The sequence below is a fragment of the Lampris incognitus genome, chromosome 7, assembly GCF_029633865.1.
Source record: "Lampris incognitus isolate fLamInc1 chromosome 7, fLamInc1.hap2, whole genome shotgun sequence".
NCBI classification, from domain to species: domain Eukaryota; kingdom Metazoa; phylum Chordata; class Actinopteri; order Lampriformes; family Lampridae; genus Lampris; species Lampris incognitus.
This window is the reverse complement of record NC_079217.1, coordinates 18989486-19061574: the sequence shown is the minus strand read 5'-3', so window position 1 is coordinate 19061574 and position 72089 is coordinate 18989486. Positions and strand designations below refer to the sequence as shown.

At 43.7% G+C, this 72089-nt stretch overlaps 3 protein-coding genes across 3 annotated transcripts; 1 reads left to right on the top strand and 2 right to left on the bottom strand.

The window, feature by feature from the left end:
• Positions 1 to 12109: 12109 nt before the first annotated feature.
• On the bottom strand, positions 12110 to 23970 carry zbtb44 (zinc finger and BTB domain containing 44). Its single transcript, XM_056283539.1, has 5 exons — positions 22888 to 23970; positions 22602 to 22686; positions 21993 to 22144; positions 17177 to 17477; positions 12110 to 15579 (listed from the first exon to the last, which is right to left on the bottom strand). Exons 1-5 carry the CDS (start codon positions 23954 to 23956, stop codon positions 15174 to 15176), a joined length of 2013 nt encoding a protein of 670 aa, XP_056139514.1. The 5' UTR covers positions 23957 to 23970; the 3' UTR covers positions 12110 to 15173.
• Positions 23971 to 30072: 6102 nt separating this feature from the next.
• On the bottom strand, positions 30073 to 43266 carry LOC130115417 (A disintegrin and metalloproteinase with thrombospondin motifs 8-like). Its single transcript, XM_056283063.1, is given in 10 exon segments — positions 30073 to 31584; positions 32454 to 32629; positions 32835 to 33007; positions 34063 to 34249; positions 35006 to 35298; positions 36428 to 36595; positions 36875 to 37007; positions 40154 to 40393; positions 42134 to 42498; positions 42501 to 43266. Coding segments are annotated over 10 exon segments (2847 nt in total). The 5' UTR covers positions 42868 to 43266; the 3' UTR covers positions 30073 to 30839.
• A 1308-nt stretch (positions 43267 to 44574) lies between these two features.
• LOC130115718 (A disintegrin and metalloproteinase with thrombospondin motifs 15-like) lies at positions 44575 to 56202 on the top strand. Its single transcript, XM_056283513.1, has 8 exons — positions 44575 to 45540; positions 48857 to 48989; positions 50599 to 50766; positions 52267 to 52550; positions 52794 to 52971; positions 53126 to 53301; positions 55003 to 55178; positions 55425 to 56202. The coding sequence occupies exons 1-8, from the start codon at positions 44575 to 44577 to the stop codon at positions 56200 to 56202; spliced, it is 2859 nt and encodes a 952-aa protein (XP_056139488.1).
• Positions 56203 to 72089: the final 15887 nt, after the last annotated feature.

Genomic DNA, 72089 nt, shown 5'->3' with positions numbered 1-72089 from the left:
TTGATTCAATTTCTGTCTAGAATCAGCTCCAACTCGACAGACGTCGTCCGTAGGGACAGTTAAACTCACTTTGCGCCATCACATTTGGACATTCATAGTTTCTACTGGATTCTTTATCTGCTGTGTAGATTTTTTACATTTTTTTCCCTGTTTGAATTGTCTTATGATGTGTATTGTGTTGTGTGTTATTTCTGTTTTGTTTCCCGTTTTGTGTACAACAGATCACCTTGTGTGGATAATCACATTCTATTCTATTCTATATAGTATAATAAGTTCACCATTCACAAGCTAGCGCAACCCACTCCCCCTATAAGGGAATTCATGCTAGCATATCATCCTGTTTAAAAATATTAAGACTAATGGGATGTTGCTTGGGTTCAGAGCATGTGGCTGTAAAAAATACTCTATAAATGTCAGGTCAGTTCTTTAATGTCCACCGAATAACAGGGATCCCACTGGTTTAAAAGGGCTTGCCTTTCATTAGAACAGCATAGAAGAGATGATTATGCTGCACATGGTTTGCAAGGCTTTCTTTGGTTCGGGTCAGTGGAAGTGCCTGATTCCAATTCAGCTGATTTCATGACTCTTGTATCGCTTGAATTGAAATTCTGTGGCCGTCATTTTTGAACTCTCGCATCAGCAGTCATTTCAGAACTGGCTATCCACATCCCACCTCATAAACCGATCTTCTATGTATTGAAAGAAACGTGCATGGAAATTACACTTCAAGATGGGTGTGTCCAGATGGTACAAATAAAATGTGTTCAGATCCACAGCCCCTGCCTATTCCAGTCTGGAGGCTATTTACAGTATAAACTGTGTAGCCGTGCCACAGACTTCATGTTGCTACTGAATTTTGAGGCACCATGCATGGATAATGTTTTATGAGTTTCAAAGCCAGGGGCTGCTTTAAAAAGGGATTACAGTTATATGTGAATTTGAGCTCTTTGTTATTCGTTGGTAGAAGTGCCAGGTTAATGCTCAAACAGGAAGAGGGAGAATCGGCCAGCCTGTTGGAGCTCATGCTTAACGAATAAGACAGAGTTTCTATTGATGTAGGCTCTGTCTTTATCTCTCCCTCTCCCTCTCTCTCTCTCTCTCTCTCTCTCTCTCTCTCTGCAACACACAAACACACAAAGTGCACAAAACACACGCACACACACACGTACACAAATCTACTCATCAGCTCTGAAAGAAACACCTGGAGAATCGCTTCACTCATATGAGGATGAAACTTGGAGAGCGCCGGATCAAATTTATGCAAATGAAAAACCATTCCAAAAGACTTCAACTTGGCAAAGCAGCCAAGCCGGTATACTGTGCATGGGGAGAGACGCTTCCAGGGGAATGCTACTGCCTTGACCGTGTGCAGGTTTCTAAACAATATCTGACAGGTAATGATGTCATGTTCTCAAGCCTGCCTCACTGCCAGTATGCAGCCGATCCAAGTTGCAGTGTTCTGGTGTTGATGCCTTTGAATGTGTGAACCAGTAAACTCGGAGCCTTAAAGGAATAAGCAGGCCACCAGACAATGAGCGTCTAAGCCAGGGAAATGGAGACCATATAAGGCTACAATCTGGAGGAATAGTCTCCAGAGAAACTCTGCCAATCTTACGGATGAGGCCCTTCGAAGAGGTTCAGTTCTTCTACAGCCACCACACACACACATACACACACACACACATACAAACATAGACAAACACACAAGCCTGTCACAGATGCACGCACATACAGTGCAAACATCCACATAAAGACAAACAAATACAAGTTTATCTACACGTTTGATTCCACTACTCAGAATGATAAAGGGTTTGTTTGATGACCTGGTTCAACCCACAAAGCAGCTTTTTACATCTGCCAAAATGAGCCAAACGCCTTCTCAGTAAATCTTCAAGGTTACATAAGTATCTCAGAGTGGTATTATCCTAACTCATAAACCATGTCACACACAACGACGACAAAGCAGAGCTGAGGAGAAAAAGTAAGCCTCAACAAAAACACATTTCCAGGAGGGCTGAACCTCAAAGGTACTTTAAGTATTGCCATTAGAGGATGACTGTGGTGCCACAATACATGACATTCACAATATGGAAGAACATCAAAATGCACATATGGGCAAGCAGCTGTTAAGAGATAAAGTAAGCAACACTGAAGTTCAAACTATTATCTGGAGCTAAAATTAAGTACCCTTTATTAATCCTCAGTTACTGCAAATTAACCCATCCTAGCTGTGATCTGTGTAGCTAGGAGCAGTGGGCTACCGCCTTCATGCTGCTCCCAGGACCAACTCCAGTTCTTTTCCCATTGCCTTGCTCAGGGGCACAGACAGGAGTACAAAACCCTAACATGCATGTTTCTTTTTGATGGTGGGGGAAACCGAAGCACCCGGAGGAAACCCACGCAGAGAACATGCAAACTCCACACAGAGGACGACCTGGGATGACCCCCAAGGTTGGCCAATCCCAGGGTTCGAACCCAGGACCTTCTTGCTGTGAGGTGACAGTGCTAACCACTGGGCCAGCGCGCCACCAATAACAGAGCCATAGATTGTATGCCACCATGCTTGTGAATGGCCAGCTCTGGCAAGTAAACGAACATGGCAAATTTTAATAGCCTTTTTCTCTCTCGCCATGATTGGGAAAAGAGTAGAGGGAAATGATGGTGACAGAAATGAGAGATGAATGAGACAAAAATCACTGAAAATTAGTTTGAGAATAAACGGTCCTATAGGGCTTGGTTATCGATAATAACTGGGCACTGTAATAAACATTAATTAATGCAATGGTAAATGGACTGCATTTATGTAGCACTTTTCTTGCTGCAACAGCCACTCAAAGTGCTTTACAATCAATGAATGCCTCACATTCACCTATGCGCACACACACTCATACACAAATGGCAGTGTCAGCCATGCAAGCTAAAAACCAGCTCATCGGGGGTGGTTTGCAAGGAGGAGCCAAAGATTGAACCGGCAACCCTCTAGTTACCAGACGACCTGCTCTACCTCTGAGCCACTGTCGCCCCTGTTGAGAGTGAAATGAAAGGGGAACAAATTAAACTTAAATGGAAAAGGATTGGATTTGTCCTCATTTTTGGGTTTTTGGAATTTAAAATTGGAATTAATAGGATATTGCTCCTTTGCTTGGATTTGTATTGCTGACTTCTAATCACCTGTTTCTTCCACTAAATCTCACCCTGCTCTCGCTCTCTCTCTCTCTCTCTCTCTCGCTCTCTCTCTGTCTTCATTCTCTGGGGACTTTTGCATGGCCAAGGCTGTAAAAATATAAACACTAGGGAGTTCTACTGGCAGGGTAAATACTCTCAATAACCTTTGCTGCAGTATAGACAACCACATACATCTCTTTTTGTTGGCATAGCCTCTTTTCATAGGCACAAACCCTAAAATAATGCAATGTTTGTTCAATGATTTGAAGATTTTAGGCTTGATGATGAGATTAACTGTCCATGTCTGTGTGCACCAGTGCAAAAGTTAGGCATGATGGCAAGCGGTGATGCACAAAAGGCACTTCTCACTTCTCCCTTTACTGGAACAGCAGTGTCCATCTCTGGATGAGTGTTCTCTGTTGGCACAGTGCTGACCATAATGAGAGATGCTGCTCCAAAATGCACACTCTTTTTAGTATGGAAACCACTAACACTGGAGGGAGGATCTGCAAGTGACCACTAACCGCCATAATTTCCCCCGCCTGCGGTCCAGCATCAGATCCTTACCGCACAGCAGTGTTTTCCAAACAGTGGTTTTTATAGGTACCGGTTGCAGCCACTTAGCAAACTGTCCGCAACATAGGGCCAAAGAAGTTCACTCCTATGGGCTCCCTGGTGTAGCTTAGTACATAGTAACCTCACATGTTGCATAAAGCTAGCTATACTGAAACCACAAGATTCAAGATCCCTTATTGTTAGGTGTCATTATACAAGTACAAGAGAGTAAAATTCTTGTGCTTCGGCTTCTCAACACTGCAGCAACAACAGCAAATAAAATAACAACGAAGCAAAAGCAGTAATAATAAATAGTGTGCGGTGTATGTAAGGTGCGTTGTGTGTAGACCCTGCCTTAATAAATGTGCATATGTGTGTTGTTTGCATATTTGTGTGTTTGTGTATGCCAAGCTACATCTGTGTGTGTGTGTGTGTGTGTGTGTGCGTGCGTGTGTGCGTGCGTGCGTGTGTGTGTGTGTGTGTTTAAACTGATGATCTGCTGGGGCAACCCCTAACGGGAGCAGCAATAGCAAACAAGTGTTACGATTATAAATTGCACAAAGCTAATTCTTATTACCATTACCAAAATAAGACAAGTAGGATTAACTGTTCATAAACTCCAATGGATTCATTCACAGGTTGATTTAATTACACAAGCAGTTAGAGGCTGGTGCTGTGGTTACAAAACAAAAATGTGTTTTCAGGCCTCTGAATATATATGCGGGTGCGCTTAACTGCAATATTGTTAATATGAATCACAGCCGATGTGATTCATATTCAGAACCGCTTGGTGCACTTGCCATTTGATCGAAAGGCAGCTGACTGTGAACTGGCCCACTCTTTGATTGGCCCTCCAATAAGGCGATATGATCCGTACAGTTTTCACTTCTACACGCATGCCGCTTGTGTACCCTGGACAATGGAAATACCCAAACTTTGTTGGTTATTTGCACAAGAAACCCACAGAACAGTCCTCATTTTGTTTTACTTCCTTGTTTTTCCTCATTGTATAGAAAGTCCCGTGTGTATTCAGTGGAATTTACAATGGAATGAGGGCTGGACTTCTGTCTGGCTACGTTAAGGCTTTTTCCAATAACGAAAAGGAGGGAGCAAATTAATTCTGAGCTGTAGTGGAAAGAATCAAACCACAAATGAAGTTCTGAGAGGCCCCTTATAAATGAATGGAAACAGACGTACTGTAGGTGGAAGTATCCACTTGTTATTCTTCCTCTGCGTGTGTATTTGATAGAGTATGCCAAACAGGTGAGGAGACCCTAGGCGTGTTTTCTAAACGAAGAGAAACTGACAATTTCAATGTTTTTCAGACGGCTCTCGCCGGTGCCCCCATTTCCCGGAAAATATTGGAACAAATATGGCTTCAATTTTGGCATAATTGAGAAAGGTCAGCACTCCAGCAAATAGTACGACCGAGGCCCGTGGTCAGTTTTTAAAATGCAGATATAGGAATGTCTGATTATAATCTTGTCTAGTCTATTATCTAAAGTCTGTGTCTAATTCCTATGGATCCAAAAGTTTTAATGAATCTGGCGCGGATATGATTTGTGGAATATTCCATTGCCTCTGCATTGATTGGGAATGTATGACATCTGTATTAGTCATACTCGGCGTTTTATTTTTCCTGGCAGCAGAACTCACCGTAGAATTATCACACTCTTCACAAACTGCTGTCTCCGGTTGGTCTAAAATCTCCCTCTGGCCATGCATGTCCAACAGATAAGCCCAAAATGTAAACAACTCATAAATGCAACGGCAAACACATTCTTGGCTCTGCAGTAAAAATTTACAAGGAACAAAGTGACAGCCCAGTGTTATGCAACTATGCTTTAATGGGGGTGAGCTGGTTTGGCGGAGGGGCTTAATTAAAACGTTTCGTCACTCTCTTGGTAGTTCGCGCTCCTCTGTATTTCTGCATCTATGCATTGGCCTTCTACCATGGAGGATTATTTCTACTTTGCGAGAAAAAACTTTTGTAATATTATTGAATAAACTCCAGCAATAATGGACACGACAGACGATGCTCGGGCTAATGCAGGGTTATGGACTCGTAATCAAGTCGAGATCCATACTAGTTGGTAAATCCTCAAAATTTACCTAACTCAACCTTGAGCAAATGGCATCATTTCTGAAAAATCCAGGGCCTTGGCTGGTGGAATCACTTTTCTCTGATTGTATCAACAAAATTCTGGCTCTGCATGCTAAAATAGATCAACTCCAGCTTACATCCACAAGTATCCACCATGGCCTCTTCACCAAAGGTTTTAGCTAATATAAAATGAATGCTTTACCAAAAGCATGGCATCTTAGCAATGCTAGTTCAACTGAATAGCCTTCTTAAAAGGCTTTTGTGGGATAAATGCACTGGAAAGGACCATTGTTTTTTCGACCATGGGGTCAGGACTGCAGGCTATTGTTAAAAGTACGGTTTAGATCACATCTAGACATCCGCTTAACTCTAGCTCTCCTCCAACTCCAACATAATCTAAACATCCATCCATTAGCCGAACCGCTTATCCTGCTCTCAGGGTCATGGGGATGCTGGAACCTATCCCAGCAGTCATTGGGCGGCAGGTGGGGAGACACCCTGGACAGGCCACCACACAGGGCCGGCACACACACACACACACACACACACACACACACACACACACACACACACACACACACACACACACACACACACACACACACACACACACTCTACCTAGGGGCAATTTAATATGGCCGATTCACCTGACCTACATGTCTTTGGACTGTGGGAGACCGGAGCACCCGGAGGAAACCCATGCAGACACAGAGGATGACCCGGGACAATCCCTCAAGGTTGGACTACCCCGGGGCTCAAACCTGGAACCTTCTTGCTGTGAGGTGACCACTCTAACCACTGCGCCACTGTGCCACCTAATCTAAACATAATGAGTAAAATTAAACACCAGGTAAATTCACTGTTGTCATCTGGTGAACACTGCCAGAGCATCTAGTCATTCACATCAAATTTTATACTTATTTGTTGTATTAACTTCTTATTGTCTACCCTGCTTTGTTTTGATGTTGTCTGACACAGTGCTGCTTCTTGTTGTTGTTTTTAACTGTGTTCTGTAAGGTGTCCTTGAGTGCTCTGAAAGGCGCCCACAAATAAAATGTATTATTATTATTATTATCAGGTGATTAGGATGAACAATGATTGATCTGCAGCTACATGCACCTCTGCTAAACAGCATCAACTCTCAATCTTCAACTGTTGTGTCTCCCAAGATGCTGTGGTCGTATTAGTCACTGGCTGTATCTGGGACACTTCTGCGCTTCGTTGACAGTTACTATGCTGTCAAGAAGTGGGTTGGCATTGCATGTTAATGAAGAAGTGAGAAGCATCTTTGGAAAATCTTTGGAAAGGAAAAGGCTGTAAAAGAGCCTAGAGTTTGGCATACATGTGTGTCTTCATTATACTTGCATGTGTTTCATTATATAGGACTTTTATTTCTGAGATGTTATGAATGTAGCCTTCATCTGAGGGTGAATATATAGCTTAAAAAACCCATCAGAAGTGGTGCAGTTGTAGCTCGATGCCAACATACATAAAGATATTCTTAAATACACCTTTCCTTTTCACTATGAGGTTCTTCTATTATTCAAACTGGACCGCAATCCACAAGTTCTTGTGAGCAAATTGAAGAATTTGTGCATATCTAGGTTGTGTGAGTCCTATTTTGTCTTGCAATGGCCTGGCAATGTGTCCAGGGTGTCTGTCTCTCTTGCCTTTCACCCAATGCATGCTGGGGCATATGCGTCGGCCCACAGCAACCGTGAGCTGGATTATGCAGGTATCCACAATGAACGAATAAAATAAATCAATCACATTTGTTCACTGACTGTTTTATGTCAGTGCTATGACTAATGTTATTTGTATTTCCCTGTATTATCTTCTGTTGAAGATGAACACTTTCAGCATACAGCAGTGAATGGTTTATCAATAGATTAGGGAAAAAACAAGCAAACCTATAAATCCTCTACTCCTCCAGACCCACAGTACAGCTGGGTTTCTCTTCTGTCCGTTAAATATATTCATTTGTTGTGCCACGATCAGACAGCTCGGACATCTGGCAGAATGACAACCAAGCAGTACTATGCATCCCACGGACCGGAGTCAGGTAACACCAATGCAAGATAATGTGCAAAACAACTGCTAGACCACGGGCGTAACAAGTCAGTGCCGGGCCCCAGTGCAAGATGGTCAAAGCGGGCCCCGGCCTGCCCATCACGGTTAGACGTAACATAGCATCATGTCAATAGTGAATAACAGAAGCGAAAGCGCGCAGCTTTAAAATTACCAGCAAAAGCCAAATGCACTGCACAGTTGACATCGAAATGAAGTGATTACTAGGCAAACAGACTGCCGTGATATAGAAGAGGAGTCATAATAGCAAGGCCAAGATAGTGATAGACCAGCCTACTTACCAAAATCTGATGTCAGAGCCCCATAACAGATGAAAACATAATCGGTGATGGCACATTGACATTATTTATCAGAGTCATAATCATGTTTATTGGCCATGTAGGTTTCACGGGTCACGGGTCACCCGTGGGTCGGGTCGGGAACCAATGGCTCGCGAGCATGTCCGGGTCATTGTAAAGGTGAAGAAATCAATTTTATCAGATAGCCAACTAGTTTATCCGCTTCAACCCTTGTAACGGCTGCGTGGACAGAGGAATTTGCATTTGTGGAGAGAGCAGGATCTGCGGTATGTCTAATATGCAATGATAAAATTGCATCGATGAAACGGTCAAATATAAAGCGGCACTTCGATACGCACCATGCTTCATTTGCATGGAAACCTCCAGCGGGGGACAGCAGGAAAAGGGCATGTGAGGAGCTACAGCGGAGAGTGCAGACGAGTCAGCAGCAACTACGTGTGTGGACCAAGCAAGGTGACGGGAATTCCGCTAGCTTTGCGGGGGCTTTGGCAATAGTAAGGAATGGAAAGTCATTCACAGATGGCGAGTATGCCAAAACATTCATGCTTGATGTGGCCAATGAACTGTTTAATGACTTCCCAAATAAAGACAAGATAATCAAACGAATAAAAGACATGCCCCTGTCAGCAAGAACTGTGCACGATCGTAGCATCATGATGGCAAATCAAGTCGAGGAAACACAAAGTAAGGACATAAACGCCGGGACATACTTTTCTCTCGCGTTAGATGAGTCAACAGACGTTAGCCATCTATCTCAGTGCAGTATCATTGCCAGGTATGCTGCAGGTGACACACTGCGTGAGGAAAGCTTGGCTGTTTTGCCAATGAAAGGGACAACAAGAGGAGAGGATTTATTCACGTCTTTCATGGAGTTTGCTAAAGAAAAAAAACTACCGATGGATAAACGTATTTCTGTCTGTACTGATGGTGCACCCTGTAAGTTGGGGAAGAACAAAGGATTTGTAGCGCTTCTCCGTGAACATGAAAAGAGAGCCATCCTAAGTTTTCATTGCATCCTGCACCAGGAGGCGCTTTGCGCTCAGACGTGTGGCCAGGAGCTTGGTGAGGTGATGTCGCTGGTCATTCGAGTGGTCAACTTTATTGCTGCCCGAGCTTTAAATGATCGCCAGTTTAAAGCTCTGTTAGAAGAAGTTGGGAATCATTATCCCGGTCTGCTTTTACACAGCAACGTGCGTTGGTTGTCAAGGGGGAAGGTGCTCAGCCGTTTTGCAGCTTGCCTGAGTGAAATCCGGACTTTTCTTGAAATGAAAGGCGTCAAGCATCCTGAGCTAGACAACACTGACTGGCTCCTGCAGTTTCACTATCTCGTGGACATAACTGGCCATCTGAACCAGCTCAATGTGAAAATGCAAGGTATTGGAAATACAATCTCATCCCTTCAACAAGCAGTGTTTGCATTTGAAAGCAAGCTGGAAGTCTTTCTCAGGGACATTGAAACAGGTCGTCTTCTGCACTTTGAAAGACTGCAACAATTTAGAGATGCATGCTTAGCAAGTGACTCCACTCAACATCTGGATCTCCAGCAGCTAGCTGGCTTTACGTCCAATCTCCTGCAGTCATTCAAAGCACGTTTGGAGAATTTCGTGCGCGCACTGGTCTTTTCAAGTTCATCGCTCATCCACATGAGTGTGCAGTGGACAAAATCGACCTGACATGCATCCCCGGGGTCTCTATCGGAGACTGAGCTGGAAGTTGCTGACCTGAAGGCATCAGACATGTGGATGAGTAAGTTCAAGTCACTTAATGGAGAGCTGGACAGTCTTGCGCGACAGCGAGCAGAGCTGGCGAGGGAACACAAGTGGACAGAAATGAAAAATCTTCAACCTGAAGACCAGCTGATTCTTAAAACTTGGAACGAGCTTCCTGTGACATACCACACAATGCAGCGTGTGAGTATTGCCGTATTGACCATGTTTGGCTCTACATATGCATGTGAGCAGTCATTCTCGCATATGAGGAACATTAAGACCAACCTACGCTCACGTTTAACTGATGGAAGCCTCAACGCCTGCATGAAGCTCAGCCTCACCACGTATGAACCAGACTACAAGGCCATCAGCAAAACCATGCAGCACCAGAAGTCGCATTAAAAGTAAGACATGTTTAATTTATTATACGTTAAAAATACTATATGGCTCTCAATGAAATATATTTAGAAATATTTGGCTTTTATGGCTCTCCCAGTCAAAAAGGTTCCTGACCCCTGGACTAGAGGCTCTGACCCTTTAGTCGAGCTGTTAGTGATGTCGCCTTGTGGTGCAGCACACCCCGTGGCGAATCCCGCACCGGGCGAGAAAATAGCTTGGTTACAGTGTTAAGCGTTCATTTGAATGACAGCCCGTGTGTAAATCCCCCAAGGCACGGCGAACACAAGTAGCTTTCTTGAACAGGTTTAATCTCGAAATCTCCATCAACACCGTGAAAACTGTATACATGAAACGATACAATTAGCACAATTAACACAAAATCAGACCGCACATAACGTGGGCTACACATAGCATACACAACGTACCTCGTTGGCTGCATGCCAGCATGAGGGAATTGTCCGTGAAACTTGCAATGATTGAACGAGAAAAGACCGCGGGCCACCCGCAAGTCCATGCATCATCCCGCTAGGAAGCAGGCGGAAGCGCGCGACCGGAAAAGAAGGCGAAAGCACGTCTCCCAAACAACGCGAGACCAGACCCAAAGGCACACATGGGAACAATCACAAACAAATCAAACCATGTGTCACCCAACAACCAACGAACAAACAACGTACAAACCAACCATGGAATCAACCATTAATATGAAATGTAAATAACTATATATAAACTGTATATCAACCAAGCATCAATGAAATGTATCAATGAACTGTATGCACCATTATGGCTACATTTACACCGTGGAAAGAAACTGATTTTATATCTGGTTGTTTTGGGGTACAGTGCTCTGTAGCGCCAACAAGAGGGGAGGAGTTGGAACAGGTTGTGACCAGGGTGTGATGGGTCTGCAGTATTGTTGCCTGCCTGCCTGTCTCCCGAGTCTGGAGGTGTTAAAGTCCTGAATGGAGGGCAGGTTGGCACTAGTGATTTTCTCTGAAGACTGAACTGTCCGTTGTAGTCTGTCCCCGTCCTGTTTGGCGGCCGAACCAAACCAGACAGTGATGGATGTGCAGAGGGCAGACTGGATTATTGCAGTGTAGAACTGAATCAGCAGTTCCTGAGGCAGGTTGAATTTCCTGAGCTGGCAGAGAAAGTACATCCTCTGCTGTGTGTCTGCTTCATGTCTGCGCATAGGCCTTAAAAACACAAAATACACGTGTGTATCTTGATTATTGGTCATTTAATTAATAATTAAACTGTACTTACATCGTAGGCAGTTTCCGGGCTTTTTGCCGTGTAGTCTCGGCACTTTGCCAGCTAGCCAACTCTTCTCTGTGGATTTTGCTACACAGTAGTACGTGTGTCTATATTTACACGTGTGCAAATTTTTTTAAGATTATTTTTTTGCCATTTTTCACCTCTGTTGGATAGCGACGGTAGAGAGAGACAGGAAAGGCAGGGGATGGCATGCAGCTAAGGGCCCGGAGCTGGATTCGAATCCAGGCTGCTGCGGTGGGGACTCAGCCTTATGTGGTAGACGCTCTACCGGGTGAGCCACCGGGGCACCCCCTCACATTGCACCTTTTTGAACATACCGTATACCGTAGACTCAGTGCTCGAGACCTTTGATATGATAGTGGCGAGATAAAGAGGGGTCGTGTGTGCGGGCCCTAAACTGTTACGGGCCCCAATGCAGCCGCAGTACCTGCTTATAAGGTAATGTCACCTCTGTGTTAGACCAATGTCATTTATGATGGCAGCAAAAGAAAACTTCTGGGACACCTTAATTAACTTAGTGTATTTTTTTTATTTACATTTTATATTTTTACAAAAACAACTCTTTTTTTATAATAATAACGGGACTAAGAAGTCAGACACTAGGCAAGATTCGGAACAACCATTTACTCTTTAGTACAGAGTGGCGATACAGTCTCAGTTTTTAACAGCCAACTGCAGAATTTGATCAAGTTAAAACACTCAACACTACAAATGCCTGTTTGCCATATACAATGTGCAGGTTGCATTACTATCTGGGATGTTTTGAACAATTTTTGAAACTACAGTTTAAATACAGTATCAGTAAGACACGAAATACAACATCTGTTTTAAAGCAGGTTGCAATCAAGTAACCTACAGTATAAAGAATATGCAATATAGTATATGTGTGTATGTGTGTATGTGTATATATATATATATATATATATATATATATATAATACACACACATTGCAGACAGTCACAAAGTGAAGACTACCAAGGCCCCCACAGTCCCAATCTAAGTTGTTCTATTCACATTGACCAAGAATATCTAAATATGGCATACCCATGAAACAGCAACCATATTACAAAAAAAATCACCAAAAAATATATATATGTAGATAAGAAGAGCTACTGTTTTGTTTTTTTTACTTTTTCCTACTTTGAAATAAATCATATGGACTGGAAAATGTATACAACATCAAGTATACATTGAAAAGGCATGTACTATAAGATGTAAAACATTGCACATAAAAAGAAGTGCATACGCAAAGGAGGGAAAAAATACATGCTGATCAACAGAAAAAGGACTTTTAATTCATATAAAAAGGCTTTAACAAATAAGGCTTTGACTTGACGTACTGTGACATGGCAGCCAAATGAAGACACCAAGCAGAACATGCTCTCCAATTCACAGAACTACATGAACATGCAACTTTTGAAATGAACAAAAACAGAATCGAATTGTATCAGTTGTTGGATATAGAAGCACTGTTCCTTAATTCACAGATCAAATTGGGTTCTTTCCTCTTTTCTTCAGCTTAAGTCATTTATGAATAAAAACAAAATTATACATTCTTTTTTTAATTCACTTTCCCAAAGACAAAATATCGAGTTAAAACATTTAATACCGGTCCATTTATTGCACACAATTGATTCACAAAAATATTTTGGGCACTTTTTTGTTTCAACAAACAGCAGCATTTCATTATAAAAAAGTTGTTTGAACACAGACACACAGTGAACATAACAGATGAAGAGCATACAACACACAAATGGAGAATAGAAAATGTTTTCTAAAGTTTTGACATTGTGCAACTTTAGTTAAATAGGTCCGTTTAATAAGGCTAGCCTCTTAAATGCACAACATCGTACAGTGTTTTAAGGGGCAAAAGAAGCACAAACCCCTTTGCTAAATAGCACGGACCACAAAGAATGATTATCTCTTTCTATTACTTTGTGCAATTGCTGATTGCCATGTCAACTCCCCTGTGAGTTAGAGGACATTTGGTCCACAAGAAAAAAAGAAGCTTGATTTGTACCCAGGTAGGAGGGTGAATGGCACAACTTTTGATAGTGACTGATAAGATGGCACAGGATGACATAAGCTCTCATTCAGAAAAAGGGTTTTTTTTTCCTCCTACAAATCAGGTATTGGGATACTGTAATGCTAATTCTTTTATCACAGCATTATTATATTTTTAATCTTAGAGATTACAATCATTTTCATCCCGTTTTTTTTTAAGGTCTTCGATCTTGCTGTGATGGTGATGTTTTTAGGGAGCACGACAAGGATGAAGATTTCATTGAACATAAAGTAATAAATATCAGTAGCATTCAGCTCATTAGCATGGGTATCATTATCCTCTCATAATACAGGATCGAGAACGCCCTAGTACACAGTAACAGAATTGGGTGCAGAATCATATTGACGCTGCTGTTAAAATAATATAAACCAATAATGAGTTCACCCACAGCATTTACATTAAGGCAAGTGCACACAAATGGGTACCTAGTTTCCTCATCTGCTTTGACATTATATTACCTAATACTTGTGATTTATATGCGATCAGACCCAATACACGGCAGTCACAAGTATCTGCAGTGATATTGGGTGTCTGACTTCCCCTACAGTACGCTTTTCGGTTCCATCTCGAATGTCTGACATTTTCTAATTCTAGAAAAAGACAGAAAACCCAGAACTCTGGTGGATAACACCCACTTTTAGGGCAATTAATGTTCGTCATCTAAACCCACAAGGTCATGTGAAGATACATATTTGAAAATATGATCTTTGACATATTTAAGTGAGGCAGCACTTTATGTGACAGCCAACCGATGTCCTATGATCCCTGCAGTGCAGCTCTTGGTAAACTTGGACCAAGCCAGCTCCGATCTGGCAAATAACATCTTTAACACACCTCTGCCTTTAGACAAATGGGTGTCACTTCACATGTAAAATGAAAGGTTGTTAATCAGAGGAAAAAAAAGTTGTTTCTCTAAATTCCTGAAGTTTACTTTTTGAGTTTTGCTTTTTAATTCAAAAGTTGTCATAGGCAACTCAAAAGAAATGTGAAGTAACTAGTCTTGATAAATCCAAAATGTATTGCGCAAATTTCAGGGAATACAATGTCATTGTAATTTCAAGTTTTGAAAACTTCAAATTTTTAAAAATGTATTGTGTTCCTATCAACAAAAAGAAATACACTTACACACAGCTAGCACATCACACTTCACAACACCCCACATACAAAGCATTCATATATTAAACTACAGTACAAGCTCTTGCAAAAAAGTAACACTGAAGTTAACTGTTTGCCTATAGCGATGGCACTGAAGGAATAACACAGTCTCTGTCCATACAAACTAGCATTATAACTATAAATGAAGCAAAGTGTCTTTCCTTTTTCCTCATGTTATCAACGCTTGATTTGTCGCTTTTGGCAAAGTCAAGACCTCTTCTTTCTCTTGATGAAAAGGGAAATCTCAGGCACTTTCCAAAAGTAGGGCAAGGCTTGGGACTTAAATAGAACAGACAGATTTCTAATTGGCTAAGAGATAAATTACTCTGGCTAGGACATAAAGGGGAAGTAGAAGACATCACTCTATGGTAATGGAAGCCAGTTCCTTGGTCTGGGCATTCTGCTGCTGCTGCTGCTCTTCTTCGGACACCTCCGCTGAACTGCCTCCTCTGCCATTGTCCATTTTAGTCTCCTCTGTCAAGGCTGCTGTCTCATTGGCATCCAATTTGAGGGAGATCTGGGGCTCTAGAGGGTCCAAGGGCTCAGGTAACAGGAAACCAGAGGAACTCTCACAATTCTGGGTTGAGGAGGAGACCTGGGAGATGACAGGTAATTGGACTGAAGAGGAGGAGGAGGCAGCGGTGGAGGTAGATGTGCTGTTGGGGTAGACTGGCTGGTGGGGGGGCTCCTCTAGCTCATATTGAACTCCCAGCGCCTCCTCCTCCTCCTGCACCTGGCTCAGGTAGTCGGGCACGAGGAAATCACTGGAAATAAGACACAGAAAGACAAGTGGAGGCAAGAAAACAAGTTAAAAATCATTCACTCAAACATAATTACCAAAAGCCTCTATCTATATAGCCAATAGTATGTCTGAACGATACTATACTGTCTACTTTTCACATTTTTGAAATTCTCTAAGACAAAGAATGGTACACAAAGGTTAGTCATATTATTAGAGCCTGAGTAACAGGCAGTGCATTCACCCCTGATTTAAACACTTAAGACCAGCTAAATGCATGATTTCCAGGGAGTCTATAAATGCTATACTGCAAATATTCTTGATTTAAAGAATTTGAGCAATACTTTCAAGATGGTTGATGGTCAAGACCATGTCTATTTTTCATACTTTGAATAAAGTTTACCTGACACTGTAAAACATGCATTTTTTTTAAACAGCAACTGTTTTATCAAGCCTGTAAAATCTTTTATATCATACAGACATAATTAAATTTCATGTGTGCAGCTTTCAGTATACACTAAAACAAAGATAGCAGAACATCCGAGGAGGGGGGAGTTAGTCTCTATCTCTGTAACTTTGTGTCTAATGACTATTGTAAAGTGGAGATAACAGTCCAGGATAAAAAGTGATGGGTATGTGTGATGAAGACTTCAGCTCAATCTGATAAACTGGTCTGGAAATCAGCGTTAAAAAATACATATCAGCTAACATATATTTTTACATGAAGTCTGAGGGTAGGAGTTAAGTGTTGGACTAAATTACCAGAATATTTTCCACACTGTTATGATCTCAGGCACTATAAAACTCTTGAGGAGTCAATGGGCCATTTGGGCCTGGCCAACCTGTGAGGGGCTTGAGTTGATTAAGAAGTGGAAAAGTCTGGGAAATGAAAGCATGCATCTACTTTATGAATAATTACAGTTCAGAGTTCTGACTTTCACTGGGATGAGGCGGTATTGTTGATAAAAAAGAAGAAAAAAAACCATAAAAAATAAATAAACACTCAGTAAGACATACATTTTAATCAGATAGGGAAAATAACTATATCACAATGATGACTGCTGTGATTTACTGTTACAGTATGAAACAGAATTTTACTTTTTTATTTTATTTTGTTTGTTCAATTTAAGGTGCAATTTTTCTCCTGTGACACCTTTTGTCTGTAATCTTGGGACTGCAAATTGGTTTGGCTAAGGTCTAAATTTAAGTAGATGCACTTAACAGCTGAGTATTACTGTTAGTAGCTTGCCAGCTTTGGGAAACTGGACTGAATTAATTTACTGCACTTGACAAACCACTTCATTCCTCAAACCTCACGGAATGTGTCCTTTACCAGGGGCCGAAACAGATTAGAAGTATTTTCCATCTCCTTTTACGATGGAGCTTAAACAACTCAAACCTGGATGAAACACTCCCCCAAATGCAGTCTATTATCTTAGGTGCACTTGAGTAGGGTATTCAAAGTAATAAGCAGTCATCTCAAAGGCAAACACTGCACAACCAAAGCCTTAAGTGGCGAATGATCAAATGCACCTCATATGAGGTTTAATTTGAGGGGGCATTTTCTAATCCGGGTTGTGATCTGAGTGAATGAGTGGGGTCAATGCCCTGGGACTCCTCACCTGCTCTGGAAGTAGTTTGCTAGTTCGGATGCCTCATGGTTCAGACTCCTCAGGTGTACAATTAAATTGCCAGAGTTGGTGAACATGGCGCCGCACGTTTTGCACTCGTAAATCCGCGGCTTGCGGATTATGTGTCGGGAGACCCTCATGTGGTGCTTATATTCACCGAAGGAAGTGAATGTGGCACTACAAATCTGGCACCGGAAACAGCGTTTACCTTCGTGCTTCAGCCGATGCATCTTTAGGGAGTAGGCCCGTGTAAACTTTTTCCCACAGCGGTCACACTGGAAAGGCTTAATGCCTGAGGGAGGCAGAGAGAACCCATGCTTAACTGATTTAAATATTGGCATCTCAAACATATATCTATTTCATGTTAGTATATGTGAGTCTGTCTGACTGCTGCCATGATATGTATGTTTTCCCCCAAAAATCTTGACTTTTCTGCAAATCCATGTTCCCTAGAATGCCGTGTCTCCCTGACATTACAGGCTCGATCATTCCATCCATCACAAAGCTATCAACAGGCTGTACAGTAGCCCAGTGTATTTGGAGGTTATGTAAATACATGCAGCGGTAAACTATTCTCTAGATAGTTATAGGCTAGGCTACAACTGTTGACATAGCAGATACGTGGGTTATGACTTCATCTCATCAGCTGCTGTGCAGCCTGCCTGTTTAATGATTCAAGTGGGTGTAATTAATAATGTCACTCTGTGAACCTATGACGCACATAAAACATTTGCAAACACAATGTCCAAAGACAGATGTGCTGGTATATGAAAGGGGAGAGCCAGCACGTTGCAGTTACTCCCTGATATAAAAATAACCCGGGACAAACTGTCCAAAAACCTCTTGCAAAAAGAGGCATGTCGTCACCTTCTTAAAATAATGGCCTAAGTCATATTTTCAAGTTTTTCAAAAAACAGAATAAACTGAAACAAATATATATTTCTTAATCATTTCACACAAAAAGGTTATGACAATATATGACTACTGACATACAATTAACGCTTTCTGTCAATTATGTAACATGAGAGGATTAGATTACTTAGGCCAATTTACAAACATGCCGCTGTGACTTCGGCAATTTTAAACCTGACTTAGGCCAACTTACTTCTGGAGTAAGTGACTTAGGCAAAACACTGCACTTCTTTTATTCCCACTACTGTGACAAACCATGGGAAAGGGTCAGCTACAAACAGTTTGAAACGCTAGCGAAGCACACAGAGACTCAGGAGACAGAGGACAGTTTGGCTGTGGGTGGCCCTTTAATTCAATAAAGCAAACTCGAAAGTTACAACTTAAATCACCCTTATCTTTTTGTCAACTGTCGCCACTTCCTGGACAAAATAGGAAATCTACTGATTGTGTTCACCAACAGCCATGTCGGAACATCACAACTGTTGTTACCTGGTGACAGTCAGTGGCATCTGAACTGGATACAAAAATAGCAGTTTGGCCATGGATGGCACTTTAATTCAATAAAGCAAACTCAAAAGTTACAACTTAAATCATTCTAAGCTAAATCAAACAAAATGGCAGGTAAATCAAATGCTGAGGATGCATGTGCCTCTCCTCACTTCTCCCTCCAGCTCTTCTTTGCTGGGTTTTTGTTGTAGCTAACCCATTTCCATTTAAAACAATTTCTCCCCTGAATCTTCATTCTCAGTCATCTTGATTGATGCCTAGTTATGTGGCAAATTGTCGAAGAAGTGATGACACTCGACTGGCATGACATGTTTCATGGACCGAAGGTCCTGGAACTTCCTCTCCGTGATTGGCAGAGCACGTGGAAACATTCTAATCCATGCCATCGGCTCATTTGGCACCTGTACCTTCTGTGGCAATGCTTCCCACACAGAGTTCTCCGAGAAGGATAGCTTGTAATGGACCTTGCCATCACTGCTAAACTGAAGAGCCCGCAAATCATGTACAGTCACATCCCCAGCTTTTTTTGCCTGGTCTTATGCTCAAGAAGTAAGAGCCATTCAACTTCAGGATTTCATCATGCTTGACCACCTTCACATGGTAGGGTGATGGTCTGATTCTTGCAGTCTGGAGTATGATCACGTAGTCTCTCAGGGTGATGATATCCGTAATCATTTTGCGTTCAATGGTACTATGCATGCTGTCACATTCCATTTGTGTGTGACCTGCAACAAGGTACTTCTGTGTTATTAGTACCCCATATTTCCTGGAAAACTCGGAAAATGCATTCGCCACATTTGCATTGTGATTCTGATAACCGCAACCATCACTCCACACTACCATCACCTTGATTTCTCGATGGTCTTTGATCACACCTTCAAAATGGCGATATTGAAGGTGTGCGAATACCTCACTACGGAGGTCGCCCTCTGTCTCGTCCCAAATAAAGCAGTACCCTTCCTTTGATTTCAAGTCGAAGAGGGTGACGTTATGGACCTGCAGTTTCGTTTTGTAATACAGGCAGTTGGCTTGGGTTTTTGGAAGCAGCAGCGCGGCTTGCAAGTTCATTGTCCAAACAGACTTCTCATTGTTTGTCATGGGATTTCTCTTGCCTCATTCTTCTTACTTGTTCACATGTGCATTCGGCCTTACTGATATTCCCATACTTGAATGAACGCAAACATCACACTGATCTTTTCGCGGAATGAATACGGAATACTTTCCTTCATGGAACAAACACATCTGTGAAATGTCGTATCCCAACAGCCCTCACTCCAGCAGTTGCAGCTGACTGTTGATATCCCTGATGTAGTTGAGAGACAGTTGTGCCTGGGTGAAGGAACTTCTTGTCTTTGTAGGTCACTGTGCTTCTGCAGCAGTGCGAATCAACAGTGGGCAGGTCCTTCAACCAGTCCTTAAGGAAATCCGTGATGTCGGTTTCCAGCTTTGCATGCTTGCCACTCTTAGGTCCAGATTTAGTTGGCGGCGCTGCCGCTTGTTGCTCATGGTCAATGGTGTCTTCATTCAGCCAGTGTGTAATGGTTCTTTCAGGGAGACCAAGTGTAGAGGAAAAAAGTACCTTGCACACTTTACAACTCGTTCCATCCTGAAGTTTCAGTTTGTAGGAAAATGATGAATTGCGCCTGGATCCCTCAGCAACTTTCTTTTGCTTTATGGCAACCTTTGCGACCAAAGTGGTGACGTATAACCGACGTTCTTCGCAGGTGTCCATTGACCAAACTTTCTGAAATATCCACTGCCTCTGCTCTTCTGTAACGGATTGGCAGTCTCGAGTTGTGGCTCGTTGACAGAACTTCGAATTGCAGGGAGGAGCCATAGCCTTCGCAGTTATTTCGTTGCCACCTTTGGCCTTGTATGGCATTCCTTTGAGACGTTTCTCCTTGGATCCATTTTGTCTCCATGTTTCTGGACTGAGGTGTTTATGTCGTTTCCTTTTGACCATATTGTTTTCATCAACATCCTCTTCCTTTACATGAGGACCATGCTGTTCTGGAGTTGCTGCCACCATGGCTAGGCTGTCTTCATTTTCAGGGGCAGAGGACTCATCAGAGGACGGGTTATAGTCTGGATCTCGGATATCATCATCATCATCTGTGTCTTCTTCATGGTGTGGACGCGTCTGCTTGGCATCTTCAGCAACACTCTCTTCTTCAATGGGAGTGTTTAAGGTATTGTCTGCTCCATCTGAAACAGGGTCTTGGTCTGTTACATGCTGTTCCATCTCTTTAACGACGGTCTCATTGTCATTGTCATTGGATGAGGCCTGATCGGTGTCGGAATAGTCAAGTGCATCTCCTACCAAAAAGGAAAAACATCTCTTTAACCATTTGAGGCGTACGGTCACAATGTGTGATCATTGTAAAGTAACTCAGTTACTTCTGAAAGAAGCAATTAGTAACTGCAGTAGTAACCAGTACACCAGTAACTGTAGTAGTAACTAGTTACTACCAGTTACTAGTAACTACTAGTCACCAGCAGTAACTTTAACCAGTAACAAGCAACTGTAGTAGTAACCAGTACACCAGCAACTAGTAACTGTAGTAGTAGCAACTAGTAGTAACTAGTCACTACCAGTTACCAGTAACTACTAGTTACCAGCAGTAACTTTAACTACTGTAGCAACTGTAGTAGTAACTAGTACACCAGTAACCAGTAACCAATTACTAATTTTCAGTAACTTGCCAAACACTGCTAGCTTCACAGAGCTAGCTATTTCGTGTCTGTAACCCACTGGGAGGCTTCGTAATTAAACTATAAATTGTGAAAGTAAAAGACTAAATAAATTAGCAACATTTATAGCCTAGCCTACATTATAGTAAACTTTATCACTTACCAATAGGGGAAGGGGACGAGCCCTGAATCATGGAAATAACTTCATTTATCTGGTAGTATTTCTTCCTTCTCGAAGCAGCTGCCATCTTGAAAGCTTGTAAAATGTTTGCCTAAGTCACTTACTCCAGAAAAATTTGGCCTAAGTCAGGTTTAAAATTGCCTAAGTCACACTTTTGACGTAGGCCATTATACTACCAGGGTAGGAACAGCTGATCTTTTCAATAAAGGATGTAGGCAATTTTATCAGAGGTGGCCAGCATCATGAACAGATGACTTATGCAAAAAAAAATAATTTTCCTCAAAAATGACCGGCCATTATTTTAAGAAAGTGACGATGTATTAGAAATAGCACTAAAATCAAGTGCACCTGTATTAATAATATGTAAGAACACTATGTTACAGACATAATGTTTCTATACCACTTCAACTGGAACTATAACGAAACTTGGGTGTGATACACATAGGTATTCTTAATCAACGATCAAATTTAAAATAAAATCCTTTGAATCACTGGTATTTTCTCTTTTGCACCTACCGGAGTGTATAAGCATGTGCTGTTTCAGATTCTGAATGCGTGTGAATCGAACTCCACAGGTGGGACACTGAAAGGGTCTGTCAGGGCCGTTGGAGCCAGGACGGGCTGAGGGGCTGATATAGAGATGGTATGGATACTGAATGCCCTCCAGCCTGAAACAAAAAGACAGAGGACAAATAAATGTCAGGACTTGGAGGAAAATACGATAGTTAACAGTTTGTAATTTAGCACATTTTTTCTTAACCAGACAGTGAAGAAAGAGAGTACTTAGCGCTTTAAACATCAGAGGAATAGCAACCCAAAAAGCTTGCAAGCCTGGAAGAATTAACTAATATTCAAAATACTATTTTTTCCCTCGGCATTCAGATATTTATCCTCCAGATCCATGTCTGTCAAATGGCTGGAATTCCATTAATCTTTATGTACTTACTTTGATTTATATGTAGTTCTAGTTAAGCACCTAGTAAGCTTTTATATAAAGTTCATTTTGTTTGCTTTGACTACTGTGTAGCTTTCCTACATCAAATAATGGTGCATTGTGCTTTCCTGTGCTGACTTAGCGATCATTACTTTCATCATCTGACTGCAAGTCTTAGCAAGTAATATTACCTTTCGTCATCTTCTGCATGTCCTCCAGCATTAGATGTGTTTTGTATCGACGGCAAGCCCTCAGACACTCCCTCATCCATCGACCCTGTCGAAGGGAAGGCAGAGACATTGTACTCATGTAACAGCTGTTTGTCTCAATTTAATGATGACAAAGCACAGCCTAAAGCAGAACTATGTCTGAGGTCTCAACAACTGAGCGAAGAGCTCAAAAACTTTTTCTAATGAGTAATTCATCAAGCTATTGCATATTTCAAGGTGGAATGGAGCATAACTTTAAAAACCCAACCTATAGAGGAGGACTGTGGACTGATCAGCAGCTCCTCCTGCACCTGTTCACTCCCTGGCACTGTCTGCTGGTCGCTCAATGAGCTCTGGGATGCGCTGACCTGCTGAGAGGATGTCTCTTGCACCTCCTCATCACTGAGCCGTTCGACCTTCACCCTGACATCCTCTTCTTCTGCTGGCACTGGTGAGGACACTGCCTTGGAGCTTTCACATGTGAGGAAGTCACTGAGCCGCCGGCCGACCACCACATCTGAGGTTCCTGGCGCGGCCTGCTCCAGGCAACGAGGGCTTTCAGAGAGCTTGGGCTTGTCCGAGTGGAACCTCCTGTCAATGCCAAAGGGGAAGGTCCAGGGGAAGGCTAGTGAGGATTCCACAGGCTGGGCCGTGCTGTCAGAGAATGAAGGGGATGGGTTTGGAACCTGTGGTGATGTGGAAACCATCTGTGTAGGGCATTTGAGTGGGCTCTCAGGTGATGCCATCGTCACAAAAGTCTTGCGTTTACGTCGTGATTCACGGCATATAGGAACATTTCTCTCCATCACACTGCAGTCAGATGACACAGGTGAAAGGCTGCCATCTAAGGGCGTCAGAACACAATTTGATGTGGCGCTCTCTGGCGCTGATTCGTGTACTTTATCTGCTGTAATGTTATTGTTGCTGCTGCTGTTGCTACCTGGACTCCATAAAATACTGGACTTCATGAACTCTGAACAAGTACTCGCCACAGCAAACATCTGCATGTAACTTGCAGCTGCCAGGACATCAATAATGTTCTCTGTGCTGATGGAGAGGGTTGAAGTATAGGCATATTCCAAGAGAGGGGTGAAGCCACTAACTGTCACATGATGAAGGTCCAATACAAATTTGTCTTCCTCCTCTGGCCGGCCCACCAGTTTGGAGCGGAAGAAGTCACTGCAGCAAGCCAAGACCACCTTGTGGGCTAGAAAGAGCTTGTCCTGGACACGGATAGTGACATCACATAGGTGGCCTTCGTTGCGCAGTGCATTAAGCTTCTCCAGCATCTCCTGGCTGTGGGAAGTCGAACTGTGGGTGAAGGTTTTGACCCCCATGTCAGAGTCAGCAGTTCTGCCAGTGATGTGGAATTATTTCCTCCTACAGAAAGTTAAACAGAGAAAGGATTACATTTACATTGTCATTTATGAAATACTACTGTGTCAAACTACAAACATTTTCGAACACTGAAGAGTGATATCATAGCTAAGCGTGCATCAAGTCATGTCAAGTACAATTAATATACACGTGTAACAGAGGCAGATCATCAACAGAGACGCGAGTAATACGTGACTCAAAATTAGCTGGCCAATGACACATATCAGAACCAAAGTCATACTTAGAGACCATCTATGTATTAAAGTAGGCCTGGAAAAACAAAGTTTTTAGGACTTTCTTGAATGAAACAAGCAAGTTTGCAGCCCTGATGGGAGTTGGGAGTTCATTCCGTCATTTTGGGGCCAGGTAAGAGTAAAGTCTGGACTTAGAGGATAGCCTTTTGAGGTGGGCGTAAACAGCAGCCATCCAGAGGTAGAATGGCTTCAGGCCTGGTACTGAACCATGTATCATCGAGGGTCATGTGTATGCTGGTTTTCAAACTAACTCAACACTACGCTAGCTGATTTTACTGATTAATACACCTTTAACCAGACAGGGGGAGAACTAATTAGTGAAATCAAATTCAAAATGACAGGAAAAGAGAACTGGCGGATTTTGGGTCACAAAATTTATTCCATTAGCTTTTGTTTTGAGTACTTTAGGAAAAAACTTGAAATCGTACGGCACTTTTCAACAAACGATGCTACAAAATGCTTCACAGAAAACAACATGACAACATCCATCCATCCATCCATTATCCAAACCGCTTATCCTGCTCTCAGGGTCACGGGGATGCTGGAGCCTATCCCAGCAGTCATTGGGCGGCAGGCGGGGAGACACCCTGGACAGGCCGCCAGGCCATCACAGGGCATGAATTGAATTGAAAAATGACAACAGAAAAGAAGAAACAAAAAAAGTTAATAATGGGTCATTAAAACAAGAATTATTGGGAGAGGGCAAGTTTATAAAAACTAGATCTAAGCAGAGATTATAAAATTTGCCACCAAGTTAGCTTGTGAAATTTCTTAAATTAACATTTGTGGAAGTGTTACTTTCCCGTGACCTTGAGAGCTGGATAAACGGTTCGGCTAATGGATGGATGGAAGTGTTACTTTATTCTGATGATAATCTTACATAAATCACAGCCCTAAAGATTCTGAATAAAGTTAAGACAACCAGACCAAGAGTAATGATGAGTTAATGATGTCACAAGGGACCCTGAACTGGCCAAATCACTGGTAATCAATAATTTGGGGGGGAGGGCAAAAGTTAACATATCACTTCACAAACTATCAATCCCTCAAAAGGTGCAAATGAAGGAATTAAGCAAGAAGATTAAATGAGCAGATGGTTGCAGGTACACACGAAGGCAGAAGAGAAAAAGCAAAGGGTGTGGGGACTGAGTGAGAGAGGTGGGTGGCGTAGGGCAAGGGGAGGAAAGGTGGGGGTGAAAGCAGGCTAGACAGCAAGGAGGACAAAATGCCAAGTTACGTAACAACAATCAAAGCAGATGCGCAGCGATGCGAGCCAGACTCATGTGGAGGCCAGTGAACTACAGGATGCTGAGCAGCTGTCTGGGAGACATGTGGATTCTCTGAGGCATGAGATTTTCCATCAAACAAAAGCTCAACTAAAGGGGCTCTCGCAGGGAGAGCCTACTCTCCTACATTCAGAGGGAGAACAAGGGAAAGCACTCATGGCGGGTGCTTGCCTAGTTAATACTATATTAAATATTAGGCCTAAAATCAGAAGGTTCAAGAGTTAATGCCTAGTTTCAATTCCACCATGGTGTTCTCTCTCACATAAATAATAATATGCCCATTTTAACTATCATGTGCGCATATGCTTTATTGTGCATGATCTTGAGGAAATGACATTGTGTAAACAAGCATCCTCTGATTCGAATACCACAAGATGAAGAGCAGCGATATTCAAATCCTGCATATATATTGCAATATCTACTAATTCTAAGACAGAAATGTCAAATGGTATTGACGGGTAAACTAAGCATAGAGTTGCTCTTATTTCCATAAATAAGCCTATAACCGGAACTATCTACATACCAACACGAGCACCACGCTATGTAAATAAGTATTGGGTTTGATAGCCTTCCTTGCGTCCTGGCTTTCTCCATTGTGTTTTTGAGGGATTCTAACGGTGGTAAGAGTGTTGAAATCTGTCACAACATTACCACCACTAACAGTGGTTAAAAAAAAAAGATTGTTTATTTTATTGTCCGACGGAAAACAGGGGGCGTGGCCCATAACATTCTACTTTTACCATGTTGAACGTAAACATGGTGAAAGTGACAACACGCTCAAGTCTGTAGAGCGGCCCAACCACATTTGTCCATGAAAGTAAACATACATAGCACACAAATGTGTGTTAGGCCTACGCGACTAACGTTAGCTTTTTGTTCTAACGTTGATTTAAAAGAAGCTTGTGCACAACAATACCATATATGTGCCAACGTTACCGTTATCGCTAGCTAACGCAACCGTCGGGCGCAACGAGAAAGTTGGCGTTAGCTGGCAAAGCTAGCGTTAGCCGACACAACAACCAAACTAGCTAACCCTAGCTAGTCGGTTTCTATAACAACAAAACGGCCTCGTTAAAACGCCGTTATCCGCTTTACCTTAACCAGCCACAGACTGTGCGACATTTACCTTTTAACGACGAGGCCTAATATAGCGGTATGAATCGGGGCCTTGGGTTGAGGAGTCCAACACGGCAGAATGCAAAAAAAACCCCTCTCAACTGGGGCGAGAAGCGAAGCGGCGCTTAAAAGCAAGCTGTGTTTCCAGACGGCGGAGCTTTGCGAGCCGTCACTGTCGCTCACTCACATTCCCTGTGCTCCCTGAGCTGTTTGTTAGCCCGCCTCCGCAAATGAAAATAATCGCTTTACTACTCCATGCCACAACGGCGTAGCATAACACCAGCGTGGTATTTTAAAGTTTTCACGATGCTATATTCATTCCTTTGTACTCCCCGTTGTCCTTCATGCGCTTTATTTATCTCCCACAATGCAACGCGCACGGTTCACTGTACGTTCTTTTTCCCTTTTCTTTTTTCACTGCACGCTGTACTCTCAGCTGGTAGCATCATCTGTATGGAAGCCGCCTGGGTCATAATTCGTCTCATTTTTCCCGCTGTTCGACGTGTTAAAATTGCCAGCCGGCGTTTCAGAGCGCCGTTGCAAACGCCGTTCATAGCTGAGGCGAATCACACACGAGCCAAGTGTGACACAACATCTGATTCGTTCATTGCTGTCTAGGTGAATAATTGAGTTTTGGAGATTTAATCATTTTCAATTTATTATTTACCTGGTTTTAAATCCTCACTTACCAGAGAGTCAGCAATGAGCAGATGAATTCAAATAAGGTTGAATCAGTTCATCTGGATACAACTGTAACGTGCATGGATTAGTAGACACGCTGGCCGCTGGCTCGCGGGTATGACCCTTTAGTCGAGCGGTTAGCGATGTCTCCTGCGGCGCGGGCTATACGGGTTCGCTTCCCGGCCGCGGCAGTTCGTTTGGTTGCGTTGTCTCCCCGAATTCGCTACACAACGTTTATTGGCAGATACGTTTCATCACTCATCTAAGTGACCTCTTCAGTCTAAACTGGCTGCGGGGTATCCCCACTCCTTATAAACAATACAGTTGCATAACGACCGAACAGACGACCAGTTTCATGTGCAAGTATGGGTGTGACCATTAACTAGAGTTTGAATGGCTATGTGTACTATTCACGGATGATTTGGGAACGTTTGCAATCACAGCACTGTAAGATGGCGACAGATAGGCCCCCACCCCCTCGGTTCAGGGATAGTCGTTCCCTCTTAACATAGACGGCCTCTTTGACTCCCTGTTCAAACCAGCGTTCCTCTCTATCAAAAATTTATACATCCTCATCCTTGAAAGAGTGGCCACTGGCCTGTACATGGGTGAAGACTGCGGAGTCCTGGCCTGGCGTGTTGGCCCTTCTGTGTTGTTCCATTCTCTGTCGCCATCTTACAATGCTGTGATTGCACATTCCCAAATCCTCTGAATAGTACACATTGCCTTTGAAACTCTAGTTAATGGTCTCGTCCATATTTGCATATGAAACTGGTCGTTGGTTTCGGTCGTTTATGCAACTGTATTGTTTATTAGGAGTGGTGATACCTGCAGTCAGTTTAGACTGAAGAGGTCACTTAGATGAGTAATGAAACGTATCTGTCAATAAACGTATTCAGATGAACTGATTCAACCTTCTTTGATTTTCTTACCTGGATTATTGAGCATGCATAAAGACATAGACGAATTCGCATGTCCCCAGCAGTCATCATGGTTACGTCACTACAGTAATCGCACTGTAGCTTAGAATGCGCATCATGTCAAGAGTATTTCTTGCAAGTGCACTTCAGATCATCAAGAGGAAGTGATAGGAGATTCAAACAACAAAAGTAGCTAGACAATGCCACGTATCCGTGTAAAATATATATCATGGTCAAAGAATGCTATCAAGTCAAGTGCAGGTGGTAGAAGAGTAAAATTCTAATATCAGACACCAGCAATACTGGTATCTAATGAGTGGCTCAATAGTAATAGTAGACACCAGTAATAATTTCTATTAGCAGGACATGTCACAAATCAGTTTGAGTTATACTTGGGAGCTATGCGTGCTTGCAGTATCTTCAAAACCAAGAGTTTGGGAGTCAATTCTGAAGCCAAATAGACATGTATGCATTGCCCTTGTTGAAAAAAGAGGCGTTCAAATGTAGGCCCTCAATGGTCTCCAGATAGTTTCTGAGAGTGACCCTAATGATAATCCACTGCTGGCCACAAAACGCAGGGGAAATCAGCCCAGTGGTTTGGTAAAAATTTCATCAAACAAAGAATGCAACAAAGAAATAGTTCTAACTATTATAATAACCACTGTATAAGGCATTTATAGTATTTATGTGGTTTTGGAAGGGCAAGGATGATGTAACAAAAACAACATTTTTGTAAAAGAAGAATGAGTGAAATAAATCAATGTATTGTCTTGAATGTTTATTTGACCATTTTATCAAAGACATAAAATTTCAAAGACAGCAGCATTTGAAATATTAATAACATGTCCAAGGTAAAAACTTTACAAAAATAAATACTGTAGCTTAAAAGGAAGCTGTAGAAATAAAATAGTATGGTCCTTCACTGAAGGGATATAGGTCTAATGCTTCTTCTCTTTTGTTGTATAACATACTGTAAATTAACAACTGGAATGAACAATCAAATATACATACAAGCATTTGGAAACAAAAAAAGACCATTTGCATATCTGAGTTAACAGCAAAGGTCTGAAAAAGAATAAAATTAATTATGCTCCAAACACACAGATAGATAGTATGTTTACTACTCAACTTAGTGTTAACACCTCTAAAGCAACACAGGCTGTATTACGAAATGTTTGTACCACGTTTACTGTGAATTGCATTACAATGCACCTATGAAAAGGCTAAAATATAACTACTGAACAAAACAAAGTTGCTCTCTGTGATTAGTTTGTCTTGGCTAGGATTCTGACCAGTCATTATCTATGCTAAACATTTTACACAGAGTGTAAACTCAAATTCTGTCAATCTTTGTCAATTTTTTCACATATAGTTTATCAATGAAACAGATTGTTTTGATGCCCGAAACAGATTGTTTTGATGCCCAAAACATTCTCGGACATAGTTTCGACAAAGTTTGTACTTGTCATCTATCTATACTACCACTCTGTAATAATCCCATGATAGCCAATTACCACTAATCTCGGGGGTTAAGAAAAATTGCCTTTACAATGTCTTGATGCATGCTCAATAATCCAGGTAAGAAAATCAAAGAAGGTTGAATAAGTTCATCTGGACACAACGTTTATTGACAGATATGTTTCATCGCTCACCTAAATGACCTCTGACTGCAGGTATCCCCACCCCTTATAAACAATACAGTTGCATAACGACCAAAACCGGTGATCAGTTTCATATACAAATATGATTGTGATTGGCCACACCCATATTTGCATATGAAACTGGTCATTGGTTTCAGTCGTTATGCAACTGTATTTGTTTACAAGGGTGGGGATACCTGCAGTCAGTTTAGACTGAAGAGGTCACTTAGATGAACAATGAAACGTATCTGTCAATAAACGTGTCCAGATGAACTGATTCACCTTCTTTGATGCCTTTACGATGATCATATTGGGTAATAGATTAAATTCTTGGGGGGGGGGGCAATCAAACAGGAGGACATTCCTCAGTCTTAAAATCCCAGAACATCCATCTTTTCAACTGGCTCGATCAAAGCTTCATTGGGGACTGAGTTCTGTAAAGGCGAATTGGAGGTATATTTGCACTGTGCTGGTTTGACAGCAGATTCCGTGCCATAGTACTAGCCCCACTGTAAATGACAGCTATCTTAGCAAGAGTAGGAACAAAATAATGTAATGTATATTAAACATAATGGGTGGATGCCGATCGAAAACTTCATTCACAAAGTTTTTCTCCATTTAGAGTGGGACTAGAAAACTTCCCTTTGTGGAAGAAACACAAACACAGTACCTTCATCTAGCATCTACACATATCACATGTACGTCCTGAGGTAGATTTCCATTTTCTAAATTTCAATAGTGGTTGTCAAACGTCAATAAAAGATGACAAAATTTCTGGCAAATGCCCCTGGTGTGACGGTGACCTAATGCAACTGGTTGCTAAGCACAGTTACACTTCACTCATTGTAAAACAAGGTCTCCTTTACCATTTTGAGGCACGAGATTGATTCAAAAAAAAAAGTTCACTCGTCAGCCCTTTCAGATTGTTCTCCGGGCTTCAAATTCTTCATAAGCAATCTGGGTTGAAACATTCACCAGAGACTGGCTTGGGCATCTTGGCGGGGTCACACTTCTCAGACTCAACAGTCTTCCCAGTGTAATCTATACAGACAACACTGCGGCGGCGCTCCCCCTGGCCACAAGTTCGTGAACAGGCAGACCAAGGACCCATCTGCCACATGGGGCAGGGCAGGTCGCCACAGGGCCTGATGTCAGCAGGCTTCAGGTCTCTGTCACATTGGCTTGAAATGAATCCTGCATTGTCTCGACAATCCACGTTCCTCCTTGACCATCCAGAACCACAGCTTTTGGAGCATTCAGACCACTCTCCCAGCACCCATTCAGGCACACCAAAAGGATGAATCATATGAACGGACAGTGACGAGCCCTTCTTTTCCTTAGATTTGGCGAAAGCCACATCATTAGGAATGAAAAATGTGTATTTAACTTTGGGTGGGTTGGACTCCCCCACTGTGGCGAGGAGTTGGATGGTGATGGCCTCCTGTAGCTGTCTGAAGCTCTGGATCCTCTCCAGGGTAGTGGAGGAGCCACTATACTTAAGCACAGCACCCTGAACAGGAATATCCTGCTCTACTGTAGACACAGAGAAGTTACCATTCAGGATGTAACCACCGTTTTCTCTTTTTATGGCCAGGTAGTTTCCATCATGTCTTATTCCTCGGTGACTCCGCTGTTTGATGTCAATATTAGTGGCACCAACTGGAATAGTGACAATGTCGCTGTATCCATAACTGAGTAAGAAAAAAAATAGCAGGAGTTAGTTGTTTTTGATCATGCTACTGTCTTGTTTCTACCAGGCTTAAGTTGTCATTATTAAGACACAGGAACATTCATTCCATCTCCTGTTCCAACCTGTGTCTTTTTAACTCCTCGGAGCTGCTTGGAATTTAGGATTCCTCAAGCGTCACACATATTGTAGGTAATGTCAATTAGGTAACAGCATTAGCTTAATGCGCAAAAGTTAATTGTATTGCCTATGTGCATCAAAAGTGCAGATCATGCAACTGCTACATTAGTCATGCAAAGAAAGCAATGAAAAATATTTTTTCTTTGATATACTTTATTAATTCCCATGGGGAAATTATGCTCTGTATTTAACCAATCCTAGCTGTCTAGCTAGGAGCAGTGGGTAGCCGCCGTGTAGCACCCGGGGACCACCTCCAGCTCTTCTTTCCATTCCCTCGGTCAGGGGCACAGACCGGAGTATAAAGCCTAACATGCATGTCTTTTTGATGGTGGGGGAAACCAGAGCACCTGGAGAAAACCCACCACAGACACGGGGAAAACATGCAAATGCCACACAGAGGATGACCTGGGATGACCCCCAAGGTTGGACAACCCCGGGGTTCGAACCCAGGACCTTCTTGCTGTGAGGTGACAGTGCTAACCACTGGATCATCGTGCCGCCCAAATTTGTTTTGTTTTTTTTATCCAATAAATCAAACAACAAATTTTTCCAAATTTGTTGTTTTTGGTTTGTTTCTGTATTTTTATACCTCATTGTTAACAGAGGAAATCCTCTGTCAACAATGGCTATTATTCTTCACATACTCGCTGTTTTAATTTCATTTTGATTCTGGAAGGCGGGCAGACTACTCACGTGGCTTTGTTGTAGGAACCCGTAACCTTCCTACATGTAAGCCCGCTTCCTCCACACACACCACACTTGTCCACTCTCTTGTTGGAACCGATCACTTGGTCACAGCCCGCTTTCACACACTGGCCCTGGACACATACCGATGTAGTGTCGGGACCACAGGTGGTGCCATCAATCACCTATTGGCACAAAGGAGTCATGTTGGCTCATCCACTGAAGGCGTTTTCCAGTTTTGAAATAGATTCAATTGTAAGTTTTAAACTGAGGCGTGCAAAGCTAGTTTGCACGGGATAAGTAGCTCCTCTTAAAAGAAGAGCCACTACCTGCCACATAATATCATGTGCAGCACAGCTACATTGTTTATGTGATGTTAAGTGGACATACCTTTGCTTCAAACACCTTGAATTCACTGCTGCCCCTGGCCCTGCAGAACAGCTTACACCTGTCTCTGGGAGACACCCCGGCGTACTTGGGGATCCACTCTTTCATGTTCCCATTGAAGTCCAGGTAGTTGGGGCTGTTGTACTTCTCACACTGCTCCTCTCTAAAGCTTTTCCCTGAAAGCAAAAGACATCATACAGTGTTGGAAAATGAATAAAATGTGGACAGAACCACTTACAATTGGCTTTTGAAAACGCTGTCCTCTCAATCAAATAGTTTCTTTGGCGACAAATACTCTTTTAACTTCAACAGAAAAAAGGGCATCCAGGTAGCGTAGCAGTCTATTCCGCTGCCTACCAACACGGGGATTACAGGTTCGAATCCCCGTGTTACCTCCAGCTTGGTCGGGCATCCCTACAGACAAAATTGGCCATGTCTGCGGGTGGGAAGCCGGATGTGGGTATGTGTTCCCGGTCTCTGCACTAGCGCCTCCTCTGGTCAGTCGGGGTGCCTGCTCGGGGGGAACTGGGGGGGTAGCGTGATCCTCCCATGTGCTATGTCCCCCTGGCAAAACTCCTCACTGTCAGGTGAAAAGAAGTGGCTGACGACTCCACATGTATCGGAGGAGGCATGTGGTAGTCTGCAGCCCTCCCCGGATCGGCAGAGGGGGTGGAGCAGTGACTGGGATGGCTCGGAAGAGTGGGGGTAATTAGCCAAGTACAATTGGGAAGAAAAAAGGGGGGGGGGGAATAAAAAAAAACTTAAACAGAAAATACCTGACAAATATCAATTAAAGCAGATTAAAGCTGCCATGAGGAGTTTTTCATCAGTCTTAGATTTATTTTCATGCCTCCATATGATTGACATGATGAAATGACACCATCAGCAAGATGTTGCTGTACAATGGTCCCAATTGCTTGGCTCCCAGTCAGATTCCCAGTGAAATTTGACAAAACAATTTATGGCACACAGATGGAAAACATATCCACAATTAGAGATACATCACCTCATCACTGTGTATCTCCTAACCCCCCCCCCCAAAACACCACTACATCTTTCACTCTTGCACATGCAACCAGAAGATGAGCGGTAACATCCACGGCAATGAAGTCGTTCTATCATGCAACACTACCGCTTTTGTCCCCGGCATCACGCAAAGTCAACAAAAATCCAAAACTCCTCATTGCTTCTTTAAAATTAGTTGTTTAACAACAGTGGCACTTATGCTTACCATCATCCTTCTCACAAGGCTGTGGGTTGCAGGACTGGTACTGAACCCTTTGCCCTTCACAATATTTCCCTCCATTTTGAGGCACGGGGTCGGTACACTCTCTATAGGAGAACTCCACCCCTCCTCCACATGTTCTAGAACACTGTTGCCATGGTCCCCACGCACCCCAGCCACCGTCCACAACCACCTGTGGTAAAACACAGAAGAAGAAAAAAAAAAAACAGAGTAGTTGGTTAGAGCTTAGTGCCAAAGGGAATCTGAGCCGTACAGTCTTAACCACAGTCTGGGCTTCTGGGTTTGAGGCAGCACAGTCTGTTGGCGTGCCACGACTCAGGGATAAATCTGTGTTGAAGTTCGGCACGCGCCTGCTGTCTCCCTCTCCACACATTCCTGCCACATGTGTCACCACCAGTGGACCCTGCCATGGTGCAATTTTTTTAAGGGAAAAGGAAAAGTAAAAATGTTTGTCATGTCATGGTCAAGTTGATGTGTGTGTGTTTGTGTGTATGCATGTTTGAGTGTGTGTGTGTGTGTGTGTGTGTGTGTGTGTGTGTGTATGCTTGTTTGAGTGTGTGTGTGTGTGTGTGTGTGTGTGTGTGTGTGTGTGTGTGTGTGTGTGTGTGTGTGTGTGTGTGTGTGTGTGTGCATGCACGCGCATGCATGCATGCATGGGTATCTTTTCCGGAGGTTTTATGAGTTTGGACTAGCTAGTCCTCTAACTGCCAGCACGTCTGGATTCATAAACAGATGTGTGGTCATAACACAAGGAGAAGATATCAAGGCAACAGAGTTCAAATGAGGAACTGAAAGGACAGGATCTTTACAAGGGAACATGGCAAAAGATGGTGAAACAGCTCGAATCAAAACTCACAATGTCATATCCAGCCGAACAAGCCAATAGATGATACAGCACATTGTATTTTAGGTAGATAAGCGCTCTTACTAGTGGCTGCAAAGCCTGCTGGGTTTCCATGCATGCCCCATGGAGGCAGGTCCCATTGGGGCTGCAGGGGGTGCCATCTGCCCATTGTAAACTTCCATTCTTCGTTGTGCAGTGGGGCGAGCCCTCCTCCCGACACCACAGCTGGTTGCAAATATCGCTGTCTGAGGTGTTGGGGCAATGGACAAACTCTTCTCCGAAAATCTGCTGGCACTGTCGGTCCAGACTGTACATGATTCCTGGCAGCTCTCCTGGTAATGGCATGTTACTTTCCGGGACATCCAGCAGACAGTCTCCTGTGATTTGGACATCAAATCATGGTAAGGGAGAATTAAAAAGTCATATTTATGCATATTCTGACAAAAATATGATGTTGTTTTGTTTTTTTTGGGGGGGGGGGTTAACAAATGGAATAGACTTGTATTTAACCTAAAACTCTTTATATTTGACGGAATTTATATCACGATCAAACTTTTCATTATTTCTCAAATAACCTTTTATTTCCATCAGTCAGCTTTTGTCTGCAGTTGTCACTGACGTCTACAGTTCGGAATGAACATTCTCAGCCTCACGAGTTTTCTTTGGCAATATTTTCCAACTGATAAAGAACATATTTTGCTGACGCCAGCTGTTGTTTTTGGCATAAGTTGTGGAGAACAGGAAAAAGACCATAGTATGACTCAGTGGAAAAGAAGGTTCACTGATAGGTCTCCCCATGATACAAACAATACAAGATGCAAAACGCGAGACAGCAACAGCAAGGGAAGGTCGGCAAGGGAGGCTGAGAGAGAGCGAGAGAGAGAGAGAGAGAGAGAGAGAGAGAGAGAGAGAGAGAGAGAGAGAGAGAGAGAGAGAGAGAGAGAGAGAGAGAGAGAGAGAGAGAGAGAGAGAGAGAGACTGATTGACTCAGTGCAAGCCAAGAGAGAGTATATGTGAAAATCTAGGTCAAGGTGAACTTTTACCACATCTTGCAATTTGTGGTGAGCAACGTGTTTAAGCATGTGAGCAATGGCAAAGGAGGAAGAGTGGATCTATGAAAGAAATAACCGATGTCTTTAATCCCCAGGTTCTTAACCCAAACCTAGTGCTAACAGCAGGGTAAACCGCAGCACTTTGGTGGGCTTCGGTGTCTACAAGGTAGAAAAAAAATATGCAAGTAACTGTGGCTGTTTAGGTTCTGACTGACTCATATTGCAATCGCTAGACATGTGGTGTATGTAAAACCGTCCCATTTGGAGCGAAACTTGAAACCTTTCTCTTTATCACGCGTCGTTTTTAAACCTGCACACACAATAAAGTTGTGGCGTGTTATTTACTAAGGCGCAGCACTGAAAGGCAGCATCACTCCACCAATTATGATCTGTCCTCTTTGCAGGCATCTCATCTGAGGTAGTGATAGTGTCGCTGAGAACCGCTGTTTCCTACCGTGTCCATTGTCGAAGAACTCTGTGATGTAGAGCGCGCTGCAGGGCGACCACGGGTAGGTCTTGTTGAGACTGACAAACAGAGGAGCCATCAGGTGATTCCCTCCCAGGTTCCCGAACAACCTCTCGCAGGTCTTCGAATCATCATGCGGCATGCTCAGCACATGACCTGTTGAGACAGAGCATACATCCCTGGCAATGAAATAATTATATATGTAGGTTTGTAGAGAACCGTAGATCTGACGAGAAGTCTGCTACTGGCAGTAGGGCAGCATTCTTTGCTCCAGTATTCAGGTCAAGGTATGCATGATGAAACTTGCTCTTACTTCTATCCTCAGTAGAGGATAAATTTGATATAGTATACATCTAACCATATCCGAGGTGACAAATCCTTTTTACAAATACTATGTCCACACCAGCTAAGCCTTGAGACACTTTATGACCGAACCTAGCTCGTGTGCAGCAGTGAAGGCAGCTTGTAGGCCGTTGTCCTCGATGACGGAGCAGCTTCTCTTGGGGTCACACATCGTCCCCACGTCAGCCACCCCTAAGGTGTCGCAGCTTTGGTGTCCACAGATATCCTACAAAAGCAGACAAACACCAAAACTGATCAGTTTGAAACGCGACTAAAGCCCACGCCTCTTGCTTGAGTGGCGGATAGCTGGAGACAACTGCTCCAGTGGACTATTCTGTGAACGGACAAAGAGATTAGATACTGATGAACACCAATTCAAATGTAATATAACTGTGACGATCCTCTCAGGGGGTCATTTTACAGTAATTCTAATTGTAAAATTTGATGCAGCAGCAGCAAATAGTTGGAAACACCAAGAAAAAAAAGGGTGTAACTAAGAATAGAACAAATTGCAAATGGGCGACAAAGCATAACCGGCAATTTCAAGTAGAAATGTCTCTATGCATGCTCAGTCATCCAGGTACGGAAATCCCAGAAAGGAGAATCAGTTCATCCGGACACAACGTTTATTGAGAGAAACGTTTCATCGCTCATCTAAGTGACCTCTTCAGTCTCAACTGACTGCAGGTATCCCCACCCTTATAAACAACACAGTGGCATAACAGCTGAAACCAACGATTGGTTTCATATGTAAATTGCTGTGACCATTAACTCCAGTTAATGGTCTGTGACCATTAACTCCAGTTAATGGTCACATAATTAAGATACTATTCACAGAGGATTGGGGAATAGTTGCAATCACAACATTGTAAGATGGCGACAGATGTGCTCTTAGCCCCCTTGGTTCAGGGATGGCCGTTCGCTCTTCACATAGAAGGCCTCTTTGACTCCTCGTTAACCATTGAGACTAAAGTGATCACTTAGTAGATGAGTGATGCAGTGTTCCTCTCACTACATGTTGTGTCCAGATGAACTGATTCCCCTTTTTGTGACCGAGTGGAAAGATGCCCCTTTTCCACTACATGGTATCGGTTCGACACGACTCGACACAACTCGACTCGACTTGCTTCTGTGTCATTTTCCATTACCATAACAGTACCCCCCTCGGTGTACCCGCTCCAGTTTCTTTGGAACCTCGACAAAGGTGGTACCAGAAAAGTGGTACCAGTTACCGAAATGCCGGTACTTTCCAGTAATGGAAAACGAAAAAAGTCGATTCGAGTTGGGCCTGTACCATGTAGTGGAAAAGGGGCAATAGTAAGCATGTTGTCAGTCCCAAGCGACTATGTTATTGTAATCATGTGCAATGACGAATATTCACATCTATTTGTATCCGTTTGATTTCCCTCCATTTTGCAAAAAGATTTCAAAAACATGTTTTTCATCGTTTCCGTCGTAAAACTTAAGCGAATGAATATTCTTAGCGTGCAGCTGTCACGCAACCGTGATATGGGAAAATGAACCATGTGGTGTATCAAAAAATGGATTTTCAACAACACTACACCCTAAACCTTTCCCCTTTCAGATGGCTAGCCCCTCTATAAACGACTGAGATGGAGCCGTCCCAGGCCGGCAGCCTCGCCCTGGCTCCAAAACCACTAGGTACATACAACGTTCTGTTATTCAAAACACATCTGGAGTCGGAGCGGAGGTTGAACTCAGCCCAACATGTGTTTGTATACCTTGCCCAGCAGAAGCATCGGTCACCCGTGTACAGACGCACACAGACAGCCCGGCAGACGTGTTTTTATACGTACGAGTAAACGAACGCACATTCAGACTGAGACGTGGGCCAAAAAGACAGCGGGACGGAAACAAACATGTAGGCTGGGAAAGCTCTCAATCACATGCATGTAGAAGCTCTCTTTCTCGTACACACACACACACACACACACACACACACACACACATGCGTGCACACACACACACACACGCGTGCACACACACACACACATGCATGCACGCACACAGAGTAAGTTTAGGGTTTCAAAACAGTGGCAGGGTAGTAGTGGTGCCTTCTCCTGTGACAGAGGAATACGGCACACATTCTTCTCACGGGTCGCATCCGGCTCAGCTGTACATGAAAGCCGGGGCCATTTTAAGCGGTGTCATCGTGTCAAGTCTGATTTGTCACAGTTACTAAAGTTAGCCGAGACACGAGGAGCGCTCGGAGTTTCAAAGCGTAGCCCCGCAGATAAGAAAAGAACAAACAACAAGCCCTTTTGTGCTCGAATAATGGCGGCACGAAATCAATCACTTCCACAAATCAAACATAAAGTCACAGCCGGTTTGTTTCCGCGGGCCGCGTGTATACACGAGCAGATTACACTCCTAAAGTTTAACCTCACCGTGAGGCAGCAGGGCAATCCTAATTTGTGTTGCAAAAATATAATAAGTTAAAGTTTCATTGGCCTATATTTTCTGCTTGTGCAATGTCAACACACACACATGGAAGAGGAGGGCAGCCGGTGATAGCACCTCAGAAACAAAACAAACTGCAAAGGACTCTTTTGGACTCATTTCCTGTGGAAGAGCTCCATAAGGCACATGTTTGTTAAAACTAGATTTGCCCTCCTCACTCGCCATGCTGAAAAGGGAGGACGGCGCTTCCATCTTGAGGATTTCATTATAAATATATACAACACATCGCCAAAAGCCTGATAACTACCATTGTTAATATGGCCAAAGAGCTCACAAAGAGGTTTCCTGAAATACCGTCTGTGTAATCTGGGTTTGGACACAGCAATGTTTATTTGCACTAAACTACAACGACGTTTCATCTAAGATGACATGTGGATGGAGATTACATCTTATAACATGTCATTTCACCGTTTGTTGTGTCCTCTTTTAAGTCCTTTCCTCTCCTCCTGAACTCATTTACTTGCATACTTGGCCCGACAGCTTGGTACCATCATGCCAAATGAAGTTATTTATTCCAGCTAGCGTCACCCATATATAATTATATTGTACTGTGTGGCACCTTGGTGCCCAGATACGATTGAGTTCGCTGCCTCTTAAACTGCTTGTTTTGCCTTTCTCAAGTCCTGCCAGAGCCTTCTAAATACTCTTGCCTGTCTTCCCCTGTCTTCTGCAGGAAGAAAAATGAAATGCAAAATGTGAGTGGACTGCCAAGAATGCTCAGCAAAATGATTTTGAAAAGTGTACAGTATATTGGATTAAAAAAGAAGAAGAAGCTTACACCAAATTATATGCATTTGTGTTGTATGACCACGCGTGACCACACAGTCCTAAACCAAACGTGCCTGGGGAAAAAGGCCTTGCAGGTTGTGCACCACCTCACCACATGCTCACCTCTCTGGTGAAGAGCAGCGCCGTGTCGTAATGCTCCGGATGTCTTGGACTGGGAGGGTTGAACAGCTGCTGCCAGGAGCAGAAGTTACGCAGAGCCACGCCTCCGTTGCTGGACACGGCCGGCCCCACCTCCTCATCCTCCACCACCAGCATCTTCACAACCACCATGTGCACCGAATTCTTGATGCTGGGATGCTTGTAGAGCTGGGCTGCCATGGAGACCAGGGTCAGGACATAATGCTGTCAACAGAGGAGGACACCACACACTTAAACCATGTCCGTGATGCACAGCTGGCAATATGCACACACAAGACAGGGATCAAAAAGGCCTCACCTTCTTAGGTAGTAATGATCGATGGTATATAATAGTCTTTATTTATGTGGTTTAAAAATAAAAAAAAGCAGTCGTGCTCAAAGAGCCCAAGACGTGGTGCTTCCTTCAAACATCAAATAGTGGAGAAGCTCATAAAAGGCGGGATGCTCACTCGCTTGGAAAAACCAGCATGTCTTTTCTGTTATCGTTCTAGAAATGTGACGTTTCACCAGCTGTCACCTGCTAAAGGATCCCCCTCCATCTCTGGCATCATCTGAAACGTCATGTTTTCCCAGCGACTTATTCTAACCAAGTGTCTTTTACAAGATTCTCCACAGCCCCTTCCTTACACGGAGCTTACAAAGTGCTCCGCAGGATGAAACCACAGGCAAACAATCAGCAGCGATGACATTATAACAACATAACAACGAGAAACAGGCGATGTGGAGATGTGTCCACAGGGAACGAGTGGCTGAATGCCACTCTACCGACCCCCTCCTGAGCAATACTACACAGGCTGTCTGGCAGCCGTGGACTCTGTTAAGTACTAGCAGACTATAACTTGGCAACGGTGTGCTGAGCATGTGGCATGTGGGAGGATTGTCCTACTTTTTTTGCCTAACAAGTTCGTTTGGTAGGGGACTAGGTATGTATGGCTAGTTGTTGACATTAGTCACGGAGAATACAATCGGTTTTGAAGGACCTCCATGAAGTGACAGGACCACGTGAAGTACAGAACACCTTGTGGAACATCACGCTTTGCATCAGTGAAGTTTTGCAGATACGGAGGAGGATCTCACTTACGTACACAAACAATGGGGATCTATTTTTTTCTTGTGTTTACTGATTTACTAACTGGATAAGAGCATTATGGGGGAAAGAGAGTAACCGATGCTCGAGATCGCTGGTAAACTGATGGAGGTTCTGTTGCTTGATGCACAGAAGATGCAGCCAATTAGTGACCAAGTCTTCAGATATGTGGGAGAACGTTGCTAGCATTTCTTTCCTCTGACCTCCTGTTTAGGCCTTAGGAAACAACGCACCCACCCATTTCCTCCCCAGTGTTCACAGAGAGATGCATCCAACCAACTCCACCTGAACCCTTAAATGTCAACTTCTCCTTTATGCAGCACCAAGGGAGACTACTATGCCATATCACCTTCATTCTATCTATCTATCTATCTATCTATCTATCTATCTATCTATCTATCTATCTATCTATCTATCTATCTATCTACCCGTCCATCTATCTATCTATCTATCTATCTATCTATCTATCTATCTATCTATCTATCTATCTATCTATCTATCTATCTATCTATCTATCGGTTCTTTTTTTGATTTTAGGATGACCACTGAAATCTGCTTTTCACAACCCCCCCTTGCAGACTGTTGCATGCTTGTTGCATTAGAGGAATTAGAGGAGCACATTTGAGTGGAATATTTCTGAGGAGCGTTTAGTTTTTCCCCCGGAGTCTGCCTCTGACTTGTCTGGCTCGAATAACGAGGGAGAGAAAACAACAATCACATTCCCTGTGACCATGTCTGTGACCGAATCACAAACACACACACAAAAGTCACACGGTGTTGTGTGTGTTACCCTCGTTTCATTATTGTTATTTATTTGAAAGAGGGGAGGGGGGGCACGATTTTTGCAAACACCTCACCTTGATCTCATCTCCGTAGAACTGGGTCATGGAGGCGTCTGCAACCACCAGGGTCTCGATGAAGCGCGGCGCTGACACGAAGCGTTTCCGGCGAGATTCCCTCTGTGCGTCATTCTCCCCGTGCGTAAAACTTTCCTTGTCGTAGCGCGCTTGACTCCTCTCCGTCGTGCGATCAAAGATGATTGGAGCGCTGCGTGCTTCGGTGAGCGTCCTTCTCTTGATGACATGCAGCTGTTCGGCAGAGCCTCTCCCCGAGCCCGGCAGCTTCGGCTCAATCAGATACTCTTTCCCGTCTGCTATGAACGATCCAAAGATGCCGTCACACAAGCTGACCGCCACCACCGAGTTGGCGTTGTGATCTACGCTCCCGAGAAAAAGCAGCCTCTCAGCCGCTCCGGGGTCTCCTCTCTCTTGCCGATCACGCCGGTGTCCGGCGCCGGGCCCCCGCCTCGGGCACCTGGGGCGCTGCGTAAAGCGTCGACGTCTTTGGCGCCGATGCGCTGCACAACGAAGGATGGCGCGAGGAAGCTGTTATCTGGCGTGAGATTCAGGGTGAAATCTCTGCCGAACGCGCTGAGCGTGAATCTCGGGTGCTCCTCGCTTCTTTTCCAAAACCGGCTGTTGCTTCTTCCATTAACTCGGATGGGCAGAATAACCTCTGTTTCAAAAGGGCTGGAAAAGGCGACGTTGGTTACGCACAGGAGCTGAAAGATAAAACGCAACGCGGTACGCATCTTCTGCAACGGACGTTGCACTCGAGAATGGGTAGAAATAAAATAGAACGAAATGAAATTTTAATTTTTTTCTTTCTTTCTGTTATTTTTGTGTGCAAGTTCAAATAAAATGGGTTTTTGTTTTCTTCTTCCCAGTGCTGTAAAGCCAGTCTTGGTCAAAGGATGTCTGGTCTTTTTCCCAGTCTGCCCGCGTTATCTTCTCAATCTCTATAGTGAAGCTAAATCTTGTTCTACCATGCACTCACCAGTACCACAGAAGACTGGGGATAGCAGTGGTATTTATACTTTCTGGTCTTCTCTGGACACGAGGGGGTTTATTTTTGATATCCTTCGTTGCTGGAAATTCTCCTCCCACTCGCACTTCATGAGAAACTGTCGGATAAATCGGATCCAATGAGAACAGGCCCCCACACCCCCCCCTTCTGAAATAGCTTGACAACCGCGCTCCTATTATTAACCCAGCATAGTTAGAGCAGCACATGCTTTGGTAGCGGCGGGACATCTATACTACACATAGCTGGAAGTCCGCCGGTCAGTTATTTCTGAGCCTCCTTTGATTGACAGGTCCCCTCAGAGCTGGTCGGCCCCCCCAAGGGAAGCTGCTTTATTCCTTCACAAAAGACTATACTGATCAGAGATGTGCAAGAACTGCGCTTAGACACTGACTGGCACCCCTTTTTTTCTTTTTTCTTTTTTAAGTCGGTTTTGTTAGCTCTTGAGTCTGAGAAGTAAATAATGATATGATCAAACTGGTAGGCTGCAACAAGAGCCACATGTTTGTATGTTTGATTTCTAGTATTTACTTATACGTATATATTAAAAAAAAATATATATATACATTCGCTTTTAGATGTTTGCACACAAATCTGAATTCAGATTTTCCTTATGACAAAAGTATGTATGCCAATATGCCAATACTTTGTCCAAAACGCTGTTCAAGGCGCGTGTCCCAACTTTCCACCGCTAGATGGCAGCATTGTACAACACACTCATTGTGGCTCCAGGGCTTCCATCGCGGATGGGATAACGTTCCAGACTTTGTAACTGACACAAACAGACGTCACTCTGTGCTTCTCTATGCTGCATTGGAATACGCGGAAAATGTCAAGAGTATTCAAAAGCCGTCTCACGCAGTGTGCTTGAGTTTGCCACCACAAGCAAGTTAATGAAATATGCGAAACGAGAAAGACTTGTTTTGAAGATAAAATGATTTAAAATGTGCAATATTCACCGTTACTGTTGTGCAAACTCTGTGTTGCCTTTCAGGCCCTTTCGCCCCCCCCCCTTTCTTTCTACCGGGGGTGCACAAGAGCACACACTCTAAAGTCGTGCGGCGTGAGGAGGTGGGAGGGGATGCTCCAACTCGTGCCACACATGCTGTACAGCAACAATAATATTTGGAGAGCTACAAGTGGCTGCGGTCTGCAGCATTTAGCGAGAGGCATGACCAATGAGCTTTCTCACCTCCTCAGATTACGGATGACAATGTTCACTGGTGTTTATACTCCCCATTAAAAAGCTCACAGAGCACAGAGAGGCCGGTGGTCAGAGAGGACTGTGCAGGATGGGAGAGAGACAAGAACGCGATAGGTCCTCCGTCTTTTGAGGGCGCACAACTGCGGTTGGTGCCATTGCGCACGACTGCTTTGCTGCATGCAGATACACAGATTGAAACATTGAGAGGACTTCCCCAACTTGCAAGCAAAGATGGCGATACCCATTAGAGCCTTGATTATTTTGGTGGATGTTCTAATATATCTAAAACTCAACTGTTGCATGGAAATAGATTTTTGCATACCTGTCAAATTGGATCACCAACAACAAGACAGGCAATTCTCCCGGCGCGCGGAGAAACCAAATGACAAGCAGATTGTTTTCAGGCTAAGTGCTTTCACACAGGAATTTTACCTCAACCTCAAGCCGGACTCTAATTTCCTTGCACCAAGCAGCATGGACCCCGATAGTTTTTATTCACCACCCTATACCTCTGCAACTACTGAGCTGAGGCAATGCTTCTACTCCGGTGACGTGAACGCAGACCCGGATTCATTCGCCGCGCTGAGCCTCTGCAAAGGTCTCGCCGGAGTTTTCTCTTACAACGGCACGGAGTATTTCATTAGTCTGGATGGAAACGCGGACGTGTCGCGATATGAAGTGGCCTTCGACCGAACTCACGTTATCCGTCGCCGTGGACGCGCGCGCTCAGGTGACCGTCTCGCCAGCAGGTGCGGAGTGGCGCCCGGCACCAACCTAAACATGTCGGGCTCTCTAGAGAAATACAAGTACATGGAGGAATTTGACACGGACGGCTTGACCGAAACGGTCCTGAAAACGCTGGGCAGATCCAAAAGGTTCGCCTCCATCCCCAGGTTCGTGGAGGTCCTTGTGGTCGCGGACGAGTCTATGGCCAAATTCCACGGCGATGACCTGAAACATTACCTCCTGACCCTCATGTCTGTCGCGGCCAGGCTTTACAAGCACCCGAGCATCCTGAACTCCATACACATAGTGGTGGTGGGATTTATGGTGATCAACGAAGCTGACAAGGGACCTAAAGTTTCCAGCAATGCAGCCCTGACCTTGCGCAATTTCTGCTCCTGGCAGAAGAAGTTGAACAAACACAGTGACAAGCACCCCGAGTACTGGGACACTGCCATACTCTTCACCAAACAGGTAAGCTAAATGAGAAATATGTGGCTTAGGTTTGGCTGAAATGTATTAGAGTGATGTTGCTTGGAGTAGAACAGACCATTCCTTTAGAAGGCTTTACCTGCACCTGCCGCTGGAAGGCCTGATGTGTGCTCTCTACAGTAGGCTACGGTGTAACATTTGCACAGCCCTCCATGTTTTCTCCATTATGTTCCACAGTGGGTTGGTAATGTGTTTTGAGTGTGTCAGTGAGTCACTGGGGGGAAAAAAAATAGCTAAGTCAGTTATTTGCATTAAAGACCTCATTTCTGACCAGTGTCCAGAGAATAAGGGGTGGGATTTCGGTTAGATTGGTCAGGATTTTGATTTCTTGATGGCTCTCCCCGCTTTGTCCACTGACTCCGCAGCTGAATGGTGAGCCAAAGGTGAGGCACTGGCTAATGACGTATGTCACTCTAGGTTGTCCTGTCCACGTGAAGCCTTTTAACATTGAAGGGTAAGGGTTATGGGAACAACGACTGGAAACACAGCAAATGGTGCTACTTCAGATTATCACTGAATCAGCTATTCGCATTAAGCCAAATTACTCGTTCATTTTTTTCAACCCATTTGATTGGTCCCAGGGGTGTTGCACTCTGACAGTGATGGGATGCATCTTTGTATTCGACGGTGTGCTGTGATTACTCTGTGTATATTGTGAGCATCTCTGCTCTGAGTCATCTCATTAGTTGCTAAACCAGCTCAGCCTGCTTTGCAGCTCAACCACCTCAGACCACCTCAGACCCCCACCCCCTTCTGCAGCGCTCCCCCCTAGCTTCTCACCTAGCAAAGCCACTTAAGCTTTCTCCATGTTATCCATGTGCCACTTATACTACTCACAGATAAACCATGTGCCCGGCAGAAATGCCAGTTACTGGCTACTGAGTTATGCTTGTTCTGCCTCTCTTTCCACGGCCCTCAAGACACAAACGGTCTCTCGTTCTGATTCTGTTGTTTTATTGCCTGCCTTTTATCAGGTCCAGTCTGGTTCGGACCACCCATCTGACTTCATGACCTCTTTGCTGCATTGCAACAAGCAATACAATTCAAGCGCAACCAAACTAGGGATTTTCAAAGTGCTGAGAAAGACTTCTTATATCATGTAGGAAAATCATGAATCCTGTGTTGTCCTTATGAGGTACAATAAATGCCACCCACTGGAAAAATCTTGTAATACATTACGGAGAGACTGCATTGTGGAATACACATGGCAAACAGAGGTTGTTCCTGGCATCTCTGGGCCTCTTCTGTAAACCTTGGCTTGCTCAGTTCACCGTTCCTTCCGCATTCACCTTTATTCTGTAAACTGTGAATGGATAAGTCCATTGTAACAGCACAGCCTCTTCTTTTTTTTTAGAATTAGGAATGATTTTGTCAACAAAGCTATGGAAACAGGTAAATTAAGCATCACATAACAAAAAAAAGGAATGCATATCTAAATAAATTCTGCCATCAATTCATCTCAGTAGAAAACTAAAAGCAGAAGAGTCAGTCATGCTTTATGTTGATGGGAGCCAAACACATCATCTGAGGAAAACCATGGGTCATGACTTCTGCTGCTAAAGTAAACAAACACACAGCTTGGTCACTATTGTACAATAGAACCAGAGTTGGGATCTGCTTTTTTACTGGCCAAGTTCAGTTTCCCACAGATGAGTTGGTGGGTAGCTTGCATGATACACATAAGTCCTCACACAAGATTAAAAAGGTCATGAATATATCAAAATATAAGACGGGAAGTGGAAGAAATACAGGAAATAATGACATTCATCTGTCCAGAGTATAAATAGTAGATAAAAAGCCAATAAAGTTCTACGTATGTGTAGGGCAGTAGCCTGGGTTACACATGTAAAACAAATGAAAATAGTGGTTCTCTACTAACAGTGTTCATATTGTACCGGCAGGCAAGAAAAAACCAGAACAACGTATAAATGGGTAGTTATAGAGCATCTGGTTGTGCCAGAGGTGTGTGTGTTGAGAGAGAGAGAGAGAGAGAGAGAGAGAGAGAGAGAGAGAGAGAGAGAGAGAGAGAGAGAGAGAGAGAGAGAGAGAGAGAGAGAGAGAGAGAGAGAGAGAGAGAGAGAGAGAGAGAGAGAGAGAGAGAGAGAGAGAGAGAGAGAGAGAGAACACGCATGATAGGTGATGAAAATATTTATTAGGGGAAAAAGTGTGCTCAACTTCTCAACTATATATGCATATATGTATGACTGATCCGGAGCTGGTCAGTTAAAAGGGAAGAAAGCACAACAAAGAAATGGAGTTGAAGACCTTCAGTAAGAGAAAGGCTTCATTTAAAAAAAAAGAAGAAAAAAAAAGACTAGTGGAGTTATTCAGATCATCGGTCCATGTGCGTTTTCACTCTAATTCTGTTCTGGGTTGTGTCTCTGGGTTTTGTCTCCTTATCTCGTCTGTGAATGTCCTCATTCATCCAGGTCATGGTTATCCAAAGGAGTTGAATCAAGCGCAACTGGACTTGATATATATACCGAGTCCAGTTGCGCTTGATTCAACTCCTTTGGATCTCCTTATCTCATTGTCACAACTTCTCTTTGTTTCTCCTTCCAAACATAGCGAGATAAGTGGGCGGCACAGTGGCCCAGTGGTTAGCACTGTTGCCTCACAGCAAGAAGATCCTGGGTTCGAACCCCAGGTGCTTTCTGTGTGGAGTTTGCATGTTCTCCCCCCCCTTGTCTGCGTGGGTTTTCCCCAGGTGCTCCGGTTTCATCCCACCATCAAAAACACATGCATGTTAGGGTTTATACTCCTGTCTGTGTCCCTGAGCAAGGCAATGGAAAGAAGAACTGGAGCTGGTCCCCGGGCGCTGCAGCTGCCCACTGCTCCTATACAATAGGATGGGTTAAACACAGAGAACACATTCATTGTAAGAATACAATGTCAAATAAAGTGTCTTTGATTCATTAATGTTTTGTTTTGGTGGTCTTCGCCAACCCTCTCCTTCTGTAAAATATGAAGATAAGAAGGGGGGAGAGTGCACCAATCAGAGTTCATGTGCCTTGTGTGAATGCACTTCATTGTCCAGTCTTTGTGTAGGTCACTGCTTAACCTTTTAGCCACACATTAGATGGGATAAGAGCAGGCGACAACTTGGCAAAGGGCATCATGCATCAAACTTGATTATTTGACTCAGCCTAGATTCATTTTTGAGTCTAATAAAATCTTTTCCTGATCTTTTGAGTTACATAAAAACTCCATCCACTGGGACAGTTTTACCTATTTAAGGCACATCAATGCATAATGAGGACAATGAAAAGAATCAAGTCTCGCATCTCCATGTCACCAGGATCTTTGTGGGGCCACAACCTGTGACACTTTGGGAATGGCTGATGTGGGAACCATGTGTGACCCCAAGAGGAGCTGTTCTGTCATTGAGGATGATGGTTTGCCCTCAGCTTTCACCACCGCTCATGAATTAGGTGAGAAATGTCTCCTCATTGAAACCGTTTTAGGAGATAAGTGATTAGTAGGGATTGACCAGAGGATCAATGCAAATTGACAATATGCATTCATTCTGGTACACTTGCACAAACACACACCACAGTGTGTTATACTGTATGTAAAAAGTTTTGTTTCCAGGTGGCAGAGCGGTCTATTCCGTTGCCTACCAACACTGGGATCGCCGGTTCGAATCCCCATGTTACCTCCGGCTTGGTTGGGCATCCCTACAGACACAATTGGCTGTGTCTGTGGGCGGGAAGCCGGATGTGGGTATATGTCCTGGTCGCTGAAGTAGCACCTCCCCTGGTCGGTCAGGGCACCTGTTTGGGGGGGAGAGGGAACTGGGGGGAAATACTGTGATCCTCCCACACACTACATCCCCCTGGTAAAACTCCTCACTGTCAGGTGAAAAGAAGCGGCTGGTGACTCCACATGTATTGGAGGAGGCATGTGGTAGTCTGCAGCCCTCCCCGGATCGGCAGAGGGGGTGGAGCAGCGACCAGGACGGCTCGGAAGAGTGGGGTGATTGGCCAGATACAATTGGGGAGAAAAACGAGGGAGAAAAAAAGTTTTGTGAAATGTTACCTCACACAAAAAAAGTGACAGAGGAACCCAAGCCTAAACCACACTATGAACAAACTGACGTTTGGCCTCTGTGATGCTCATATTGATCTATGCATATTCACGATTAATTTTCAGTTCTAATCTGTCAGATGTGGAAAAAGGAAATGAGGGATTGCAGTTCAGCACTATTAATCCTTCCCTCACCCCAGCCTTTCAAGACGTAGTTGAATAAATGCCACTAAAACGTTTTTGGCACAGCAGACATTGAACTCTGTCTAGTTATGTCTTTAGTTTATTAATGATGCAACAAGTGACAGTTGCTATAAAGCGTTTGCAATCACCACTGGTTGAAAGAAGGGAGGATCATGCCTGAGACCAGATGTGCAAGTATTACCAGATGTCTGGAGGCCCCAAGAGAGGCATTGGTTTACCGTGCCCACTTATATGAAATAATTATACAGTACAATTTCCCCTCAAAATTATCCTGCCCCACCATTCAACATCAGTTTGTAAAACCATCCTTTATATTTGATCATTTGTAAAGTACCACATGTCCATTGTAGGGAATGAAATGGTTTCTTTTGGGAACCCAAATTCTCCTGTAGGATCTGCCCAAGTACATGGACGTATTCCACGCTCCATGTTCCCATGCATAACTGCATTCTTCCCCCGCCATGACGTCAGCCTGAAATCACTCGGACAAAATTCAGTTGAGACCGCGTGCTGCACACGTACGGCAAAAATATATCATGATATCGTGAAAAATTTCACCTTGTGCTGTTTCTCATAATTCACAGTCATTACCCCTTGTAATTTCATTGTGACTAGCTGTCATCTTGGTAATTACTTTTTTCTTGGAATGTGAATCAACGGAGGCATACTTTTCATGCTTCAAAAAACAATACCATATGACTAAACGAAACGTTCACTGACTGTTACAAGGGCATTTTTTTAATATTTTCCTCTTTCTCATACCATCTCTCTGTCTCTCGCTCTCTCTCTCTCTTGTTCTCACTCCTTTAGGCCACGTCTTTAACATGCCGCATGACAATGTAAAGGCATGCGAGGATGTATTTGGGAAGCTAAGTGACAATCACATGATGTCTCCCACACTGATTCAGATCAACAGGAACAGACCCTGGTCTGTGTGCAGTGCAGCCATCATTACAGAGTTCCTTGACAGAGGTCATGGTTAGTAACCACATCCCAATGTTTCTGATCCACATCTTAACAATGAACTGGTATGAACCGCTAATTGTGGCCTTGCTCTGTGGTATGTGTTGGCTGTAACCTAACCATGACTTCCCCCCACAATCTGTTTCCACTCCTAATCATTGTACATAAAGGTTTAAGAGATGATACTTCTACTTCATTAAGTTCGTTTAAACACAGTCAAAGATGCCTTACAGAAAAATCCTCCAGACATGAGAGAGATAAAAAAAATAATAAAAAAATTAGTCTTAATTGTGAAATGAATACATGACACAAAAACAATATGAATAAAGATTAAAGAAAAGAAGAAAGGTAGCTAACTGAGCGATCTTAGTTTAAACAGAGTTAACGTTTAGAATTCAGCTAATCCTCTACAGTCACATCTGAACAGTTCACATCAATATGCAATCGAGATGTAAACCTGTACAGATTTCCCACAATTTCCCTGTCATTGTTTTACCAAGGCACATAATAGGGCTCAAAATACTTGCAATTTTTGATCAAATATTGATAACCACAGGTTTTTAAAGGGGTCTCTAATGCATCTCTTGAATCAGTATTTTAGAAAACTATTGCTCTTATACATCAAGGAATGTTGGATCAATTCATCTGGATACAACGTTTATTGAGAGAGAAACATTTCATTACTCATCTAAGTGACCTCTTCAGTCTCAACCGACTGCAGGACACGTGTCCCCACACCTCTAAACAATACAGTGGCATAACAACCAGTTGCATACTGCTCTTATACAGATAATTCTTTTTACAGTTTCATTGAGTTTATCATTAAAACAATGTACTGTTATTCTACCAAAGATTTTCTCCTCATTAACACTTGAGTCCCTCTTCCCTAGGCTCTTTCTAGGTCCAAATCTAATAATGACTATATGTGCTTGGATAGGGACAGATAGACAAAGTGTTCTCATATGTATAACAATTTATTACCTCTCCAAACAATAATTCTGGTTCCGCTTACTTTAACAAGAGAATAAATCTCTCCAGCTTAATGTTTGATAAGTTACTCCTCTTTCAAGACTGATAAGTTACTCCTCTTTCAAGACTTTTACTGACTGTTAACATTGTGAAATTCCCCAGACAACAGTCATACCAACCAGCCCACTGAAAACCTACTCATCTACAAGCAGGGCTGACATTTTGTGGCCATAGGCTATGCTATTTTGGAAAGAGAAGTCAATCCATCCCCTTCTTGTAGATTTGTAAAAATGTGCATATAATGTGTTGCCAATACCATAATATACATGATCCTTTGCAATTAGTTACCTCAATAGATATTGTAAGTTGCACTTTCCATAAAGCCTGGTTATTTGAATGCTATCAGCTTTTTTGAGGTTGAACTGATGCCTAAGCATTTAATTGCCAGCAATACTCGCCATGCTGTATATTTGTGCATTTGACAAAACAAAAAACAAAAAAACCTGAACTTGATTTCATAGAGATGTTGGTATGTTTTACTTCTAGGTGACTGTCTGCTGGACCAGCCACAGAAGCAGTTGTCTCTCCCAGAGACCCTGCCTGGTTCCAGCTATAGCCTTCACCGTCAGTGTGAACTAGCTTTTGGGGCAGGCACCAAGCCCTGCCCCTACATGCATCCTTGTTCCAAGCTTTGGTGCACGGGAAAGGCCCGTGGGCAGCTGGTGTGCCAAACCCGACATTTCCCTTGGGCAGACGGCACCAGTTGTGGCAATGGCAAGATCTGCTACCGAGGGGGTTGCACTGACAAAAACAGCACTATGCACATCAAGGTGGGTGTGAACCTGTAGTGTTCAGTCGATTAGTGTCTATAGCTACTACATACCGAGGCAGATACATCTGGGAAAAAAAGAGATCAGTCTAAACTGACAGGGGGTCCTATTACGATTGCTCATAGGTATGTCATATCAGGCAAAACCATGAAATCAAAGCAGAATGTAAACAAGAGGAACAGTCCAATATAGGTCTATTTCCATTTTATGATAGATTGTTAATGATGTGGGATTTTTTTGCAGGTGGATGGCCAGTGGGGGAAGTGGGGTGCATTTGGCGATTGTTCCCGAACCTGTGGTGGAGGGGTTCAGTTGTCCAAGAGAGAGTGTAACAACCCTGTCCCTGAAAATGGTGGCAAATACTGCTATGGCCTCCGTGTCAAGTATCGCTCCTGCAACCTCAACCTCTGTCCTGACACAGGTTGGCTTAATTCTGTTAAAAGTGTGAAGCATTATTTTCATGTCCACATACTAAATAAACCTGGAATTCCACTGTATGACCATCTACTATGAAATCAAAGGTGACAAAAAAATAGTCAGACTAATTTTGCTACATGCTTGCTTTCTCTTCTCAGGCAAGAGTTTCCGAGAGGAGCAATGTGAGGCTTTCAATGGTTTCAATCTGAACACCAACAGACTCAGCTCCTCAGTGGTTTGGGTTCCCAAGTACTCTGGTATCTCACCCAAGGACAAATGCAAGCTCATCTGCCGAGCCAATGGGACTGGATATTTCTATGTACTTGCTCCAAAAGTATGTAACATGAAGATTAACCACTCTACCGGTTATCTATTATCCTTCATTATCTAGTTATCTACTATCCATCACTGATGTATTTAAAAATTTATCAAGAAAAAAAATTCTACTTGTTCTTTTTTGAGCTAATTAAATTCATTCTGTAGGCACTCTACTATGGAAAGATAACAATTACAGTAGTCCTTGATGGAACAGAGAAGTGGATAACAATGTTTGCAATGGATACAAGCATGCTTTTTTCTGTCAGTGTGGAGGAGTAATAGTCTAACCTCAGCATTCCATATCTGCGGTTCAAATTTTAAATCACAAGACTTTATAACGCCCTAATTTCTTGCCAAGGATTTAAAATTGTGTTCAAATGTAGTTAATTCTAAAATCAGCTTCTCTCTTTGCCTTTATGCATCAATCACTAAGATTCTGTGTTATCTTTGTTCAGTTGTTACCATCCTTATAGGACATTTGGTTAGTAAAGGTATCAATTGAACTGAACTCATCTAGTTTAACTAAGATAACAATTTGATGTCAACTGCATAACAGAAAAAACAATGTTATTCTTGTGGATAAAGAAAGCATGTTGAAACCAAATAATAAGGGGCCCAAATTTGAACTCTGTGGCACACATTTAATATTTACTTAAATATTTATTTATCTAAACTTTAATATTTACTTATTGTGATCTGCAAAAAAAATCAAAAGCAGTTTAGAATGGTGCCACTGGCCTTCCTACTTTTCTTGTCAATGAAAAGAAATTATGGTCAACTGTATCAAACACAGCACTTATACCTATAAGTACCATAATAGAGAGGTTTTTTTCCCCCACAAAAGTTAATTTAACTAAAGTTCATAATCAACCATAATCAGATCAATTTCAGTACTGTCCATGACATGGAATACAGACTAGAATATCTCCAATATGCTATTAAATTTCAAATGGTTAAGCTTCTTAGGTATGCTGCTTGGAAAATTAGACTTGAGATTTGAGATCTTAATCTAGTGTACATTTTTTGGATGAGGATGCACAGTAGTGTTTTGTGGTATACTGTTGATAGAAAACATTGGTACATGTAGCAGTGCTTTTTCATGATTGTGTGTTGATGGAAAGTGTGACCCAAAAAATGATCTTAAGCCAACTTTTTCATAATGACAAAGGAGAAAAGTGGTAACTGTGGTTAATATCAGCCAATATTTCCAGGATAACTGAAAATGAATGAACTTCATGGTTTCACCAGTTGCTTGTCAGATGAATGTGTGTATGGATTGGCACTTTATCAATAACTGGTATAAAACATATGATTGGCCCGTAGCTGTTTCTATCTACAGTAAAGCAGTGAAAGAGAGACGTGAACAGCAAAAGAAAACAATTGCTGCTTTGCTGAATGGGGGATTGACGGAAAAGATCATGCAGGGACAATATCACTTAACAGCTGTGGCTTGTCAGCAAGTATTTATCCAAACAGCACTGTAACAAGCTTGTTATCAGAACACAAGCCAGCAATTTGTTTATATAAAAAGATATTGTATACTCTGGGCTCCTTCCTCTTTCCGTTACAGCCCAGTTCAATATGGTTCTCTTCCTTCTTTGTTTCATTATTTTGTGTAGCAAGATATAAACTTGTGACAGTTTCTCAATCTCTTATTCATATCCTCCTTGTCTGTCTGTCTATCTATCTGTCTTTCCAACACACATCCACCCCTCAGGTTGTGGATGGGACTCCGTGCTCTCCAGACACCTCAGCTGTATGTGTACAGGGGAGGTGCATTAAAGCAGGCTGCGATGGCAAACTCAACTCCAACAAAAAGTTTGACAAATGTGGTGCGTGTGGTGGGGACAACCAGGGCTGCAAGAAAGTCTCTGGATTGTTCACTAAACCCATGTAAGTAGAAAATACTGTCTGCTGATATATACAAAATCTTGTCTTTTTTCGATAGATTCAGTTACTGAGTCTGATTTAATTTTCAATTTCACCATGAACTGCTTGCCACAACAAAATACATTTTGGAAATGTACCTGGTTATTTTGGGAGGTTAGGTGCAAAAACTACAGTTTTACTCCATGTCATCATAAAACCTTTTTTGAAATAGCATCATCAGTGACTTACATCTCCAAATCTCCTTTCCAGACATGGTTACAACTTTGTGGTAATCCTGCCGGTGGGGGCCTCCAACATTGACATCCGTCAGCGTGGTTACCGAGGAATGGTCAGCGATGAAAACTACCTGGCGGTGAAGAACCGGCAAGGCAAGTACCTCCTGAATGGCAATTACATAGTATCGGCCGTAGAGAGGGACCTCCTGGTGAAAGGCAGCTTGCTCCGCTACAGTGGCACCTCTACATCTGTGGAGATGCTTCAAGCCACCAGACCCCTCCAGGAGCCTCTTACTGTGGAGGTGCTCTCAGTGGGTAAGATGACTCCTCCTAGGGTACGTTACTCCTTCTACATAGCCAAGGAAAGCAAGAAGGAGAAGACTCTACGGAAAGAAGACAAGAGCCACACAGCTCACAACAGCGTCTTGGTGAACAGTAATAAGGTGGAGGTAAAGAAGCAGGTGCTGGACAAGAGGCCTATCAGTCAGTGGGTAACAGGAGGATGGGATGAATGCACAGTGACTTGTGGAAACGGGCTACAGAAGAGGACGGTGCAGTGTCAGAGTGTGGATGGACGCCCGGCAGCTGACTGTGACAGCGCTTCTAGACCTGTAGCCATGAGGGTTTGCGGGGACCCCTGTCCAATGTGGGACATAGGGCTCTGGTCACCCTGCTCCAAGACCTGTGGGAGAGGGTTTAAAAGGCGGGTCCTGCGCTGCGTTACTCAGAATGGTCTGAATCTACCTAGAGATCATTGCTCTGGAAAAAGAAAGCCTCAGGAACTGGACCTATGCAACCTTAGGCCATGTTAGAGTGACTGTTGATTTTTTTTTTTAATTTGCAAGTCAAAGTGATGGTAATTTTACTTAAATGTTAATCCAAGTTGCAGTCTGAATGATGTTATGATGGCATTGTCTGTGAAAATGCTGAGAACTGTACGCTCAAACACATTCCAGCTGTATCTGCCAGGGCCAGAGAGCTCTGAAGAAAAAAGAAAAAAAAAGGAAGTGGAGGTGGCACTCTTCCATGGTTTGAATGGATAGAATGGTGTGTTTAAACAAGACAAAGGGAAGAAAGTGATTGTCTTGTTAATTGTCAGACCACCTCTGGCAAATTTGACTTATGGTCAGTCTACCTCTAGTGAAATGAATGATACGATATCTGTACACGTAGAGTAAGAGAGGAGAGACATGCAGGGACGGTGATGACAGAAAGAGAGATTCAGAATGAGACTGAGAGAGATGTATACATACACACAGACACACACACTGATAAACACAGATACTAGATATGCACATACACACATACATGTGCATATGTATGTACATATGCATATGTGTATGTGTGCATGTGCATATGCACATGCACACATACAGTACAACACACACACACGCACGCACGCACGCACGCACGCACGCACACACACACACACACACACACACACACACACACACACACACACTATAAAATTAGTGATGAAATAGAGAAACACTACGTCCTGGTATAGCAAAGATTCCAAAAGGCGAGAGAAATTCTGCAGAGAAAAGTTATTGAACATTTAGAGATTCAGGCACATCATATTTTTTGGCTGTATTTTCATCAGAACCAGATATATCACCTGTGAATTCACTTTCTCTCTGATTTCAGCGAGGAACCAACCTAAATGTGAAAAATGGTACTGTATCAACAAAGTTAGAAACCTGCTTAGTCTTTGCACTAGTTTCAGTTTCTATTTTTGTATTTTTTTTTTACATTGGCTGTTTTAAAAAGAGCCCATTGGTTTAAAAAAATGTGAAATGACCATTTAATCCCAAAATTGATATGTTAGGAATTTAATCACATTTAAACAGTTAAATACCTTCATGATCTTAACATGCTTGAGCAGAGAACAGCAATATTTTATTTAACAAAGATATCAATTAATGTTTTTTTTTTTTACTTCCCAGTGCAACTCAGCCCAAACAAAATGTCCTACACACTTGAGAATGTCGGAATTTTGAACCTTGTATACATTGGATAAATATTAAAGAATATCTGCAGCTTCAGACCAAAAATCTAGCATTATGCTTTTGCAGAGACACACACACACACACACACACACACATATATATATATATATATATATATATATATATATATATATATATATATATATATATATATATATATGTACACACACACACACACACACACACACACACACACACACACACACACATATATATTAGAGTGAAGCTATTATCATATTGTATACAGTGAGTTTTGGCTTCTTGTGCAAGTATGGTGTAATGTTATATACATTGTTCTGTATATTACAAATGTGCCAATGCTGAAGCCCAGCTCTTCTTGTCTATGCTGCCAAAGAGATGTGACACTGATTTTCGAGGACGCCTTAGAAACTGCAAGTTAAAACTCTGCACCAGCTTGTAGATGCATGGCTTGTTCACGTCACTGTCTCTGTAAATTGCTGTAAATGCCTTAAGATAGCCCTGCAACAAAATGTTTAACATTCACTGCTGTATGTGCCACAGTGTTGCTTCAACATCTGCAGGCTTCTGCCTCGCTGTTGCATGCTTGCTTGCTTGGATGACACTATTCCAGAGTGATAGAGTGACATAATTCGCTATGGCTTCATTATTTTTATTGTGTTTTATGTCAAGCCACAAAACATTGTGTCAGCTTGATATTATGTATGTCCTACAAAAATATGGTGGTTATATTAGTGGTTTGATTCCTCCAAACTTGTTCTTTTTGGTGACGTGTCAAGTAAGGCCTGCTTAATATACGTAAGAAAATGACAAAAGGCTTGTTTTTTTCCATGAAACAAAATTTTGGTTACATGTAAAGATATGTAAAGATAAAACTCATCATGTCAAATCAGTCATTTTGCTCTCCTAATTTATGGTCCATCGTGGTTCAGTGGGACCACTTATGCCATCTAAAAGATGGAATTGTACAATTGTAATTCAATTTTTCTTTTACACCATGTACAGAACATGTTCTTTTTATAGCTGTCATTTGTACTGTATACTATGTATACATCCATTAATACGTTTAAGAAATGAATATATATATATGTATATATATATGAATATAACCATGTGTAGTACTGATGAAACTTCAAATAAGCAGCATTTCCTGCAACATCTTACATCCATATGATTCTGATTAAAATATCATTGAAGTTTAAGATCAGGCTACAATTAGTCTCTCCGTGTCAGCAAATGTCATTTCCTGTACTGTACAGCTCTGTATTGTCTCTACTGTGTCTCCATGTGTGTTCAAAGTTAAACAATATCTGTTACAACACCAATTTCTGCTGTGCTATGCAGTCTTCCATCATGAGATGAGACTGGCACATACTCTTGTTACCTCAGCTCTTCTTCAGCCAAAGAACGGCTGCCGATTAAAAACACATTCATTCATGCACTTTGGAATTCTGCTGATTCAAACTCCGTTGTCCAAGCCGTGCTATAATAACAGGCACTGCTTGCCCACCACATGCCCAGTAAGCCCAATCCATTGTTGGGGAGAGCTGGGTCGGCTGTCTCTCAGTGTCCACCGGTTTCACTGCCCTTCATAGGCGTGGGCTTTTGACTGAGAGTCCAAGAGGTACTTAAGATGAACTGAACACTCCATTAAGCTAATCACTTTGTCGAGCTCAAAGTGTCAATGATTAGGGTTGGAATCAACACTATGACCGGTGACGCTATATCACTTGTTCGTAGTACATTTCAACCCTCATCATTGTGCTCTGTCTAGCTTTAATGCTGTTTAATGTCATTTTGCTGGTGGGTTATAAAAAATCATTGCTATCTCTTGCTTCTTTATTTCAACCCTCACCAGCTCTTCATACATCACTGTCAATTAACAGCATTTAGTTGAGTGGAACCTTAAAGGAACAACTGTACAGATTTACGTTAAAACAAATTTCCTTTGGGATACTTCCCATCGCTGTCGTATTTAAGACAATACCCAAACCACAAATGTCCATATGATGAACACTCGTTGTATTTTACCTATCTTAGTGGTTATTGCAGGGTAAAGGGATAATTGGAAGAGGTTTGTTAGAGATAATCCCAATATATTGGGGAAATGATATGGTGAATTGTCATTAATGACTTCACCATGTCAGCCAAATGTGCAAGAGTTGGGCAGTTAGCAGTAACTTCGAAGCGCGTATAACCCTTAATAACTAAAACTCAGGTTCAACCAAGTTTATTTGTTCATATCGCCAGTTCGAATCCCCATGTTACCTCTGGCTTGGTCGGGCATCCCTACAGACACAAATTGCCGTGTCTGCGGGTGGGAAGCCGGATGTGGGTATGTGTCCTGGTCGCTGCACTAGCGCCTCCTCTGGTCCGTCGGGGCGTCTGTTCAAGGGGGAGGGGGAACTGAGGGGAATAGCATGACCCTTCCACGCGCGCTACATCCTTCTGGCTAAATGCTTCACTGTCAGGTGAGAAGAAGGGGCTGGCGACTCCACAGGTATCGGAGGAGGCATGTGGTAGTCTGCAGCCCTCCCCGGATCGGCAGAGGGGGTGGAGCAGTGACCGAGATGGTTCGGAAGAGTGAGGTAATTGGCCAAGTACAGTTGGGGAGAAAAAAATGTGTGTGTGTGTGTTTGTTTGTGTGTGTGTGTGTGTGGGGGGGGGGGCAAAAAAAGTTTGTTTGTTCATCAGCGGGGGAGTTGCTGACACATCAGTGCTGGTGACTTTTATCTCAGACAGACCTCTAGAACACAATTGCAATAGTCACGTACCACCATAGGTGTCAGTAAGATAAAGAAAAATGATGATCTTCATCATTGTAGCAGGATTGTACAGAATTGGTTTGGCAAGCCAATGTTTGGTTTGGTAAGACAATTTAACAATTTAACTGTTAAACCATTCATGGGTGAGAGAGAAGAAACCCCCAGTGGGTCGAAGTGGGTTAAATTGTCATAAATGGAAAAGCAAGAGAGCTTGAGAGTTAGTGAGGGGTCAGAACCAGTTCCCGGAGAAGGTCAGCTAGTTCTTTCTAATGCTTGTGACGATTACAATTTTGATTCGCTGTGTTGTGCATCAACTCAATTCCCCCAATTCCTCCAAAAGAATTAAAGTGGGTGGGAAAATAGTGGAAAATTATTGAAACAGTGATTGAAAGTGGGGGCCATAGTTTAAAAAAACACACAGCCTTAAATATTGAATTAATACCTCTGTAATACAGTTTTCAATAAAAATTGTATGTTATGAACGTCAGACATTCTTACAAAGCAGGGTTACCTTTTGAAGATGTCTTTGACATCAAGGGCACTGCACAGAGATGCATAACCTGGTTTAAAAAGCACAAAACTAGGACCCCTTAAAAATGTAAAAACAATATCATCTAATGAGTTTTGTTTTGCCAATTTTCCAGTGGTTTTCATGTGGATGGGCTTAAGTATGCCTTCAACCAAAAGCGTTTGTGACCAACTTTTCTGCATTGTGGTATATGGGTTACAGTATGGGCAGATACCTTGTAGGAGCCATTCGGTTTGATAATTGCTCCACATGTTAACATAAGAGCCAAGAAATAAGAGGCCATTACGCAAGACAGGATGCCCTTTGACGCAAATACTGTTCTCCCGTGGTATTACTATATTTTTTAATGCTGTACTTACCGCTAAGCAAAACACAGAAAGGGTTCATAGACACCTGGATGAAGAAGTCAATAATTTTCCGGGCCCTCCACAGTCATCATATTGTACTGACCCCCCCCATGGTAGGGGATTGTTCCGACTGTCGGCGGCTCCGCGCCGGGGGAGCACAGGGCTCATGTGACTGTTGGTGTTAGAGTTGAAATTGTTATGATTTATGTGTTTAAATGTTGTGTTATTATTATTATTATTTCTTTCATGTTCCCTATTTTACATCCTGTACAGCCAGTGTGAGTACTTGATCTACTCGCCCTACCGGATGTGCTCGGGGTCCTGCGACTACAGATGACATCACTACTTCACACATTATGATCGGGTAGGGGCTTGGCTAGGGTTGATGCTAGATCCAACGGGGTGTAGGCACGGAAGTAGACGCGATTGGTTAGGGTTTAAACTCTTTTTGAATTTCCATTGTTAGCAAGCGTTAACGTTGGCTATCGTTACAGTACGATCTGGCAATGTTGAGGTCAGTTGTAAGCTAGCTAGCAAAATGTTTCAGTGCGCATCGTTTGTTTCAAGTCAGTGCACTTCGAGGTTCCGCGCTGTCTATTGTCCGAAGCAACAGCCAATCACGGCTACTTTCGTGCCTACACCCCGTTGGAGCTAGCATCAACCCTTGGGTAGGGGCTAGTTCAGTTTAGGAACAGCGGGAAACAGTAGATTGACGTTAGACGTAGCTCAGGCCTTCGGTCCTCACGCGCGCTCACTCGTCCAGCACCCCTCCCACCCCCGGAGCCTGCGGCCTCGCTCCTTAGATGCAGCTCGGGTCTTCGGCCCTCACACCTTTACTAACCAACTCTATGTCAACATGGATTGTAAAAAACACACAGCTAAATAACTATAAAGCTAGCGTTAAACAACGCTAGCTAACAACATAATCCAGGGCTCTCAAGTTTTGAACTGAGTTCAGAGTGAGATTTGTCGGCGGCGGTGGTGGGGGTTTGGTTGGGGTGGGGATGGGGGTCTGATCTGATAAATGACACATAAATTCATACAAATAAAAATATTTATTTAATTCATCATTTTTTAGTGCAGGTAGAACTGGTGACCTGAACAAGAACAGGAGAATGTCACGTAATATACGCAGTAAGCCCGTATACATGTTCATTATGAATACAAACGACAGGGTTGATGTCAGGTTACAATCTGTTTTACAGTAAAACACCAAGCTCATGAATCTCACTTTTTTGAATATTCCAAATGTATTTCCATGGAAATGGAGAGCTCATAACAACCAGAAAAAAACAACAGTAAATTATATGAAGTGAAAATGAATTTTTCCCACTATGTACTTATCTCAGATTGTGTTCTTATAAGCTAATTTCCACAGCAAGTGGGAATGAGAGAATGAGGCCATTAACTTCAAAGACACGTAGCAGTGTCTTGCCATTAACATCGCTGATAAAGCAACTGGCTTGCTTGAGATCGGTAAAAATATAACATATAACAGTTCAGCAACACGCAAACCTACCACAGAAAACCGAACATTTTCATGAATTTATAACCCACCCCCCCAGGACATGTCCGGGGAAAGAGGCCGTTTGGTCACTCTAAGCTAGCTAGGCTAATTCACACACTGGTTAAACCAACTGCCTGGACACACTATTCATAGAGAGTAAAAAGAGACAATATTCCCCAGCAACGGAAATCAAATGACGAGATAACTTACTATACACATAGGATATGGTCTTCTCTCACGTCGTTGTCGTCCTACTTCGGATTTGTGACTAAGTTAGTAGATAGCTGTCCTAACCCAGCCACTGAGGATGCACAAGCCAGTGCGTCCTTAGTGCCGGTCCCAAGCCCGGACAAATGGGGAGGGTTGCGTCAGGAAGGGCATCCGGCGTAAAATCTTTGCCAAATCAAATATGCGGATCATAAATAAGACTTACATACCGGATCGGTCGAGGCCCGGGTTACCAACGACCGCCACCGGTACTGTTAACCAGCAGGGTGTCGGTGGAAACTATGCTACTGTTGGGCGAAGGAGAAGGAGAGGGGGAAAGCATGTCCAGAGGCAGCTAGAGAGGAGGAAGGGTAGGCATGTGGAGGTGAGAGTTGGAACTTTGAATGTTGGCATTATGACTGGTAAAGGGAGAGAGCTGGCTGACATGATGGAAAGAAGAAAGGTAGGCATACTGTGTGTGCAAGAGACCAGGTGGAAGGGGAGTAAGGCCAGGAGTATTGGAGGTGGGTTCAAACTCTTCTACCATGGTGTGAATGGGAGGAGTAATGGGGTAGGGGTAATTCTGAAGGAAGAGTATGTCAAGAGCGTGCTGGAGGTGAAGAGAGTGTCAGACAGAGTGATGAGTATGAAGCTGGAAATTGAAGGTTTATTGCTGAATGTTATCAGCACATATGCCCCACAAGTTGGGTGTGAGATGGATGAAAAAGAAGAATTCTGGAGTGAGTTGGACGACATGGTGGAGAGGGTACCCAAGGAGGAGAGAGTGGTGATTGGAGCAGACTTCAATGGACATGTTGGTGAAGAAGAGGGAGGAACACAGGGTGACATACAAGAGTGGAGGAAAGTGCACACAGGTGGACTATATCTTATGTAGAAGGCGCCATCTAAAAGGGATTGGAGACTGCAAGGTGGTGACAGGGGAGAACGTAGCTAGGCAGCATCGGATGGTCTGTAGGATGACTTTGGAGACCAAGAAGAGGAAGCGAGTGAAGACACAGCCGAAGATCAAATGGTGGAAGTTGAAGAAGGAAGACTGTTGTGTGGAGTTCAGGCAGGAGTTAAGAAAGGCAATGGGTGGTAGTGAAGAGTTGCCAGATGGCTGGACAATCACTGCAGAACTAGTGAGGGAGACAGCTAGGAAGGTACTTGGTGTGTCATCAGGACAGAGGAAGGAAGACAAGGAGACTTGGTGGTGGAATGAGGAAGTACAGCAAATTATACAGAGGAAAAGGTTGGCAAAGAAGAAGTGGGATAGTAAGAGAGATGAAGAAAGTAGACAGGAGTACAAGGAGATGCAGCGTAAAGCAAAGAGAGAGGTGGCAAAGGAAAAGGAAAAGGCGTATGGTGAGTTGTATGACAGATTAGACGCTAAGGAAGGAGAAAAGGACTTGTACCGATTGGCTAGACAGAGGGACCAAGCTGCAAAGGATGTGCAGCAAGTTAGGGTGATCAAGGATAGAGATGGAAATGTGCTGACAAGCGAGGAGAGTGTGCTAAGAAGGTGGAAGGAATACTTTGAGGGGCTGATGAATGAAGAAAATGAGAGAGAGAGAAGGTTGGATGATGTAGGGATAGTGAATCAGGAAGTTCAGCGGATTAGCAAGGAGGAAGTGAGGGCAGCTATGAAGAGGATGAAGAGTGGAAAGGCAGTTGGTCCTGATGACATACCTGTGGAGGCATGGAGATGTTTAGGAGAGATGGCAGCGGAGTTTTTAACTAGATTGTTTAACACAATCCTGGAAAGTGAGAGGATGCCTGAGGAGTGGAGAGGAAGCATACTAGTACCGATTTTCAAGAACAAGGGCGATGTGCAGAACTGTAACAACTACAGAGGTATAAACTTGATCAGCCACAGCATGAAGATTTGGGAAAGAGTAATAGAAGCTAGGTTAAGAGGAAAGGTGATGATCAGCGAGCAGCAGTATGGTTTCATGCCACGAAAGAGCACCACAGATGCGATGTTTGCTTTGAGAATGTTGATTGAGAAGTATAGAGAAGGCCAGAAAGAGTTGCATTGTGTCTTTGTAGATTTAGAGAAAGCTTATGACAGAGTGCCGAGAGAGGAGGTGTGGTATTGTATGAGGAAGTCAGGAGTTGCAGAGAAGTATGTAGGAGTGGTGCAGGATACGTATGAGGGAAGTGTGACAATGGTGAGGAGTGCGGTTGGAATGACAGATGGGTTCAAGGTGGAGGTGGGATTACATCAAGGATCGGCTCTGAGCCCTTTCTTGTTTGCAATGGTGATGGACAGGTTGACGGACAAGATCAGGCAGGAGTCTCCATGGACGATGATGTTCGTGGATGACATTGTGATCTGTAGCGAGAGTAGGGTGCAGGCTGAGGAGAGCCTGGAGAGGTGGAGGTATGCACTGGAGAGAAGAGGAATGAAAGTCAGTAGGAGCAAGACGGAATATCTATGCGTGAATGAGAGAGAGGACAGTGGAATGGTCAGGATGCAAGGAGTGGAGGTGACAAAGGCATTTGAGTTTAAATACTTGGGGTCAACTGTCCAAAGTAACAGGGAGTGCAGTAGAGAGGTGAAAAAGAGAGTGCAGGAAGGTTGGAGTGGGTGGAGAAGTGTGTCAGGAGTGATTTGTGACAGAAGGGTATCAGCAAGAGTTAAAGGGAAAGTTTACAAGATGGTTGTGAGATCAGCTATGTTATGTGGTTTGGAGACAGTGGCACTGACGAAAAGACAGGAGGCGGAGCTGGAGGTGGCAGAGTTGAAGATGCTAAGATTTTCACTGGGAGTAACGAAGAAGGACAGGATTAGGAACGATTATATTAGAAGGACCGCTCAGGTTGGACGGTTTGGAGACAAAGCAAGAGAGGCAAGATTGAGATGGCTTGGACATGTGTGGAGGAGAGATGCTGAGTATATTGGGAGAAGGATGCTGAATATGGAGCTGCCAGGGAAGAGGAGAAGAGGAAGGCCAAAGAGGAGGTTTATGGATGTGGTGAGGGAAGACATGCAGGTGGCTGGTGTGACAGAGGAAGACGCAGAAGACAGGAAGAAATGGAAACGGATGATCCGCTGTGGCGACCCCTAACGGGAGCAGCCGAAAATAGTAGTAGTAGTAGTAGTAGTTAGTAGATAGCTGTCCTCTTCTGTCAAGTTGTTGTAGCGGGACTATTTAAATCTTACCTGGATACAGCAATGCTATTATTTGATTGGCTGTTCGGCAGCTATATTCTTTAATTTGATTGGCTAGTGCATGGCAGGCCCTTCTCAACGCTATGGGGAATCCACTTGATTCCTACCTGTTCCACAGTTATAAAAAATAGCGGCACAACTTGGTGGGCGTTACCCTGGTTCTCTGCGTGAGAAATACAAGGTGCAGCATGTGAGTGTGTGAACGAGTTGAAATGCGTGTGTCTCACGCCCAATGCGTGAGACTTGAGAGCCCTGATAATCCGTGACGTCATATGTAGTCGAAGGACCCTGAGTCGATATTGTACCCGAGCAGAAATGGAATCCACACCTGGGTCCAAACCCTTGACCTGAGGCACTATAGGGCAGATGTCACTTGATTGACAGTACTCGTCATAATATGTGGGCTGTTCCGAGTAGGGCAATCTTCTGGACTGCACAGATGTTGATGTTTCCTGGGATACGGTTGGGGACGGCTCGGAAGAGTGGGGTATTATTATTATTATAACTTCATGCTATAACACAGCATAATAACCGGGCCCATTCCTTGGGCCTAGGGTTAGAATGAGGTAGAAGTCTATTCGATGGATACCCGGCAAACATGCCCGTGCGGGCCCACTGTGGGTAGGTGTGGGTTTACTGTGGGGCAATGTGGGCAGGGGCAAACCCGCACTAATCCCACATAGGCCCCATGTGGTTAGCCCATGCGGGGCCCACAGTAGTTTTGCCCTTTGAGGCCCCTATGTGGGCTTATTGTGGGCAAGCCCAACTGTGCTCTTGCCCACAGTAAGCCCACATAGGGGCCCCATGTGGGTCAGCCCATGCGGGGCCCACAGCAGTTTTGCCCTTTAAGGCCCCCATGATGGTTTTCTGTGGGCAACCCACTGTGGTCTTGCCCACAGTAAGCCCACATGGGCCCTCTGTGGGTTAGCCCATGCGGGGCCCACAGCAGTTTTGACCTTTGAGGTCAACCCCCTGTTGACAGTACAGTTAAAACGGTTTAAGATTACAACTGCTTTAGGGTCAGCGGTACTCAAACTTTTTATTTACCGCCCATGCCCAATGCTGCCTATAGTCAGACCTCTGCAAAAATGACAGTAAAATGTAAACAAGTTGTCCAAGGTATAACCGGTCCATCCCATACTTAACTAAAACTGCCCATCCAACAAGACAAGTACCGTCTCAACTTTTTGGTTTGTCGCAGCTGTTTCATATTATAGTTAAGAGAAAGAACACTACTTTTTTTGTTTGTTAATTTTTTGTCCCTTAAATGTTCCCATAGAGCAGCTCATGCTGTTTTTTAAACCAACTTAATTACAGATTAACTATTACCCATAATTTTAATAATTTTGAACCATCAGAAATTTAGCGAACATACACACACAGCAGCTTGTAGTCTCATATAGTCTGCAATACATCTGACATGTTGTGCATGTGTGTAGTAATAAACTTGACACACTCCATCACTAGCAGTACAAGAGTAAATATAGCCTATAGCCCTGGTTCAGTTTGGGCTTGGTCACAAGGTGGTGCCAATCCTCATTACTTTAAATACTCCAAGAAGTTGGATTTGGGTAGTTTGATTTGAATTTTGCCCCGCCTGAGTCCACGGAACAATCAACGTGTCAGTTTACCTAAACAAAAAAACACAGTCACATACAGATAATTTTGGCTTTACTTGCCCAGGTTTCGAGACATCTCTGTTCGAGATTTGCCTCTACCTCAACAGATGAATGGAATCCCAGGCTAGATTAAATGCTCCACCTGTGGCTAACTCATACTGTGCACTTACATTTCAATTGTTGTTTTCTTCAGATGCTGTGACAAAAAGCAGCCGGGCCACAGCATCCGAGGTGGAAGCTGCCATCAAAATGTGGCTCAGAAATGCCAGGGATACAGACGGAGGAAGGAGCAGAAGGAGCAAAAAATAAATAGATTTAATGTTCGTTTTTTTTTAGATTTAATGTTCTTATTGTGTTCAAATGTGGTTCTATGGTTGTTGTTCTGTTTTATAAAAGCATTTAATTTGATATATAGTTTTGTTTTTCAATTCCAATTGTTTCCAATTTTCAATAAATTCTTTCGTAGTATAATTTATATTTTCTTAATTTTTTTGTTTGAGATGGCTGTCAATAAATGTCACTAGCATACCAGGTACACATGGGGCACTATGGGCCCATGTGGGACCACTGCTCCCAGCCCAAAGTGTGGGCATACTATGGGCATGCTGTGGGCCCACAATGGGTCCCACTGAGGGCCCACTCTGCTTAGTGTGGGCAGCCCACCCTCAGCCCACACTCTAGGCTGAGTGTGGGCTGCCCACTGGGGCCCCACCAGGGGCCTTTAGTGTGGGGCCCACACGTGCCCCACATTTCATGCCGGTAATGCCTCTGTTCCTGCCCGCAGTGGCCCCACATGGGCCCCAAAGAGGCATGTTTGCTGGGTAGTGCCTGTCTTAGGATATGAGATGTTCCAAGTAGTGCGATCTTCTGTAGTTCTTGTATTCTGATGTTACCCGGGATCCGTTGGTTTTATTTCTCCATCCCTTTTTTTACAAATCCCAGGGCTCCTATCACTACTGATATTGTTCTGGTTTTCATTCCCCATATTCGTTCAATCTCTATTTCAAGGTCTTTATATTTCGACAGTTTTTCAGTTACTTTTACTGAGGTGTTCCTTTCAGTCGAGATGGACATGTCGATGAGTAGGCAGCTTTTTCCTTTTTTGTTCTTGATTATTATTATGATTATTATTATGATTATGTTATTATTATTATTATTATGGTATTATTATTATTTATTATTATAATTATTGTGTTATTATCAGTTTATTGTGTTGTTTGTTTTGGGGTTTGACTCAGACTGGGTAGAGGAGTGTTACAGACTGACTGACCTTAGGACCGTGACTTAGACTGATGTCGCCAGTTGCAACATCGAAGGGGAGGGGCATTGTTATGTTGTTGTCTGTTCTGGCCATTGTATAAATAAACGAGTACTAACGGGGCACAGGACCTGCCATTAAAAAGAGATCTCTGCCTCTCGGCTCATTCTTCCATGCCGGCTCACCACATTGGTATCAGAAGTGGGATTGATCTGAAGAATGGAGAGAGCGATCCAGAGACGGGAGCAAGACACTGAGCAGAACCGTCGGCGCTTGGAAAACCTAGTGTGGCAAAAGATGGAGCCCACTAGAGATGGACGTTTTCAAGCCTATCCTGATGGCGCCAGTGCACCGTGGCCCCACCGCCCCCTAGAGGCCAGGAGAGCTAATACAGGGGAACGCCTGCTGCCCGCCCCGACCGACCACCCCCTAGCGACCAGGAGGGATGCTGTGCATAGAACACCAGCCAAGCTGCCTAAGTACAACGGGATGATGCAGCTAGAGCCTTATCGCTCACAAGTCCAATTAGCGGCATGGCACAGCAGATGGAGCAACGAGAAAGCTGCCATCGACCTGGCTCTGGTGTTGGAGGAAAGGCTTTGCAGGTGCTCCTTGACCTAGCACCAGTGGAGCAGCGGGACCTCCAAGCCCTGACCATGGTGCTGGAGAGGCGATTTGGGAAACGACTCTTCACTGACAAGAGCAGGGAGCAGCTATCCAGCCGCTGCTGCCAACAGGGAGAGAGCCTTCGCTGCAGATGTGCAGCTCCATGCCCAACATGGTTACACACAGTTCAACGCAGCCGCCCAAGAGGAGCTAGCCCTCCATGCTTTCCTGCGAGGGCTCATGCTGGAGCGGTTGCGCCAGCATGTTCTCCTCACTATGCCCCAGTCCCTCACTGAGACCCTCTGCAAAACTGAACGGCCCTAGGTGGTGCTCTCCACACAGCTTACCTACCAGAAGGCCCCCACCCTCTGAGGTTGGCCATCAGGTTTGCCGACAATGATGAAGAGGAAGAGGTAGAAGAGGTCTACCAAGTTTGGCTTCCACCACAACAGTCTTGGCAATGACCTCCAACATCCAGGTGATGTCCATCCCGGACGACTGACCACTGTTAATGGTGTGATGAGTCTGGACACATTGCTCATGACTGCCCTGCATGGTGCTAAAAGCCAGAGTCAACCAGCTGGCAGGGAAACAACGGTGGAGTGGCCTAGTGAGGGGACCACCACTCCAGTCTCCAGCCCCCCTTCAAGGCAAATCCATGCTGGTTGGCCACCTAGGTCCCACCAAAGGACGGTATTTGCACTGCCAAGTCAACGGTTGATCCTGCTGGGCCCTGGTAGATATGGGGTCTACCATTTCCCTGGTGCAATCTGGTGTCCTTCCGGGCACCACCAGCCTACTCTCAGTGGCATGGTCACCAACCAACACCCAGGTGATGACAGTGACAGGAGAAAAGGCTGGCACGAGAGGGAAGAAGTCACTGCAAGTCTGAGCTGAAGACCAGGAGCTAGCGCACAAGTTCTGGCTCGTCAACATCCAAGACCTGTGCATCATCAGCCTGGACAAGCAGACTCACTGGGGAGCCCGTGTTAACATGTTGGAGGCAACCATCACCCTCAGTACAAAGACTGTAGCACTCTGGTCAGGCTGGGAAGGGAGCGGGCTTAGGGATTAGTGAGCCAGTTGCTGAGCAGCCGCCGCTCAGCAGGCTCAGAGCCCCGGTGTGGCATTGGAGTGCCACTGCTGCCAGCAGTGGGAGGACTGGGGCCAGATGACGCCAACCATGGTGGCCGTCCAGACTGCCAGTAATGAGGAAAGGTGGTTCCCATTGACCAAGCAGCAACTGAGGCAGCAGCAGAGGCAGACATGACCCTGGCACTGGTGAGGGGCTGGCTGGAGATGGGGCGGTGCCCCGAGTAGACAGAGGTGTCAGCCCTGGGGTCCAAGGTAAAAGCCTACCACTCTCAATGGGGCAACTTTGAGCTCCATGACGGGTTGGTGTACCGGAGGTGGCAAACTCCTGGACAAGGGAACGACCTCCTTCAGCTATTGGTGTCCCGTGTGCTGCGTCCCCAGGTTCTCCAGATGGTCCATGGCTCAGTGGGGGCGGGGCACTATGGAATGCCAAGACCCTCTACCACCTCAGGGGGCGGTTTTACTGGCCTGGCTGTCAATGAGACATGGAGCTGCACGTGCACTGCTGCAACTCCTGCACCCGCCGGGCCCAGGCCGGCTCTGGAGTGCAACAGAAGAGGGCTTAAGACACACGGTGCTTTGGGTGGTCTGTTTGCTAGCAGTGACACCCTGGACTTTAGGGGGACTATGTAATGGGTGGTGGGGTCATCAGAAACGACTGACCCCCCAAGTGGGGGCTATGTAGTGACCGGGGTAGGTGGTCGTTCCAACCGTCGGCAGCTCCGTGCTGAGGAGCGCAGGGGCTCATGGGACTGTTGGTGTTAGAAATTGTTATGATTTATGAGTTTAAATGTTTTGGTTATTGTGTTATTTGTTTGGGATTTAACTCGAACTGGGTAGAAGACTGTTACTGACTGACTGACCATAGGATGGTGACTTAGACTGATGTCATAACTTGCGATATTGGGGGGGACACAATTATGTTGTTGCCTCTTCTGGCTAGTGTATCAATAACAGAGCACTCCTGGGGTCATGCGGTGTATGGGGCATGGGAGTTGCCATTAAAAAGATATCTCTGCCTCTCAGCTCATTCTTTCATGCCGGCTCACCACAATATTTATATATTATTGAACATTCATAATATGTACTGTGACTCTGTGTATGCACTTTTGCACTTCTTAATTCTTTGAATTAAACTGGATGCTCTCAAAGAATAACCCCTCAATATGCTAATGCACAGTTCAAGATTTGCACATTTGTATTCTGGCTGAAGTCCTTCAAGTTGTTCTGAAGGCAAAGAGTACTCAGACTTCACATTCGGCATTTGATATTCATAAGGTGTTAGTTGTTTATATTATTCCCTGTTTTAACACTCTAAAAGTCCTTTGCCAGTTTCTTAGGCTTGTTCTCAGAATTCTCCTTTAGCCTCTTGAATAAAGGGGTCCTATTGAGTGTGAGATTTGGTCCGGGATCTTGTCTGAATTTGCATCCAGGAAATCAATGGCTTGGAGTTCATCTTAAAGAGTTTTACCCCACAGTGGGCTGCTAATGTGAAGAGGTGTGAAGAGAATTCCTGTCCGGAAATCTTATTATCTGCCTTACAGATCAACAGCAGTTGACACTGGCCTTTGCCAAGGGTAGAATAGACTTCACTTTGCTTTTT

Bases quoted from the DNA above. Each gene is read 5' to 3' on its own strand.
- LOC130115718 (XM_056283513.1), top strand. From the start codon at position 44,575: ATGGCGATACCCATTAGAGCCTTGATTATTTTGGTGGATGTTCTAATA. The intron at 45,541-48,856 runs GTAAGCTAAATG...CCATGTCACCAG, and splicing joins CCATACTCTTCACCAAACAG to GATCTTTGTGGGGCCACAAC. The intron at 50,767-52,266 runs GTTAGTAACCAC...TTTTACTTCTAG, and splicing joins GTTCCTTGACAGAGGTCATG to GTGACTGTCTGCTGGACCAG.
- zbtb44 (XM_056283539.1), bottom strand. From the start codon at position 23,956: ATGGGGGTCAAAACCTTCACCCACAGTTCGACTTCCCACAGCCAGGAG. The intron at 22,145-22,601 runs GTAATATTACTT...TTTTTGTTTCAG, and splicing joins CATGCAGAAGATGACGAAAG to GCTGGAGGGCATTCAGTATC. The intron at 17,478-21,992 runs GTAGGTGCAAAA...TGCCTCCCTCAG, and splicing joins GCACATGCTTATACACTCCG to GCATTAAGCCTTTCCAGTGT.